At 29.5% G+C, this 72,089-nt stretch overlaps 5 protein-coding genes across 11 annotated transcripts in view; 1 reads left to right on the top strand and 4 right to left on the bottom strand.

The window, feature by feature from the left end:
* The window catches only part of LOC111035910 (glutamine synthetase-like), a 12,017-nt gene extending 9,934 nt beyond the window's left edge, over window positions 1-2,083 (bottom strand). The window contains exon 1 of the mRNA XM_022317734.1: window positions 1,953-2,083. The gene's annotated coding sequence lies outside the window, so the exon portion shown is untranslated. The remainder of the gene's footprint in view (window positions 1-1,952) is intronic.
* Window positions 2,084-12,178: 10,095 nt separating this feature from the next.
* Window positions 12,179-38,297, top strand: LOC111035913. Of its 4 annotated transcripts, none has more exons than XM_022317743.1 (9): window positions 12,179-12,349; window positions 35,510-35,742; window positions 35,813-35,927; window positions 36,538-36,664; window positions 36,955-37,141; window positions 37,225-37,369; window positions 37,459-37,572; window positions 37,685-37,780; window positions 37,868-38,002. In XM_022317743.1, the coding sequence occupies exons 2-9, from the start codon at window positions 35,519-35,521 to the stop codon at window positions 38,000-38,002; spliced, it is 1,143 nt and encodes a 380-aa protein (XP_022173435.1). In that variant the 5' UTR covers window positions 12,179-12,349; window positions 35,510-35,518. The 4 variants fall into 4 exon arrangements, with proteins under 4 accessions (XP_022173435.1, XP_022173437.1, XP_022173434.1 ...); XM_022317745.1 differs by lacking the exon at window positions 12,179-12,349 and adding an exon at window positions 30,000-30,333 and having other exon boundaries at window positions 37,872-38,297; XM_022317742.1 differs by lacking the exon at window positions 12,179-12,349 and adding an exon at window positions 30,000-30,333 and having other exon boundaries at window positions 37,868-38,297.
* On the bottom strand, window positions 15,626-21,735 carry LOC111035912 (TBC1 domain family member 24-like). 4 transcript variants are annotated; one of them, XM_022317739.1, is made up of 9 exons: window positions 21,223-21,735; window positions 18,446-18,577; window positions 18,223-18,345; window positions 17,804-17,946; window positions 17,564-17,733; window positions 17,315-17,491; window positions 17,206-17,246; window positions 17,001-17,117; window positions 15,626-16,411 (listed from the first exon to the last, which is right to left on the bottom strand). In XM_022317739.1, exons 1-9 carry the CDS (start codon window positions 21,293-21,295, stop codon window positions 16,005-16,007), a joined length of 1,383 nt encoding a protein of 460 aa, XP_022173431.1. In that variant the 5' UTR covers window positions 21,296-21,735; the 3' UTR covers window positions 15,626-16,004. The 4 variants fall into 4 exon arrangements, with proteins under 4 accessions (XP_022173431.1, XP_022173432.1, XP_022173433.1 ...); XM_022317740.1 differs by lacking the exon at window positions 21,223-21,735 and adding an exon at window positions 18,655-18,771; XM_022317741.1 differs by lacking the exon at window positions 21,223-21,735 and adding an exon at window positions 18,633-18,656.
* LOC111035915 lies at window positions 27,497-28,637 on the bottom strand. The gene is made up of 3 exons (XM_022317746.1): window positions 28,458-28,637; window positions 28,130-28,311; window positions 27,497-27,950 (listed from the first exon to the last, which is right to left on the bottom strand). Exons 1-3 carry the CDS (start codon window positions 28,537-28,539, stop codon window positions 27,774-27,776), a joined length of 441 nt encoding a protein of 146 aa, XP_022173438.1. The 5' UTR covers window positions 28,540-28,637; the 3' UTR covers window positions 27,497-27,773.
* Window positions 38,298-41,879: 3,582 nt separating the features above from the next.
* Window positions 41,880-57,101, bottom strand: LOC111035920 (transcription factor HES-1-A-like). The gene is made up of 6 exons (XM_022317753.1): window positions 56,740-57,101; window positions 45,384-45,479; window positions 45,184-45,315; window positions 44,899-45,078; window positions 43,297-43,497; window positions 41,880-43,202 (listed from the first exon to the last, which is right to left on the bottom strand). The coding sequence occupies exons 1-6, from the start codon at window positions 56,959-56,961 to the stop codon at window positions 43,035-43,037; spliced, it is 999 nt and encodes a 332-aa protein (XP_022173445.1). The 5' UTR covers window positions 56,962-57,101; the 3' UTR covers window positions 41,880-43,034.
* Window positions 57,102-72,089: the final 14,988 nt, after the last annotated feature.

The following is a 72,089-nucleotide window of genomic DNA, read 5'->3' as shown; positions in this document are numbered from 1 at the left end:
TTTTTTTTTTCAAATCATAATTAAATACACCTAGATATCAATTAATCAGTGACAAAAAAAAGCTGCTGTCGAGTTTAAAATTAATCCCATATTGAGGCAATTTAAACTACAGATTCCGACAAACAAATATTAATTATTTTACGAAAACGATAATGGTGTACTTACTGGAAATATCAATTAAAAATAATAATAAACAAATGGAAAATGGATATTAAAATAATAATATTATTGATAAGAAAGTTATGTTAAAATATGTGTTTATTATAAAATATGTTTCCGCACGATTTTAAGGGACTCGGTTATGTATACTTTATAGTGGAAATCGGTTTCCCATGGCAACTAGAGTATAGATTTTTCGTCTTGCCCCCAAATTACCTGTTAACGCTATGTGGATGTCAAAAGCAAAAACCTTCGTTTATAACATCATACATCATATGATAACAAGTAACAGTACAATCAAAAGAAGACGATTTTATTGGGGCTTATTAATCTTACAATTATGAAATCAATATAAATACACACTGTACAAACTATAATTTATATTAATATAAGAAGCGAATATATACATATAAGTCATTAAGGTTGATAGGGATATTATTTGATTCTTTAGCGTCTACAAATAAAAGGAATCTATTTTTTTTTAACCATAAATTCATTAATATTATCGATCAGCAACTATTTGATAATTATGCTATTATTATAGTCCAATGACCATGTATAATTACATTTGTTGTTTTGGATTAATTTTAATTAGCCAAATTAAATAAATATCTATGACATAATTTGGCTGATGTATTTTAAATTTTTATTACGAAAAAACAAGTTAAAACATTGTACAAGTTTTTTGTTAAGTTCATACAAAGTAACAATTTCAGACTTTTAGATTAGATGATTATAATTTTTGTTTCTTGCGAAATATAATTTCATAATTTTATTTCAGCATTGCGCACATTATTAAAGCATCCTATTGATTACAACTTGTATTTATTGTGTAGGTATATAGTCGTGATTCGTGAATATTTGGGTAATATCTCGGTCGCATTATAAATACATATCATATGGAAACTAGCTACTATAATTAATATCTACGCGCCTATAATTTATATTTTGTTCACAAGCTTAATACCAAATTAATAATACGAGTAGGTACAACAGGTTTGTGTTGTAATATTTTTTTCCTAAACTAAAGTACTACACCCATTAAATATGTACCAATCAATTATTTATTTTGATATTTTTTCCGTGAAGACAAACATCAATTTAACAAAAACAGTAATAATTTAAAAAGAAATCAAACATTTTCTCAGATCAATAAAATATCAAATTACTTAATTGCCCATTTCAATGAAACCATTAATACATATTATATTAGGTTTTATCATACCTAAGGTCCCTACATAGTATATTATTTTAATAGAAATCATAACTACATTATTTTAAGTGTAATAATTTGAATTTAGTATTTACTGTTTAATATAAGAACACGAACATGTGTACATTTTTTATTCCACAAGACAAAGAAACAAAAATGTTCTTGAACTGATTTGGCTTCAAATGATGAATACAAAATAAGTGAGCTGTGAGTGACTATGTACAATATAATCCCTGGTTCAATGCCAAAATAATATAAATCTATTTATAATTTATAAAATCATACAGTGAAAAAATAAAGACGAACAGTTTTGGTTGATTTTTTATAGAAATATTATATTATATTATTGAAATATGTTGATTATTATCTAACTTTTAAGTTGCAAACGTTTGCAATTTCTTAAATATAATTATATTAAAGTATCTAGAATAATATATAATATCATACTGTTTATTATTTATATGAGAGCATTAAAATGTTTTTATAATTTTCTAAAGCTTTTATTATAGATCGGTTAAGGAATAGAGTAATAATTATTTTACATAATGTCTATATAATATATATATATTTCAGTACTCACAATTTGTTGTAGTGATGTTTAACTGTGAACGCGAAAACTTCGACTGTCAGGTAGTTGCTAGTTTGCGTCCTACCAAGAGAAGAACCACTTGTAGATTAAACATTTCATTTATAAAACAAAAGTGCAGGCGTAGAAGCGCATTAATTACACATAATATAATATGGGGGATAAATTGGGAATGGACATAAGTACAATATTTATTAATTTTCAGTACTTAATTTAATTTACAACAATTACAATGCTTATTACCCATATAATAATTGTGTTTATTTTTATATTTTTAAAATCAAATAGCGGTTATTTTAGTTATTAAAACATAGGTATTTAACCTAAATTTTGATTAAATATAAATATATTTTTGATCAAAATATCACCTATCATAATTTTTTTTTTTTAAATATGATTATTTTCAAAACGACTGTTGAGTATTTTAGGAATTTTTATAATGTCATTAATTTTAAGTACATAAAAATGTACCGAATTCCTAATTGCCCTACTATTTTAAATTTAATTTAAACAACTATAATTAGGTGTTATTTATCTATTTTATTTAGGTAATATTTTAAGTCGACTATATGACTATGTTATATTTAGATTTTTTTTGTAATTAAAAATATAAGCGAATCCAATTTCTGTATTTCATATTTCCATTAACTTGATAGTTCAGAATTTAAGTTTTATATTTATCAGATACTACTATATTAGCAGTATATTACTAAAAATATTTTTTTCGAGTAGGTAAGGTTCTCCATTCAATAAATGTAGCTCCTATTCGTAATTTTTAGATCTACAGATCTACAAATTATGTTGTACCAAATCTTATGTTACTTCTCAGTTACCACTTTTGTATGCGCAATATGTTAATAAATAATAACTTATAAGACAAACAAATAATTTTACCAATAATTAAACAATATGTTATAGAAAAATTGCAATTTTACACAATTAATAATATCTGCTTACAATTTTTCATATATATATATGTTATCTTTTGTGAAGGTTTATAGTATTTTTATAAAATCATTTTTCACCATGAAATTATTAATAGACTATTATATAGTTCTTTGTTTCACATATCTATATCAATTATACAGTTTTAAACATGTCTAGGAATACAAGAAGATTCTCAATTTATGAAATTTATATGAAATTTACCAACTTTAAAAATATGTTTCTGCTTGGTAAACTAAGCACATATTACTTATATTCGTAATGCAAATATAAATTATACATTCTAAATTTAAATTATTTAACTACATACAAAATATATAAGTAGGCAAGTACAAAACATATTACTTGCCTATTTATTATTTTACAAAAAAATACTTTATAATTAACTACTTAAGGATAAATCGTTGGATTTTGTTATTCATTTTGATGTTCAAGAATTTGTTAATTTATCATTTTAGATTCAGAGCGGAGCAATTGGTCTTAGAATGATGTATTTTTATTTATTTTTAGTATCAGAAAATGCTCCAATTTCCAACTACGAGAGTGATTTCTGGTAACAAATCTGGTAGGTACCTAGCAAGAACTTTTTGTGGAGTCAAATAAAATGTTCAGTATTTTATATATATTCTAATACATAATATACGAATATTTTTTTTTTACTATCGGTTCTTAACTTTCAGCAGCGGAGGCTATTCGTTTTTCTACATTTTTATACAAAGTTTATATATAACATATAATTACATTTAAAAAAAATATATATTTATGTGTAATATATTATATATATACCTAATATAATTATTATTGGAAAAAATTATCACTAATAGACTTACATTATAAAATATTAACAGAGGTTGACACGTTGTCTCTGCTTAGGATCATTTTTCGTATGGATAGGTATTAAATAATTTTTCATTGAATTCAAATTTAAAAAAAAAAATTTAACTTGAGGACGAAGTGCAGTCGACTCGAACTTTAAAGCAAGCGGGTTCACTAGTTTTTTAATTTCACATATAGCATCGTTTTGTTGAAAAATTGTATAGAAGTACATATAAATTACTTTACTTACATTTTAAATTGAACTGTTCATATTTAATTGATGCAAATTAAAAATTTAACTTTTTGTGGGAGAACTTATTTATTAAATACACCTACTACCTCTCTATTATTAATACCTGCCTAATTGTAGTAATTTCATAATTACAATGAACTGCATTATATTCTATGTAATACAATTCTATTCATTTAACTAATGTACCGTATATAATCCCATAAACACATATAAGAATAAAGGTTTAGTACATTTACCACAAAGATGTTTGTTTGTTTTTTACGCGAAAACACTTAAGTATAGTAGTTTTGAAAGTTTTCTAAAACTATACTTAGATACATGGACATGTAATAATCTACATAGGTAATATAAACGAAAGTAGACGGATAACATACATAATACCTACATTATATTATTTTATAACTGTATATACTACCGTCAATGCGTTATATAACAATACACATTCAATATACCGGGTAAAGTTGAAATTTCTAGAAGTCTTGACAGTCTTGTACCTTAAAAGTTTATGCGATATTTAAATCGGATTAAATTTTGAACATGGAAAGTAATTTAACGGATATTCTTGATACTTTTATCGTTAAGCAGAAGACTATGAGTTGTACCTATTCAATGTATAATACTGAGTGTAATAAGATGTATATGTATTTTTATATAATTTTATGAATTGCAACATATATGTCTGTCAGCCTATATAGGTATATAATGTTTATTGTATACATATATATTATATATAAATAATATACCCAAAAAGTAATTAACGATGTTCATCAATATTTAAAATTCAAACACGAATACAAAAATATAAATGTGACTAGATTATGTATTTTATTATCTTTTAATATTGCTGTATGAAAAATTTGTTGGGACATTCTATTAAATTTTCAAGAATTTTTACTCACAAACAAAAATTGTACTATACACAAGTCGAATAAAAACTAAAAAATGTCGATAATTTTAAATAGCTAATTATAAACAGCAAGAAAGTCAAACTGTTATCATGTCTTGAAAATTATTTATTAAAAATTGCAAGTTCATACAGTTATACATTTTTGAATTAAGTACAACAATAATATAACCATAGTTAAATACTTAGCCATGAATATAACTAAATAGACTTAGGAGAAAAGTACCTAAACAAAAAGTATAAACTATAATAATAATAACTATAACTATTATTTTTTTTACCGAATTCCTCCCTTAAATCGGAATATCAGAGCATTTTGTATGTAAGAAATGTCTTCAGACACAAAAACAAATACATAGAAATACAAAATACGAAATTCGTTAGCCAATTTTTTTATTTTCTTTACTATTAATTATCTGACACAATTTATTTAACGACTGTCCATACACAGTTACTATTTTCAAACGGGCTTCTTAATAGGTAGTTTAATCACTATATATTAACTAGGTGCCTACGTCATAAACTATTGTTTACTATCGGTTAATGTATAAACTACCTGAACCTACTATCAACACTGTTCTCGTGAAAACTGCATCTACACACCTCTTTACCATCCTTAAACTGGGCAAATGTAAACTAGGCCCGATAATTTTCACCGATAAAATATAATAAGTTTTAATTAATTAATATAATTTAACCTAAAAATAATAAATAACTTTATAACGTATATGTAATATGTATTATAAACAATTATATAAATTAATTCTTATTTAATGAATCTCCATATAATATTAATAGAAGGCATGAAAATAAAAATAAAATGAAATCATTTTTGAAGGATAATAATAATCGTCTCTTCGATGTGCCATCTAGACAATCCCAAATGTATTTCAAAAATATTAAAAGAAAATTATTAATTATGAGATATGAGAAAAGATCTGGACATATTATTTTTATTTGGACTGAGTTAACATCATAATATCAATCATTTTTACCTGAAAACCGGGTTGAGCTTACTATAGACCTTTTGTACATTTTTTTGCTTGGGTCGAGTTTACTATCACCCTCTTAAACTATATCATCAATGAATTTTTTATTATTGTTGAACCTACTTAATAATATACGTCATTATGTTTTTAATAATCAATATTAGGTATAGATGGTCGTTATTAAAGAACCTTATTATTTTTTTTTTAAATATTTATTTGATGAATATTATTCATTTTTCATTTGAATTTTCATCAGAAAATGAATTATACAGAAATGTAATTCTGAGATTTATTAAAAGTTACGACGAACAATAAAATAAAACATAATCTATTCACTACCTACTGATTCTGTGGCTATTAATTGTTATAAATAAATTTATCAATGTTTGTTTGTAATTTGCATGATAGGTACTAACATACTACTGAACATGTCCAACATTTGAAATCGTGAACCTATATAGTATAAATTGAACTTGAAAAAATAATACTTAGGTATTTTGATTTCTAATATTGTGTTTTAATGATCAAAAATATTGTTATTTATTGCTGCAAAATGGAATGGTTAATTTATAATTATAAGCTCGGTCAGGTAATTAAGGTATAGCAAGTACTATTCGGCTCTAATAGTTATTCCTAAATCCTAAAAAAAAAAGTGAAACAAAATGATTGAAAAAGGAAATTGTTGTGTACACATATTCTTAGTTATTTACACGACCTGATTTAAACTGTGAAAATCGCAGGAAAACTTTAAAAAAATACATACACGTCTAAGTGTACAGATTAATACAATAATACCTCCTCATCGCGGTGTTCTCGGGATATTGTTAATATAGATTCTTAAAAATAGAAACAATATGCACGCAATTCACGCATCACGTGTATGTGCGTAAGTATTTTGACTATAAAAGTATAGTGTAAAAAAATCAGGACCAAGTTTATACATGCAATTCGTATTAGTTTTTTTACTGCTCTACGTTGTATTTTACAGTTTAACATTATCATTCTCCGGATTTCATCTCTATTTGAACCGATATTATTAATTCGTATAATTGCATTAAGTTTTTTGGAAACGTTTTAATTCTCGAATCGTATATTTATCATATCTAATATTAATAACTTTCCAATCAATAATAAATCGTCTAAGGTATTTTTAAAAAATATATAACGTTTTAAATTGATGTGGACTTTTAATTTGTGTAGTGACCTTGGTTTGATTTATTAATTATATAAATTAAAATACACTTATGGGTCACGAGTATAGGTACTAAGAATTTTTTACTGAGACTATTTAATTTTAATTATCTATATTTTGTTTTTATAATTGATGACGATTGTCACCAAAATTATGATTAGAGTATACACTATTTACGGTCCACACGAAAATTGGTTTATAAATATATATGTAAATAATGACGATATCTCATTGAAATTTGTCATGACTTGAATTGCCATTTATTTTTAATAATTTTTTTTACAAACTCAACTAATTTTAATGTTAATTTTTTATAACAATTTTATCATAAATTCATTGTGACCAAAATAAATAAATAATTATGATGAGGTATACTAATACATAATAGCAACGTATCATACATGGGCTGTTGTACCGTATTGGAATTTGGAATACGAATCTTAAATTATTTTTATTTTAGGACGTGATGTACCCCATATATTAAGTATTACGCCTAACATAGATACTACCTACCTACATAGCCGGTTGATACGAACGGTGAGTATAATTACCTGTTATTTATTAATAATTATAAATTATATGTATGGTCAAAATGTTAAAATATAATCAAAATCAAAATGCTATGATATGTCCGTTTTAAATGTAAATCCAAAACAAATCAATAATTGTATAAGGGAAAAGGGTATGATTTAAGTAATTATCGTTGAATTTCCATCAATAGTTAACAATATTTTTATGAAGGTAAGTTTTAAAATTTAGACAGAAGGTGTGCAGAACCCCTTGTTATACTATAATCGGCCAAACGGCAATATAACTACCTACCTAATATATGGGTAATTAAGTATTTGCCTGGGCCGACTGCTAACGGGGTTAACTATCCTGCAGTCAGTCAACACAGTCTAGACCTCTAGACTTCAGAATAAAATGCTTTGTATTTTCTTACTTCAACAAAAAAGTTCGAGAAACAGGTACAGCAAAAGGTGATGTTCGCATCGCCTTTGATCCGATAAGTCCATACAATTTATACACATTCATTTTGGAAAAGAACATTTTCATATATTATTACTACTTTAACTAGGCGAAGATTTTTCTATGTCTGAGCAATATTACTTATAATAATATAATATGTAACCCATGGGAACACCATAAATAACAAAATATATATGTTATTTTTTATGTGCCGGAAACTAAATTTATATATGAGCTTTACTATTTAGGTACACATATAGGTTGAAAAAATAATCTATAAACATCCCTTCGAGTCACAAAAAATCTATTGATAGGTTTAACTTTGATTGAAAAACGGTCGAGTCTCAGGGTAACAGATGGAGACAAACATCCCTTGTTATATTATATGTAAGATGACTAGCCACAGTATAACTTCACCCCGGTTAAAATAAATCTATATCTTTCTATTGTTTTCCGTTATACTTCAGTTGACATATAAGATACATAACACAACTAAAAATAAGTAATTTTAGTATTTACCCGCACGTATAGACCTTAGAATATGGTCCAGTCGTTTTTGAGTCTATAGCTTACAAAACAAAAAATCATTTATTTCTGTATATAAATATTAAATGGATTTATAGGTAAAAAATTACTCATTTATCTTACCTATGTTTTATTATTGCTTATTAATTTTGAAAAACATATTTTTTTTTAAATTGAAACCATATGCGATTATTATAATAAAAATAAAAATCAATGAACTTAATATTGTATTAAAAATACAAATTACATTAATATTCGTTAATAAAATAAATAGATTTTATGTATAGGGTTGATCATCGGAAAGAGTGCAATTCGAACATTACTTGTTAGTTGTTTTCAAACAGAGTGCAATATCCTACCAACATTACCTTTTTTGAAACCAAGAACCGAGTGGTGAGGGTAATAATCCGAACATTACCTCTTTTCAGTTTACACACTGTCGGTGAATAATACAAATACACAAACATATTGCAGCTATTTCTGGTCAGAACAGAGTAACTCACATATACATACAGCCATTGACCCATCGTACTTACCAGCTGGTGCAGCACGTCCGTGGTCAGTTCATTATTCGGTTTAACATTAGAGGTATATAGAATGACTCACCGAGCATGTCGGGGATTTGATGATTCCACCGAGACTACCGGCTTTGGGAAAAATTAAATGTTAATTTCTCCGGCCAAACTGTTTACATATAGATAATATATACAAACTCATCGATTCCGCTGGCCATTGATTCTGCACCATACCTTCTATTCATATTAAATAGATAGGTACCTACTACCTATTTAGTACTTAGATAACTATTAATTTCACTGGGCCTTAAATTACTTAAAATATACAAAAATGAAATTGAAAAGATTGTCGATAAATATTAATATACAGGGTGATTTATGAATGATGAATAACCCATTATTTGAAATACTATTAAAGTTTTTAAAAATATTTTTACATAATTGTAAGTAGTGAAAAAAAATAAAAATGTTCTACATTTTGAATTTTTGGATACCTCTACCCCCTCCCCAAAGTCTATATTTTCAAATTTTTAAGACTTTTTGTACAACTTAAGGAGTGTCCTGTAGAAATGTATGCTTCCATATTTCAAATGAGAACCTCCCTTAGCTTTTCTACTTTAAATAATTTGAAGGATAAGGTTACTGAAAATGCTGAAGTATCAAAATGAAAATTCATAAAAAAATAGTTTTGGAGCTATTTAACTCTGTGTATAATAATTCATAGGTCCATAGTCTTGGGTTTGGACAACATGGAGTCTATAGTCAGCTTCGTATTTTAGTGCCTTATTAGTATAAATCTATTAACATTTATGATTTATAAGAATGGTCCAAGTGACCAAGTATAATAAAGAGTAGATCCAATATTTCTGCAATTATAAATATTATATTATTTTATAAAACTATTTTTAAGGACTATTATCTTTAGTATAATATTTCAATAATTGAAAAACTACCTATTCGAATTTCAAATTAAGTACATCAAAATTTTCGAAAATCTTTTCACTAAATAAATTATAGTAAAAAGGGATAGAGGGGGGGGGAGTGATGAGTCTTATTTGAAAAATAAAAGTTTTTTATCGCCACAGGACACTGCTTAAGTAGTAACCTACAAAAAATATGTCAATAATTTAAAAGTATGGTATTAATAGTATGTTTAGTAGTTCCAAAAATCAGAATTTGAATAAGTGTATTATTCAAGTAAAAAATGAGAGTGTGAACGCCTGGTGTGCATCACCCTGTATATTGTTATTTATTTGGCACAAAGAAGTTTAGCAGACAATTATCATAAAAGGTTGTATAATTTTATCTAGCGAAAAAGTGCTTAACGAATCATTTTTTGTTAGAAGACTGTTTAACATTGAAATATAACGTTATTATATGCGGATACCAGTTTTAGGTAGGTAGGTTGTACACTTGTAAAGCTGATGTAGTGTTGTACCGCTATCGCAGTATAATACGAATTACGTAAAACCTAGAACACTCCGATATTTTCTGGTTTTTTAAAATCTTTTAAAAATGTTCTCACAGAAATGCACTATAAATCCTCATAAATATGGGACTCTCTCGAAACCATTACAAATAATAGTGACGCCTGTATATACCTATCCCTATATTATATTTTCCTAAAAAATCGATTATCGTAAATTAATTACTACACGCTATATACATAAACACTACACTCGAGAATCAGATACCTATAAACTATGAACAGTTATAGGGAAATGTCAAATGACTTTGTAAATAATTGTTTTTGTCTCGAATATAATAATATCAGCAGACGACTTCTCTGGCCAACACGATTTTGAGAAAAGACCTTCATAATATTCTTATGCACAAACACACCTCTTGAAATGTTTAACAGTATTTTTGTTTTTGGATTTGTATAATTACCATTATTATTACATCATTTTATATTTACACGAATAAAATCACGTTGATCGGCTGATCATATAATTATTGTACACAATATATTGTCATCGGTTATCTTTAATATAATAATATTGTACTGCTGACTACAGAGCAATGGTAATTATTCGAGTTTACGATAATTATCAAATATTACAAAAATAATATGTCAGGACTTATTACCTAAATTGTTTAGTAATCTATAATCAGTAGGTTATTAAGTTATTTTTATCTTGCATACATTATTTGCGTGCACGATGTGACCTATCAACATATTAATGTAATAATGTTTGTTATTCCTTTTACTTATTAAACTCTGATCTTTCTAATCGTAGGTACTGAACCATTTTAAGTTGAACTATATTATATATACTCACAAGTATACAAGACGATCGTTTCGATGAGTTATGAAAATAACAATAATTGTTTTAAATCCAATGTTCCAACATGGGCACCTAGTAATGAATACTTACGTTGAACTAAAAATTATTTATTTACGCCTATATCTAGATAAAATATTAGCTATGACTTTATTAGACAATTATCTTTCCATATTTATTACAGTCGGATCGTTGAATCTGTTTTGGGCCATAGCCGACTCCAATGTAAATCTTCCTAATACATACGCTCTTACAAGGTTCATGCACAATACTAATACCATATTGTATATAATTATTGAATATTTTACACATTGAACCCATGACATTTTTTTTCCATGCAATCAAATAGGTTTCGACCAGCAGTGACTGTAAAGAGTATTAACATGTAGGTGTGCTAAACACGTACCTATGCGATGGGGCTATTTCCCTCAGAAATATAAACCGGGGTGAGGGGGAAGTCAAAAATCTCTGATTATACAGCACATAACCATTTATTAACATAAACATTCTTGTTTTCGCAAATGATGAAACGATTAAATATTGATTAAAATAACATCAACCCGCGGGCGACCATGCGGTCAGACATCACCACCTGGTTACTCCGATGCTATAATAAATTGTGATGGATCATTGGCATTTCAAAGTTATAGTGTGTATTAAAAGAGTTTAGTAGGTACTATACACACTATAGTGTATATTTGGGCATTTGGCCACTATTATTTTAACGTTAGGTAGAGGAAACTGTTCAAGAAAATAATTCGGGCACAACTTTCATGTGAAGTACCTGTGTATAATATCTATCTATCAAGTAGGTAGTCCGCTCGGGCGATTGCTGTTATCGTTTAGTAAATTCGAATGCGATCAAAGTGACCTACATTGTGACGCGCGGATAAGGAGGTAATATTCAAACATTCAATGTTTACCACTTCTGAGCATAACTATTCGACAAATTAGCACGAACGATGGCTGACTATAGGTACCGAGTATAAGGACAGTGGGTAAGGTGCTTAAATTGTTATCAGACTTTTAACGGTATTTACGTAGGTAGGTACGTAGTGCCCGGTAGTAGGGAAAAAATCCCCAGCTTAAAAATCTAGGTAAATGGAAATAATGTGACGGGCACGTCAAGTATAAATAATTTATAATAATTAAAATTATTAAAATAATAATAGGTATAATTATTATTTCATGAATTGACAGCAAAAACTAAAAATATTAGAAAAAAACTACCTAACTGTCATAAAGCACGATTACAACACCTAATATACTACGCTTTAATCTCTGATTACACGTTACATTTAAGCATTTAAGCATTTAAGTAAAAATTATAAAAATCTTATATGGTGTTGATTATTATGTCACTATATTAGTCAGTACAGCCCTTTCTAATGTTATGAGTGGTTGATTTTGACAAGTAAATGGTCAGTTGGAGTTACATCTTGATCGCTTCTATTTTGAGTACCTTCTTACCTATACCTACTGTTAAAATTTAAAAATGCCTAAAGTTAAGCGATTTGTACACACAATTCGTATTGTCCACAAGCCACGTGACATGCCATGCGAAATGCGAATAAGACTAGATCACAAGGTGATTAACGAAACAGACCGGGTAATGACGAAATCATGATCATGATTAATTCGCTATTGATATTGTGTAGGTAATATTGCTAGTTGCATCGTATATTGTAGAATCAGATCAGAAGTTTACAGTACACAGTAGTAGAATGCAGCGAAATTTAGAATATTACTAGCAGACAGGAGACACAAGTGTTTTTTTTCGTTAATTTTGAATAAGTACTAAATAAATGACATTCAAAATTTAATAATTAAAATATAACTTATATAGAGATGATTTATGTCAATTTGTCGTAGCAGATAGGTATACAACACTAGGATGTTTGTTAAGTTTTTTAATTTAACAATCCATTGTCAATAACTGATAAGTAGGGAGGTATTGACAATTGATTGTTAAATTTAAAAACTTAACAAACATCCTAGTGTTGTATACCTATCTGCTACAACAAATTGACATAAATCATCTCTATATAAGTTAAATTTATCCATTGTGTATTTTAGTACATTTATATAGCTACTTTGGTAATATATTATTTAATTTAAATTTATAAAACTTTAACATGTAAATGCAATGAAAGGTAAACATTTTTCCTCAATACTATAAAAATTCTAAGTTGAATACTTTTAAATGTAATAGGTATAGGTATTGAAACATGTGCAAGTCTTATAATATTGTATTAAATATATAGATATGTGATATAGGTAACATGTAAATATATGTTTTTCAATAAACTTATTTTGTTTAATGGATATTTTATTTTTTATTAGAAATAAGCCTCGGCAGCGATGGCTATTGGCTGACAAATGACAATTGATATTTTTGTTTTACACATAATATTAGTTTTTACAATGATCATAATAATGATAATTTATTTTTTACTTATGTTATAACTTATAACTGTCTATATTAAATTTTCTATTTCTATTGCTTTTATGAAGTCTGTTTAATTGTTGACATGTTTGGGCCTAGGAATTGATACAGAAACTCTGGAATCTTGTGTTTAGTAGTAGCAGCCTCCGTTAGTTCGCATTCCACAAGTATATGTTATATGGATATCATTTCTGTTATTACAAATAATTGAAAGTCATAATAAGATTAAGTTGAGAATAAATTCGTTATAACAAATAGATTATTTTTATGACAGAAATCATATCCGTGAAAATACATAAATAATTTGTAATAACAAAAAAAACTGTAATAACATATTGAAAAACATTTTGCTATGATTTGGGTGCAACTCCCATGGTTCTGTAAATAAGTTTATAGGTAATATTAATTTAAAATTTTAGTTATAATTTATATTCATTAAATTTTTTTAAGTCATATCCATCAGTCAATGAAATAACAAGTGCTATTGGTAAAAATGCTTCTATCACTTTTGAAAGAATGAAAGACTGTTCATAAATAGTTACATACTTACTATTAAAAAATAAGGTAAAAATACATTAAAATGTCATTTAAAGTAGCACTTAAAATTATTTAGCTTATATCAAATTAACTCAATTAAATCTTTTTTCAAAAATTATTCACTTAAAAATAGTTTGGAAAATATTAATAAATTAACCGTACATATTTTTATTGCACATCTATGCATATTTTACTTTCTGTATTGGATACATACAAATCCAATCTCTAATTATAAGCGATAATTGAAGAATAAAAAATCGGTTCTCTAATCAATGTTGTTAGGCATAAACCACTTATCATTTTAATTTATCTATACTAAGTTTTTAAATTTATATTAATTATGAGAATATTTATTATAACTTTTTTTCTAATTAACGACCTTTGTAAATACCACACTTGAATCATTCACAAACAACTCATGAAAACCAGTAAAAATCTACCCACAAATTCAGTAGTAAACAGGGGATTAATTGTATACTTCAAGAATGCTCACAACATATACCGAAACACTAACACCCAACTACTAGAAGCTCTGCAAGAAATCCTCGGATCTACACCAAAAGTAGTAATCAAACTAATACATTTTATTAATGAAACAGAACACCATCAGCTAATATGTTATTCATAAACATTTAAATGTAGACCATTTTATAGTTATATAAGCTAATGACCACATTGTTAACAAAACCAAGTATTATAAAAAAATCTTGTCTTCATTCTAAAAACCTAACATTATTTTCTTCTTCTGTTATTTAGCAATAGAACAAAGAAAACGACGTCGTTGAATTATATTTAATTGAAACATGTATACTATAGATAGTCATTGGACCATCAATAGTAGCTGCCGTAGACCGGCTTTAGTATTTTTTTAGTCATACTTGCATACATATTGATTTAATGAATAAATATTGTATTTCTATGGAAAAAACTGACAGTAAATATTAATTAAAGTACACTCATACGTCCATGCAATTGACATTATTGTTTAATAGGAGCACCTTAGTATCTAGACATGTAATGTACAACTTGTTAGTTTGTAGCAATAGGCGACACTGTGGCGTAGAAGTACATATGTAAGCAATTATATTTGAGCTTGACTAAGTGTTGTTTGTTATCAAAGTATTGGGAAGAAATTTAACGGTCCGTGTCAGTATCAAAAGTGTCGGTCACAGATAAGTTGAAATACACAGGAACACCTTTTTTATGCTAGAACTTAATCAATTTAGACATGTTGACAGATGTCTGTAAATTAGGTTTCACAGTAATTTTTGTTAAATAATAAAAATAAACATTTATCCAGTTTTTATTTATATTATTGATTTTAAAGTTTATATAATAAACATGATTTACGATTTCAATCAAATGAATATTGACACTTGACAGTGATAGTTCTAAATAGTATGTACAATAATTTTGGAATTAAACTGTCAATTTATAAATAACTCTTAAAAATTTAATTACAATTATAATAAATGTCACAGGAATTGCAAGTGAGTATTTTATGTAAAAAAATATAATTTTATAGAATAAGAAAATTAATTACAATAACACATTTTTAAAAAAATTATATCTCGTATCCATAAATGACATTTCAGTGCAAAAAAAACAATTCTTAAAACATAACACACGATACCCAATAAAAGTATCTTTAAAAAAATAAGTTACCAACTTTATCTTGGACCAAGATGAAAGCTTCTTCTGCGATGTGACTTACGTTCACGTAATGAGATATATTCCTGTCTTCTTACACTACACCTGAGTTCTAAAATGTTATTAATTTTTTGTACGATATCTTCAGCAACTTTTTGTTCTGCTTCAAAATCATGGTGTTTGAAGTTACTCCACACAGCAGTTGTTCCTTGTTGACTAGGGGCACTATCTCCAATACTAGAGCTTAATGCTGTACTATCATATACAAGTCTTAAGACAGCACGATTGTTGGATTTTGTTTCTGTAAGATCACATGCAACCACACAATCCATGTCGTATGTAGCTGGCTTTTGTTTTGTCCATGGAAATTTAGAGGTAGATCTTTGCTTTACAACTGGATCTAATTCTATTTTTTGACCAGATATACCTAATGAAAGTAAAAATATGATATTTATTACAAACTATTTTTAATTTCTATTAAGCTTTTAAAGCTGTAAACACATGTATATTTTTAATAAATAAGTTAATTTTTCAAATCATTCTTTTAGATTTTGAGCAAAGCAAGGAATTTAAAGGTTTTAGAATAATGTGTTTTTTTGTGGTTGTCATTATTTGGAGCAAAAATTGTAAATAATCTTTGACGTTGAAGGTAGTTTTTGGTTGTACATTTTATCTAATTAGTTAATCCTTTTAATAATTAAAAAAAAACCAATAAATAGCAGAAGAAAAACACCAGTTTCTTTTTTTTGTTGATTGGTACTTTTTACTGTAATTCTGAATAAATGGAGTAACAGTATATTTCCATCAACCATTTATATAATCATTTCCTATACATGATATATATTTTTTAAATATTTTGACTATTTAAGCTATTTGCTTTTAAGACATTTGTATGCTTTAAAAAAAATGTATTTTTAACAAAGGTATGTTGATAAAACTTTGATTTTTTGGTCTAAGAGCTTGAAAATGTTGTTAATTTAAAAACATTAAAACACAGTTGAGTATTTATTACTTACCTAAATGTATTTCTATTTTTGCTCTAACTTTATTCAAAATATTCACATGGTACAATTGGTATAAAGGTGCTTCAATAGCAAGAAGTTTATTTAACTCTCCTTCTAGTTGTTGTTGAGCTAGATGAAATAAAAAACAATCAACTTAAATAAAGAAAATAAGGAGACTAGTTATTATTTAAATAAGAGTTGAAGCAAATATTTTTACCTTTAGTGTTCACATTTTCACATAAGACAGAATTTCCTTCCCTAAAACAAGAATGTGTTTCAGTAATAATATATTATACAAATCTATATTTTTTAGGAAATCATCTTACTGTGATGTAGGGGAATGATTTGAAGTAGCTGGTGCTAATTTACTGTCACGTTCAACAATAGCTAAGAACCCAAATCCAAATTTAGCAACAGTCTCTCGAGAGTCTAAACATGGAAAGTCAAAATCAACCTCGCCATCATCTTCTGCTATGTATAGAGCATAACAATCAACACTATCCCTAGTTATTACACAAATAGATTAAACACATTTTTTTAAATTATGTATGCTATCTTATATAAATATATATTACTTTAAGGTGCAATCTGGATATTCAATAGTACATTTCCAGCAAACCAATCCAATTAGATCATGTACTTTTGCAGTGGCTATAATTGATACTTGCATAGGATAGTTACGACGTTCTAAATTCAGCATAGTTATAAATATACCATACTTCCGAGTGGCTTCACCTAGCTGGGCCTATAGACATTTTTAATATTAAATATAGTACATTATTTTATTTAAAAAATAATGTTAAATGTGTATTTACATTTCCATCATATTTAGAATATTCTCGAAACGGATTCATTGGTAGGTATGGGCAAGCTTTCAATAATTTAGATAATTCAGAAACATAATTCTTTTTTTGGTGACTGATGTCTTTTTTAGGAAATAATTCAGCTTTTTCTTCATCTAGATGTTTAAAAATCATTATTAATAATATTATTATAATTAGTAATAAGTAATGTATAAATTATATAAGAGAAAAAGATTAATAATTTATTTGATATCAATACAAATAAAGTTGTAAAAATTCCCACATTTGAGTAACAATTAATTTGTATTTACTTTAATTTTTCTTATTATTTACTACAAATTTTAAATCAAAAATATAAACATTATACTTTGCATAGGTATATTCTACTAAAATATAAATTTAATACCATTTGGTATTTATATTTGAAATACCTGTAAGGGAAACGGGTGTTATTTCCCATTTTACATGGCGCACATTAGCAGATTTTATCATATTTCTTTGCAGACGTTCTAACTGAACTGACGTATGAGATCTCTGACGTCGAACTCCAAATTCTTTAAAAATACAAACTAATTAATAATAAATCAAACAAATCGAGAATAATAGGTATTATTTAAGATTCGGAGTAGAGCAATGAATATATTTTTATTTTACCAGTGTGAATATCAAGTGATTCTGCCAATTCTTCTTCTTCTTCATTATCTTCAATTCCTGGATATGTGTCATATTTTGATGTGGATATTGTTTGAAGTACATTTTCTCCACCCATAACCACCTCGCTAATCCCTATAAATAATGTCGTATAAAAAACCATCCAAATATATAAAATAAGTGTAATTACTAAAATATAAACATAAAGAAACCTTGAATAGAATAATTTTAAGTATACAATCATGGTCACCAACTCTTCACAGCATTGCACCTCCAAAACCATAAACTTCCAACACTTTGATTTCAAAATCTTTTCCAGGGCAAAGTGGCGGATTATTAAATGTTGAGCAGCTATCAGATTTTCCAAATCTTATATTTTCATCCATCCAAATAGCTTGACCATCACCACCACCAATAGTTATCATTTTAGAATCAGCAGCCATAAAGAGTTCATTCGAATGACAAACATTATCATTTTCCATACCAACCCATGGATATTTTGATCTTTCGGGAAACAAGCTAAATAGAAATGTTTCTCCCGTTCCAAAATATGCTGTCCTATTTCCTCTATCATCTTTTCTATTCCTCTCAAGCCATTTAGTTGAGCAATAAGCACCAAACACATCATCAGAACAAGTTTTGATAATCAACAATGTTGGTTCATGCTGTTCAACTCTAAAATAAAATGTAGTCAAGCTGCATCCATGCTCTTCTGTAGTGTACAATAAAACTGGTTGATACATTGTAATTCTCATTGGTAACCATGACCACAATGTGAAAAGTTCTCGAGTACTGAGTGTATGAGACAGGAGCTGAATATTTACTTGGGATTGACTGGTAGGCAAATTTTCACTCGATCGAGACCTTATCAATTGGTGGGAATTCGATACGATGGCTTTTGACTTCATTGACATTTCAGTTTTAACAAAAATTCTATGTAAATATGCAGCACTTAATGCTCGAATATTAAATGCTATTTTTAACAATTTATTAGGACTAACAGGCATTTGTCTGCAAAAATTCATTAAAGTAGCTTCTAATCCATTATTAAGAGCTTCTTGAGCCCAAGGAGAATTTCTTTTACTAGAATTTTTATAAAAAAGTTTTAGTATAGCCATGGCAATTCTATATAATACTTTGATACCTTCATGTAAGTAGCAGTCCATAACTCTTACAATGTGATGAAATGGAAGGCCTTGAAAAATCCACCACATCCAATCGGTATATACATGTTCCATCTTGGTTGCCGAACAAAATTTTGTTAAATGAATTGAAGCACTACTTGCATGTTTTCTTGTAACTCGCATTACAGTTCTCCATGTAACTTCATATAATGATTTTGTTTGAGTCATAAAAACTAATCGTTTTGAAGACACAAGACTAGTTAAGCTATTATAACATTCTTCTTCAGGCATGAAATGTAAAAATAATGAGACTAAAGAATATATTGCTGGACTATAAGTAATATCAGGACATGCAAACCCAAGTACACATACTACTCGGTCAGCAACTTCTTTACCGACACCAGTTAAATGATAAATATGTCTATGTTTGGAATCAACAAAAGGTGGCAATATACTAGTTTTATCTGGTAATTCTTTAGTACCAAATAATTGGACGACTAGATCCCAGTAGAAACCTTCAGTCATATTATTGTTGTTGTGCTGTTTACAAAGTGCCGACCATAGTTGAGAGCGAATTATGTTATCGGCAGGCCAATGGTGGTTGCGTAATAGTTTTTTAACTTCCTTGTGTCGTCCATTCGTAATGAGATGTTGGATTTCACTAAATGTCTTGTTTGGCTGCTTCTTTGTAATTGTGCATTCCGGGATAAGGAATGGAATACTGTCGACATTGACTAGCGATTGGAATGGCTGGTAATCGAGATCATTGATAATGACCATGATTTCTTCTCGGATACAGTTTATAAACCCAAAATTATATATTGGGTAGGTTTTTACAGTAGGTAGGTATACTGAGTAAAATTGAATATAAGTATTTTAAATAAGGAAATATTGAAAAAAAAACGATTAAGTTAAAACCATTGCTTTATAGCACTTGTAATGATGAACGTTGGAAAACAATTCACGAGATAAGATTAAAAAAAATGACATTAAAACGTTACATCGGACTATACATAGATCACGGATTGTTGTTTACTTGCACTGATTGGATTCTGTACCTGGGCGGTCCAGATTTTAAGTATAATACTATGTACGATTTCTGTATGGGTAGACGACGACGATCATTGAAGCATACGAAACAATAATAACATTGACAACTAACAGTAATGGACTAATAAACTATAGTTCAGTCGAATAATTGCCGGAAAAACGCACAAAAAAAATATGGCGTAAAAATGGAATACGGAACGCGGCGAGGAATTTATTTCTAGGCAATTACCTAGTTTTTTTTTTTTATTTTAAACGCTAGAAAAAACTTTCGTTGAAAAAAATTTTCTCCAGATAACCATGCCCCACCCTTGGACACCTTGATAGTAGACAGTGTTACCTGCTCGAATGGTCTTGATCCGTAAACATAAACGCGTTTAATACGTCCCATACCTAGTCTGTCTGTTTGTTTTCATCGCGGTCGTTGGCACATTAACTTTACTCTACCCATTTCTACCTACCTACCACCTGGCACCAGCATTGCAGCTATGATAATGGAAAATACAATAAAATGATACAACAATAACAGCAATAATATAAATCGACTCGTCGCCGGCCGTGCGCTTCGATTTTAGTAATAATAGTTATTATCTGTACTGTAATGATTACCTGTGTCATCGGACGATATGAACGAGTTTCTGATGTGAGAGAGAAGCCAATGTTTGCTGTCATAGAGTGCCATTATTTCAGGCCACCGTACGGCGTACACGGGCAGTGGAAAATTCGTCGATGTCCAACATTGGACTCTTGCCGAAGCCTGGCCCGGGCGACCGCGGCGAAAATTGTATGCGATTTATTTCGATTTTACCAACCGTACAAAACCGATCCAAAAATCAAAACATTGTTGTGCACTACTACAACTCTTTTCTTAGTGTATCGTGATAAGGCCGATACGATAAATTGATAAGCAAAAGATTCAGTGCCGACGTTTTGTCGTTTTGTTCGCACGACAGATATTGCGAGATTTACCGTTTGCAATAATTATTACACAGCACTCGATTCTCAAATACCTGTCCAGTGACTGTGACACTTGTCCCTACCAAATCCTACTTACCTGCCTTGAGAGAAAATTCCGTGTATGGATTATTTACGAGAATTCTCACATACGTGCACGTAAACCGTACACGAATCGTCGTGATACACATAATGCATTTATTTGTACCTGCCCATGTATACGTAGATGTGGTTCTATGTGACTATGTCCACGTCAGGTACCTACCTAATAATGCATTACGTCAACGTCATACTATTTACAACTTAAAAGTACATATTATCGTGTTGAATATTCGTAGGTACACTAGTAACTGCTGCCTAAACGACATGAAACGACCTTGGACACAACATTACAGAAACACTGGACACTTGTGGAATGCATACCCACTGAAATTTATTATCGGGGAGCATATTTATAAATTTACCATCACTCCACACACGTATAATTGCAGTTACCTACCAATATTGGCATATCGCTCTGCTCGTCTGCACGCCATTATAATATAATATGTCTTATGTTTAGCACGTTAAAGTGTAACTTGGCAAACCTTGCATTCTAAACGGTTTCAAAACAATGGTTTCCATTCCTTACATTTTTATTAAATAAAAAAGACTGTTCAGAGCAAATAAACTTAACATTTACTTAATAAAAAAATAAAAGTTAATTCCATTATTTAGCCTTCAATAAACATCTTCAGAGTTGTGACTTATTGCTAGTTTTCAGAACAACTTTATTAATTATTACGTACCAATTTATAATAATATAATTTATTAAAATGTGTTGTATTATGTTACACCTTCACTGCTGTGAATCGTGCAGTTCAGACTTTGGCCCACTTCAGCCATTATTCGGTAGGATAATTATTAATTATGAACAAAATACAAATTACAAATTCAAACAAACAAATGTACTGCTCACGAGATTGTTTGTTCAATAATTATAAAAAATTGTTAAATTAATACATAACTAATATAATATTCAATAATACTTTCACATACCTAACTTGAGCTTATTAATCTATACCCATTAAATAGGGTAATAAATCCATAACGTGAATGACGATAGTCAATAGGCGCCGATATGGTGATCATACATTTCGGGTAAAACCATAAAGCCTATTTTCCAACCTATTATGATTTATAATCTTTGAAAATATATATAAATTGATTCATTCAGGGCGGAAATGTCTCAGTCCATGGGTGGACCGTCCAGTCTGCTGAAATCCACTGGTTGGGGGGAAAGCACGGAGGGAACATCTAAATATCACCCATAAATGTACCTTATGTTATTGGAGGATTTGACAATGGGTTTAATAAATTATATGAATGCCGAATGAAAAGTCCATTTTGAAAAAAGTTGGACAAAAATTCCGAAAATACAAAGTATTTTATTACATTTTCATTTATAATTATATAATTTATATAGGTATATCGTATATACTATACATTATATACATGATTAATATTCACTTAAAATATGTAGGTAATTAATTTGGTAATTTTAACTAGGTAGGTAAAGTTATGACCATTAGGTAAACAAATAGAAAAAAAATTAAGTAATAATGAATTGAGAATAAAATAATTTTTAAATGACATATTATGCTATTGTTTAATAAAACGCTATTCAATTATTATTATTATTGTTGAGTTATGATTACATAGTATTATGAGATCGGAAATTTGTATTGACTATTTTTTACAACGTACCTTATTTTACATGTTTATTATTATTTTTATTATCATTGTACTATTGTAGAGACAATGTTTGTATAGTAAACTGTAAGCAAGTGTAAGGAATAGTTATCAAATTTAAATATAATTTATTAATATGGTAAATACTTAATACTAAATAAAAATAGTTACAATAATGAGGTACATTTTTTAAATGATTATTAATTATATATGAAATATCCCACAAAATCATATAATATAATTATTATAATTTAAAATTGATTAGAATATTTTGTATTTTCGGACTTTTTGTCAGACAGTATAAAAATTAAACTGGACTCTTTAACCAAATTTTTTCAAAATGGACTTTTTTACTGATTACAAAATAATATAGTACTTTTTTTTACGGTTTAACCGATGACCCCAGAAGGTCAGAATTACTAGACGAGGTCAATATACTGTTTCAGGGAAAAACATATATGCGGGGCCAAAGGGGGGAGGGAGGAGGTCTGCTGAACACCCCTGAACATATAACAAACATTTTATTACTTTATATTGCTTTATATTCTATATTGCTATGATAATCAAATAACGCGCAAACAAAACACTCGGCACCATAGACCACGATCGCACAGTATTGTAAATGCTTATTATACAATTGTAGTATACAGTAGAACACTAGTACGGAGTGCCTAAGTGTATAAAAAGTTTATAGCTATAAGTACATTTAGGTACTAAATGATACTATAAATTGTACACGGTACAAAACCTTGAGTGAAAAAATATAAATTGCTTTTAGTGAGTAGGTACTTAGATATACGTCATAGTGTACGCACCTACTTATAAAAGCATTATAAAAGTACGTATGACCTACCCAATCAATAATATAAATTGAGATGACCAACAAAAAATGACCTAGTATATGGAAGCAACAAGCCAACAAACCACCAAACTAAACATCGTTTGAAGAACTACCAACAGGAGGATAAACAGGTCTCTAAGAAGAAAAAAATAATCGATACTGAACCGAATGCAAATTGGATCAACACGACTTACTGCACGGACACCTATAGTGACAAAAGAAGAAGTCCTCTCATGTGAATTCAATGGTGTTAAACTGACCGTGAAACATATAACAGAATGCCTCAAACAAGAGCAATATCTACAAAATATCAGAATAGATACGTTCTTGACACTGCACTGGGACCAGAAACCGAGAACAACACCAAAATGATAGTCTTCTTAAAAATAACAAACCTATACAAATTTAAAAAAAAAGATGTACAGCATATCACTAGCTTTTAGTTATACTTAGAATTAGCTTTATAAATAATGTCATTTTATCACCCTATGCGATTTACTTATAATATGTAGTCTATTATTCATAAAAGTATATTTGTAAGTTAATGTAAGCTTCTTAACTAAAAGTTGTAACTAACATAAATGCCAGTATTTTGTTGTTCGGTGATCAATAAAAAAAAAATTTATACATTTAACAAATCATAATCATTTGGAACTGTATCTTTGGGGGAATGAGGGTGTCATATCCCTTCACTGGCTTATTTTTGTCGCATAGAATGATAAAGCAACAAAAGTATATTTACCGCCATATGACGTCGTCTAAGAATAGTAAAAAACGCATATTCCTCCCTCTCAAATACTTGCTCATTTTTAATAACAAGTGTAATTTTATTTGTACTAAATTTGATCACGGACAAAAATGTATACATGGAACCTGCTTTAGTACCTAAAACTATAATGTTTTGACATTTACTGTTGTAACAATCAAAACAAACGTCATACTTATTTAAGTATTTTTTTTTTTATTTATCTTAAGCTTCGGCAACTGAGGTCATTAGCTGTAGTAGGATTTGTATTGTAGGTTTGTATTGTATATTTTGGGACGATAGGGGGGAACACGTGTGTGTTTGTTTTTGGCAGAATTTCGAATGGGGCACCCGTAGGTTTCTGCCATGCCCCGGGGGTGGGGGATGGCAGCACTTGTTCTCCGGTCACCGCGACTTGTCCGGAGAAAAATGCCGCCTGGTAGCTGAGGATCGAACCGCGACCGGCTGCGTCGCAGCGGACGCGTCAGACCACTCGGTCACCTCATCCCCCTATTTAAGTATTATTAAAACATTAAATAGGTGTTTACGTTCATTTTTAAATTATTTTATCAATTATTACTTATTAGTTATTATTAGTACCTCTATTCATCATAGTCCATAAAGGGCAATAATGTAATAATACTAATGAAAATTGAAATAACGAGAATAGACTATAAATAAGTATCTATCAATAAATTATAATTGAATATAAGTTTATACCTACCATTATTAGATATTAGAATAGTAATGGTATAATAAAAAAAATAAAAAAATAAAAAAATAAAACAGAATATTGATACGGTAATATATCAAGGAATAGGTACGGTAGGATTTGGTTGAAAAATTAATAATCTCTCCTACATTTAGAAATATCGATTACTTAGAATAGGTATACCTACTTTGTATTCTTCAACTTGCTGGCTATTTTAATTTTCAATAAGATATTATCAGGTTAATTATAAGATTCTATAAGATATGTATATACATGAAAATGCAAAAATCTAGTCACAGATTCACAATAAATAAGCTTCCCATTCTAATGCTCTAATTGAAAATCGCTCAATTATGACAATACCGTAGAAATAAGCGGTTTTGGTATTGTAAATTATTGAGATCAATTAAACTAACAAATAAACAAAAATAAAATACAAAATGGAAAAGTATTAACGGGAGTAACCGAATTGGTTACCGTTTGAAAAAGGTATTTTATTAAGTTGAGCCGAATTGATTCCCGTTTGTGTTCATGTGAAATAATTACAATTTTAATTTTTAAGCATTCATTTGCAACAGTAAATCATAATATATGTATGAAAAAAATATGAATTAAATAGTAAAAAATATGAATTAAATAGTATAAAATATAAATGTACCCACACTCCGTAAAATATACAATAATATGGCAATAAATTGTTATGTTTGCGTCATATTAAATTTCGAAGTAATAATGCAAGGAAACTTACTACAGCAAATAGGAAAGAAATAACCAATACTTGGAAAACTGAACAATTGATAATTTAATGAAGAAAATTAATTGAGAAACTTACACGAATCGAATACTCGAAGAAAGATTTCTTTAAATTTGAAAATTAACGATTTAAAATTGTACATATTTTATTTTATTATTTTTATTTTGTAAACTTATGTGATGACCGGTTGACTCCTAAATCAACGATTTAAAATGTAATTTTATATTTTATTTTATTTTTTAACACACATAACCGTAAGTATTATACCATTTTTAACTTTAAAGTTGACGGCCCTAAGCTTACAAAATTGAGAAGAAAAATATTAATATATGAAAAATATAATAATTAAATGGGAACCGATTCGGCATGTGGGGTTGAGCTTGGGACAATGCTTATATTGCTATTTATCTAATTAATTTTAATTTACGGTAGGTAGAATTCATTTTCTCCTAAAAAAATTCATTTAAAAATGTAATTGTGTGTACAAAATATAATAATATACCTACTTAAAAGTTTCAGTCCCGAACAATATTTTCAAATTGCAACAGAATAACTAAATCATGATTCTTTGTTTAATAGTTTATGATAGTTATAATAATTTTATGTGAATTAAAAAATATGTTATTTATTAAAATTACAAACATTCACTATTATCCTTTAGGTTTTATTATTGATTAACATATTGTATCAAATAATTTTTATGAATATAAAAGGGTGCAAGGCAGGTGCCCTGTAACATAAATAACAAGTTCTAACTATAGAATTTTATTTACGCGAGTTCATGTTAATTATTCGTATCCGTTTTAATATATTTAGGTAGTTATTTATGATAAAACACGTTTTCGTTACATAATTTAATGAAATTTAAACGATTTTGAATAGGTAGGTACATGTATAATGTGTACAGATAATATATAACCGATGTATTTTTTCATGGATAGTATTTTTTTTATTTAGAAAATATGCAAACTGTACAGACCTCGAGGCTCAATAAGCATAGGTACCATTACAAAAACAGTGAATAACGGGTTGAAATTCTAATTTGGACAAACTTAGGTATAAAAAATATGAGAAAAAAAGACCTTTTTATTATTTATTAGAAAAATAGTTATAATAGGACTTGGACTAATATTAAATTAAAATGTCAATATCTTGGGAATGTCCTAAATATTTTATTTATAGACATTCATAATTCAGTATTTTTATGCCTACATATACCGCTTCGGCTATATTGTAATAAATATTAACATTGATTATAAAATATAGCAATACTAAATACTAATTGATAACCATTTATAATAATCAATGATATTAACCACTGTCAGTTGTCACTACGACTGGAATACAATCATTTACTATATATATTTTTTTGAGAAAAAAAAATTGTAAAGTCAATTAAAAATACAATTTATTAATATTCAAACTAATTATTTTGCTGTCCATCAGCTACTGGAGTGACTGAAAGGTAAGTTAATACTCCTTTTCCTGGTATTGGTTTTATAGCCACATAAGCTCGTCCGTCAGGAGACCAGTGCTTCATATACACATTGATTGGCCCCATAGGCGGAAGAGATGTTACTTTTGATGCTACCAATTTTCCCTAAATAAAAAATATTTGAAATTGTGCTACCTATGTTATAACCTATATGTTATTCATTTTAGTTTAATAACTTAATCTATATTTTTTTCCACAATTATAAATTTAATCACCCCTATAATTTAATAGCAAAATATTATTATTAAATAGGTTTCGTCATTTTCAATTATATTTAATCTTACCATAGCTTCAGGGAAAGGCATTAAAGTTGATGGTGGACTGTTGGAAAATATTCCGTGTAGAACACCAGCTCTAAGCATTATACGTAAATATTGAGCATAATCATTGCGAATTTTAATATTTTCTAAAGAGTCATCCGACAACATTACCAGCTTATGGACCCATTCTGTACAACGGACTCTGTCTAAAATTTAAAATAATGGTAGTATAAATTTTAATGATTATTAATCAAAATGCTTTATTACTATGATTTATGGATGGAATAGAAGTAATAATCATAGAAGGACACACGAATGACTATAATTTTAAAATACATGATTGTTAAATTACCAAATTGATTTTCCAGCTTGAAAGAGTTGTTTGCTATGTCACGTAATGCGTATTTAAACTCTTCGTTATACTTAAGCGACATTATGCAATTAGTATTTGAAAGTCGAATGAATCTTTGCTAGCTATTTAAAAATATAAGTACTTAGATAATATATTTATGAAAGTAAATGGTGGTATATTGTTATTTATAAAAGAAAATGTTAATTAGTAATGTTAATAACTAATAAGCCAATATATTATTTTGTTATTTTAACTTCAAAAAAAAAAGGTTGTAGATGGCCAGACTAGTAAATAATTTATAATCCCTAACATAGAAGTTATGTAATATTGTCATCGCATAAAACATAAAAGTGTAAAAATATTTACTTTCCCACTATCTCTATTGATTTTATGTTTGTAAAATGATTTATACCAGTTTATACCATTCAAGTGCCCACACTCATTATTTTTTTTAAATTTTAACTTAATTGAAAATATTCTTTTTATATTTTGATGTAATTTCAAAACAAAATTTCTGAAAATACCAATATTTTTTACTATTTCTTATCGTTTTTGATGTTTTTATGTTTTTAAATTTTTTTTACTCTATATTCCATAGCAGAATATAATTCGAAGTATTTCAATCTACAAAAATCATATTTTGGAAGTATCAAGTATAGTATAGTATAGTTATACTTATAAGTTTTTAAAGTTTAGATGAGCGGAGTAATGGACAACATTTTAAGGGTTCCCCCGGAAGTCTTTACTACGCTCATCTTAACTTAAAATTTAAATGCTTATAACTAACAAACTACTTGTCCCAAATTCGATCCTTGTGAATCAAAATATTCCGAAAAATAATTTAAACAATTAAATATGTTGTATTGAAATTGCATCAAAGTATACAAAAAAAATAGTATGCGTATAGGATTAAAAATGGTACCTATATCTTGTTAAAATAACATCGTATATTCCAAATCACATACAATTAATATTGCTTAGTATAGTATGAGTAATACTCGTTTTACCATTAATTTATTACCTTAGAAACTACTGAAATAAAGTTAAAAGTTTAATTGCAACATAACGATCACATTTTTTTAAAATTGTATTTAAATTGTTAAAGAAATTATAGCCTCAGGCTATTCACTAATCACCATATTGTATGATATAATATACGTTGTATACATATATGTGGCTGCATGCCTAAATATTATTTATTTAAAATAGAAAAAAATGTTACAATCATCGTGATTACAGGATACTTTTCTGGGTCATGTAATATATTACAGGGTTAATGTACCTATATGTTAGTCATAAGCCCTTGAGACATCCTCCCTGTAATAGAAATATATTGACCTATTTTCGTGAAACCCTATTATATAGTATGGTTCCTATGAAACTTTTCGGACAACACCTATAAAAATATAATATTTATTGAGAGTATGCGTATAATTTTTTTACGAATGTAAAATATTAGTGAGTGTTTGGCAAGGTCGTGAGTTGCTATAGCTACAAGCGCAAGTACACTACAAATCAAAATAATTTCGGTATCTTTTTTCCAAATGTACAATATTGGTTACCTGCTACTTGTGCGTTAACTATATTTGATTGTTCCTACTATTAATACAAATGTGTGTTTAACGTCATGAGATAAGGCTCCTTTTATTAATCCTTTTTTTTTCAAGTAACATTAACAAATAATAATAAAAATAGTAATAATAATAATTTTAGTGTTAATATAAAAGTATTTTCTTAAAACACAATTTGTAGTTTATCGAGGTAGTATCGAAATGGAGGATGGCGGTTGGAAAAGAGGAGACATCACAAGCGACATGGTAAACAAACTGCATAAAAAAATATGGGATGTGCCCCGAGCACTCAGAGAAGCATAATTGTGAGTATTTAAATTCCTTTGTAATTAAAAAAGTGTTAAGTACCTATACTATAGGCACTAATACTACAGTTACCTACAATAATTATAATTTATCTGAAATTATATTATGTAATCTTTGTTGAAAATAGTTTAAAATTATCTACACTCAGTTAAATAGTTAAATTTGTTATAATATTTTTTTTTATATGCAACTATAACTTAGTCTAATTCATTAAAACAACACGTTTCAGAATCTTACCAACAATATGTATAAGCTATTAAGTAATTGTACCATACAAGTTAAACATGGTTATCATTTATCAGTATCATGTGGTATTTGTTGTTATTATTGAGAACCATAATTTTAAACAAGTACAGATTTTTATCATTAGTATGATACTGTGTAGTGTGTACCTACTGTAGTCATAAATTATAATAAGAGTATGAACAATTGCATTAATATTTACTATATATACATATCCAATACAATGTACGCAATCCCAGTATTTTTATCTTCGGAATTACTTAATTTTTCTAACTCATTTTATTAATCTGATATTAGTAATTTTTTTCTTTGTTGTATACTTGCAAATTTTATTTATTACATTTTTTTACGGTGGGTTAGGCAATAGCGTATTTCCTAATTATTTCTGGAGGTGTCGGGGTCGGTCCAAAAAAAATACTCAAATTAAAAAGATTCCTATTAGATAGACACATTCCATAAAATTAAATCTATTTAAATTGTAGAACATATTTTGTTCACAGTAGTATAACAATTAATCATTATACGAATCAATTTTTGATTTTGAAAAAAAATTAATATTTTCATATTACCTTAAATATTAATAATAGGTAATTATTCAGTAACAACAATATATATTTTTGTACAAATTAAATTTTTTATTATGGTAACGATAACCTACCGTTTTAATTTTTTTTCTGTGGCATAAATGCATAATGAATTGTCTTTATGACATATATTATACAAACACATATTATTATACTAGATAATAGTTTTTTTTTTGCAAGTATTGTTTGAAATCCAGATAAGTTTATAGATCTCTAAAAGTGAAGTGGCAGGGGATATTTTGTGAAATTGTATTGCATTAAACTCCCGTTTGTTGAGAATATGCAACTAAAAATATGAACCATCATATTTTAAAGAAATTAATTTTTTGCAAAAATGTAGAGTTTTATAAACATTGAGAGTTATTAAAAAAAAATCTAAAACTACAATTGACAGAGATAATGGATGTACTTATTTCAACAATTAGATAACTTATTTACAGACCTGATTTTTATTTAAATTGCAAATGTTAAATAATTATTAATTTTAACCAATTATTCACAGAATTATGTAGTAAATTTCATCGTTGTGTGATTTATCATAATAGTTTTATTTAAAGGAAGGTTTTTTATCAAAAAACAGTCATTCTCTTGGTAAACCTATCTATATGTATTTGTAAACATTTTTTACTGCATAAAATACTTCATATTTAGTATAGATTTATTTTAAATTAAAATCAATATTTTCAAGTACAAACACAAATTTTCAGCAGAGACAGTATTAAAATAATCATACTATTAATGGAAAAATAAGTTTGAACTGTTTGTAAATATACATCGCATGTTGTTAAAAATGTACCTATAATATTTGGTTTATAAAATATAGGATTTACCTCAATAAATATTTCGCGTTTATAAAAAATAAGTCACTAATAATATGTCATCATTATGATAACAATAATTGTATAGACCATGCACCTTGTTTCAATATCTTTAGCCTCATTATAATTTATTGTTTTGGAATAAATGGTGTTAATTATACGGTGCGTCTGTGCGTCCAATTTTTCGTTTGTATTTTAATTTTAATAAAATTATAATTGACTATATATAATATAATATAATATAATATAAATATTTAATTATTCACATTTTAATATAATTAAATGTAAATATATAAGTAATTATTTTAATAAATAACTGTTAACGAGTTGACAATATGGTCGAACAATGATGTAACCCACTCTTGTTTTTATAATATCGGTTGTCGACTGACTTATTACAACTATACAATATAAAAGTCGCAACATAAAACCCCGTCGAAACAGGTAAGCAATTGCGGATAACTGATAAGACATGCCTACGTGACTACTGAGTACCTGAAGTGACGTCGTAAACATAAACTTAAATTATTAATCCTTCATTAGCATAATACTGTATGTGTATAAGAAAAAATATTTTGAAAATGTGAATGTATTATTATTTTCTAAATACTGTATGGTCATTCAAAAAAAACTTTTCTATTCAAAATGTACAAATTTGACAATTATCAAGAATATTAACACACACAAAATATATTATTTATGATGTGTATTTAAATACATGGAGAGAGATAATAGACCATCTACCCCTTCCTTGTACAGAAGGCACGGCATTTACATTCTCTAGTACACAACAGTCTGCTGCACCTTAGCTGCAGAGTACTAGAAAAACATTTTTAATTTTTATTGCTTTGAGAAACTCGGAATTCAACGATTATCCAGGAATTTAATTTTAGGGTTATTCTATGCAGTTATAATAAGATTTTAGTTAAAGATTATTATATCAAGTTAGGTACTTAGCTCTGTTCAAAATGATTTATTATTTCTTTCAAGATTAATGTATCTACCTCAGCTGCAGCAGCTGTATAATACTACTTAACTTTTATGAGTCAATGTTTTACAAATTATGTATTTTATTACTAAATAAATAGAAACGTATAAACGGTCAAAAATTAGTTTAAAACAATTGACTGTGGGATTGGTAGAAAAAAATATATATTTAGAAGTTTTTGATGCAAAAAAATGTATATTTTATGATGTTTAGATGTTCCCTAGCAACCACGCAGAAGTTTACTTAAACACATGCGTTTATAACGAACAGGTCGACGCACTCATCCAGAAAAGGTTTTTTTTTATATACAAACTGTCAAGGGAAAATCAATCAAAAGCACGAAAATTAATAAATAAAAAGAGTATTTTATAATTAAATGATTGGTAGAACGAAGGACACAATATGATTCATATAGATAATTTTTTGGAAATAAATACAATTTACATTATATTATATACCCTATAATATTATACATGTGTAGGAAATTATTTATCAGATTAACAGCAAAGTCAACATCAATAATAATATTATAGTAGGTACCTACCTATATATGTAATATTTTGTTTTGCAATACAAATCTTTAACCTTTGTTGTACACTTGTACCTACTTGTCTAAATGATAAATAGAAAGTCGAAACTATATGATAAAGTCTGACTGTAGTTAGTAATTGCGATAATATGTCATATCATCGTAATTTTCAAACAAGGTTAAAGATTATAACAGCTTAAAAGTATTATAGGTGTATAGACACGGTTAATTACTTTTAAGTTTTTACATAACCGATGCATGAAAACATATTTATCGCTGATATAAAAAATGGCTTATCTTAGAAATTATCGTCATGTAGTAAACAAATGGATAGGTATAACTCACTATTGTGGGACGTATAACATTATTTCATTTATACATATCTTAAACAAATAATAGACTAAAACAATGTAATTTATGATATGAATACAATGTATATAAAATGTTACATTTATGCATGTGATAATATTTGACTGGGCGAGCCACCAAATTAACCAAATTAAGGTCTTGTTTAAATATACAAATTAAGTAATGACATAATTTCTTTATAAGTAGTGGGCACCAAACTATATTAAGTAAACTAACCAAAATATTTATTTATTGAAATATTATTTTTTCTTTTCTTCAAGTTATAGTTATGTAATAATTATTCTTATATAAGAAAGATAGTATAAGTAAATAGGTACTTGAGTATTTCTGAATTCTGAATAACTAATAGGAAAACAAATATTTTATTTCAAAATAGTAACCATAGTTTTTAATATTTGCCATTTAGTATTCTAGCCTAAAGGTACGACGAATAGTTTAAGTTTTAGATAGTGCCTAAAAACGTTTGGACTCTTGTACGATGCCCATCCACCATGGATCAGTGATTCGCCGAGGTCACCGGTCTTTGTATTTAGTGTTCATATTATACAAGGAAATTATTTTAAATGTAAACACTCATTTTCTAGTGCAGAAATTTTTTTGAGAATTTCAGTACATACAAATCGTGTTTTGAGTTAGAAGTTAATTAGTTATAACTTATTGGTTATAAGTGAAGTTAACACGAGTGATGTCATGAAATAGAACGGAGAAGGGGTACCCCTTGAAATGTATATCCCACTTCTCTTCTTATCTAAACTTTAAATACTATTATTAGTTATAACTAATTAGCTACCCGTTCAAAATTTGATTAGTATGCGTTGGAATTCTCAGGAAAAATTTTGGTTTGGGATATCAAGTTAAAAATATGTAATTGAAATAAGTGAAAAACTTAAAAACCAATAGTGAAAAATATTTATTTTATGAATTTGATGTATTATTAAGCTGTTTGGATTTATTAATTGTCTACCATGTCCTCCATGTGTCCTCATGCTTACACCACTTGACGTTTTTTCTTATAGCCATTTAAAATCAATCCAGTTTATAAGACATATGACTAATAAATTAATACTTAAAAAAAAATAGACAAAGGAAGAACGCCTCAGCCGCAATTAAACGTTATTTTTTTCTTTTTGTTATAATTTAACACCATTACGTACCTATATTGCCTATTCTTTACGCCGTTAAACTTTTTAAGTTATAATTCGGAACATATTTTAAGTATTAAAATATAGGTATGCTAAATCATTAAATTGTTTCTTATGAATGTCATAATTATTCATAAAAATTAAATGTATCTATGTTATATCTATATTTATATATTTGGAATTTACTTACTTTAAATAATTTTAAATATAATTTTAAAAAACCAGTAATTGTATAATTAATAAAATTATTGTTTTTAAATTATAACCAATTTTAATAAACAAATCACTCCTTCACTAGTTGTATATTGTATATAGCAGAGGTCACCAATTAGTATTTTTAAAGGGCCATTAGATCAGTTGAGATTCATTAAAGGTTCATGTTTGTATTTATCTTAAGACTTAAAAATATTGACCTACTAGTATACCGATTTGATTGATTTATTGGATGATCAAGATGAAAGAATTTGTTATTAATATGGAGTGGTTTTTTATGCATATATAGGATAACGGAATGGGTTCTAAAGAAACTGGAATAGAAGCATACCAAAAAGTAGAGCGTGACATTGCTAGAGAAGAACAAGCTGCTCCGGCTCCATCTTTAGGTCACGAGATGGCAAAACTGGATCGTTTTATCACAGATATAGAAAATTTAATGAGTCAGCTCAGTCAAGAACGTATAGCGGATGTTGAATTAACATCTAACGACCGATTTTCCCAAAGATACTTCAATTCGAGGTATAGAATGACAAAATATTGTTCAATACTAACATATTAATCATAAGTATATTAATTGCTTGATTTTTAGAATTGTTGACGAAAGCGACAATGCAATTAGGACTGTCATGGCAGAATTACGAGTTAATTTGAATCAAATACTTGCGATAGAGCACGAAGAATTTATTGCAAATCTTAATCGAAAAGTAAGTTCTGTTTATTATTTAATAAATGTATCATTTACTTCCATAGTAGATAAATAGTCCATAAATCGTTTATGTGGCTGTAAAATTAGAATATCTTTAAATCTTTTTTTTAGAAATTGACTATAAAAAAACAATTACATCAATAGAGGACATTCAGTTGATAATTATGTATTATTATGATGTATTTCTAACTTATAGATGACTAACTTTACTGATAAAATAATTCCGACAGTTATATATAAAAATTCATTGGCGGTTAAACAATGGCCGGTAATTTTTTAATGTTTATTCGTTAAAACTTCATTTTTTTTCATGATATAGTACTAATATTACAGTTAATTGTTTTGAAATAACTATATAGCATAGAGTAGTATTTTAATTATACCATTGAAATTGCGTTAATTATTTTTTAAGTATAATATTTTACTACTGACTAACATGCAGTCTATATAAACTGAAAATATATAACTAAAATTGTGAACACTTGAACTCAAAAAAAAATATTGCATAACTGCAGTTTAAAAACAATTTTTTGTAATATTCCAGCATTAGTGTATTACCACTAACATGTACCAAATAACTAATACGTCACTATGATTATATATTTCAGTCTTTAAAACTTCACCATTTAAATTGGTTAAGTCAAATGAGAGCTAGAAGTGAAGAAGAAATATCAAAACTTAGCGTAAGAGTACAGCATTTACAGAAACTTTATGAAAGTCAAGAACTAATAATAAGTAAGAATAAAAATATATTTTTATTTTTTAACGTACAATTGTTGTCGGTTGTATATAAATTATAAATTTCTTTTTGGAGACCTATATTATACAAATTAAAAAGCATTTTCTACTCAATCAGAACTACAAAAATTCAAAATACTACACACTCTTAGTCCTCACTACTTAAAAATTTAAAATGAAATCAGCAAAAACTTGCGTGCATAAAATAAATTTAGCTTAAACAATTCATTGCAACGCGTTTTTCGTATTTAATTTGTTTAATGATATACATAATTTATTTTATGCAGGAAGTTTAGTTGGGAGTAAATCATCGAATACCGGACAATTGGAACGGGAATTGGACAGGGTTCGCAGTTACCGAGACACGTTAGTTAGTGGTGAATTGTCGTGGAAAGATGCCACGTTATTCGCCCAAGACTCAGCGGATTATAGTCGAACGGCATATAAAAGTTGGCACTCACTGCGGACTGAAGAGTAAATACTTTTCATTAATTCATTATTTAAAAAAAAATGTCATCACTGTTTGTTTTAATCGAATTTGCATCGTTACACCCCAGAGATGAATCTATAAGATTTCGTCAAGCATTGAAAACTAGAGACTCGATGCACCAAGCTGCTCTATGCGTTCGGATGGCACAAACCATGTTGCCCGGTGTTCAATTCCCGTATTGTACTTCAAGAGAAGTATTTGCTATTCTACAAGTACATATTATACAATTTTCTTACGAATACGCATAAACGTCTAATAATATTACAAATACTAATTGCCTTTTAACTACTTTGATATTCAGGTGATCGAATACTTGTTTACTGATTTGCAAGTTTCCGAAAGGTTTGGTCATGCTCTTGAAGTTTATAAAAGTTTCAACAAAAGAGCGACGGCATTGACTCAGTGGCTAAAACAGGTAAGGTTATTCTAAATCAAATCTATTTTTCTCCGTTTTCATCAAGCTTAAAATATAGTTGTGACTAAAATATGATTTATAATATCTGATTATTTTTAAATGATACGCCTAGACTACAGATGAAACTATTCATAAGGATGTTGAAGAAGTGGACGAACGTATCAATGATTTGTCAAGCACACTGAGTCAAGAAAGAACAATGAATAGGGTGAGATAAGGATTTTCGTATATATTTTAGTCTACACATTATTTAGGTATGTATAATATTTCTTTTTTGATTAATTATTTTTGTTAGACAGAGTTTCGGGAGACCAATTCAGAACGGTACAACATACTAGGATCTCACCAACGTATTGTTACCAAATGGCTAGGTGATACCATAGGACCTAAAAAAGAATATATTGAGCTGCATTCAAGATTTCGTTTATAACTTACTACCTATATATAGTCTAAGATGTTTCAAAATTATATATACTATGTTTTTATTGTTTTTTTTGTGTTATTTAAGCAAAATTCACCTTGATCCTGTGTACCTAATTAAAAGTTAGCTTAAACTTATAAATAACCAAAATAAAAATGTATAATTGTGATTATATAGGTACCATTATAGCGATTACAATTAATGTGCTTGGAAGTAACTTGGAAGCACAGTGGCTGTTACTAGGAACCGATTAATATTTTTAACAATACAATATAGTAAGTATCTACTGTAAAAATAATAAATAAACGTGTTTAAATACAATTTAAAAAACTTTTTCTGGTTTATTATTATTATCTGTCATTAATAACTAATAAGTAGGGAACGGAATAAAAAAATCAAAATATGTACATAAATATATAAAAAAAAATTAAAAATATGTAAATAACGAAAAAATGTATTTGTATTGAAAATTAGAAAAAAAAGGTTTTATAAATAAAAGTAATATAAACGATGTAGGTTTATAAAACTATGTGTATTATTCCGGAATAAAGCAATGAGAAATATCATATTGTTGAAGGTTTACAAATGAAAAATTGTGACGGTTTGGTCGGAAAATACTCTTGTATTGACTAAAAGACCACTACGTCAACAGATGTGATAGGGGCATCATTCATGTTTACTATATCAGAAAGAGTGAATTCAATGTCCAAAGTTTCTTGTTGATTTTTTAACAATTAAAATATCTGATGATTTTAATAGTTTGAAATTCAGAATGTTTTTAATTTTTCAATTATTTTATATTTATATCGTCCGGCATTATCAATATCAACAATAAGTCAATAATTTAACTACTTCTTATGTGTATAGACGTATAGTGAGATGCAGCGTGCTGGAAATAAGTAAGTAAATGCCATTTAGATAACGTATAATATTTGGTGGTCATAAAAAATTACTAATCTTGTTAATTAAACGATACAGATGATGTTTAGTCGTCGAAAATCAATGCAAAAATCAAAAATTACTAAAATATGTTCTTATTTACCAAATATGTAAAATACATTTGTGTTTATTTCATTAAAAATGATCTAAATCGTACACATTTTTTATCAAATTTAAAATATCTTATTCCAATGAAAATATGTATTTACAATAAAATCCATTCCCTAATAATAAGTAATAACTAATAAGTATTAATATGCACAAGCATAAACTAGAATAACACCATTATCTAGATAGGTACCTACATATAGCTTATTTTTTAAAACACATAACATTTAGTTTTAATATCATTTATTTATTTAATATTTAACATAACAAGTAGACATTTAAAAAATATTAGATGAAACAATTGCTTTTATCATGAATTTCAAATAAGAATAAACGACCCTGGTTACAGATATTATATATTTATATGTATACCTTTTAATTTACTTATATATAGCATCTTATCCCGTGCATATCATAATCGTCTTAAAGTATATAAATCATAACCGTATTGAAGATAATAAGACTTCATAGGAATATACCCTCAAACGTCGGGGGAGGAGGTGGCTACGATATCTTAATCCCTTGAATGTTAATGTTTTTCAAAACCCCTAGTATATATATATATACTGTTCAGATCTCGGACGAACTCCGACGCGGGTCCAGAACTCCAGACACAAATCTGTTACCTACGATGATACCAGCATGGTTGCACCTCCGCGGGGCTCGACACAATTCTTCGGTCTGTTACATCTTACATATAATTTATAATATCCATGTGTCTAAGTGATTTAGTTTCATCGCTTGCTCCTCAGTGCATTGCTACTTTTAGTTCATCGGTAGGGTTAAAAATATGTAAAATATATTTTATTAACATTTAATTTCAATTCACCTATGTCCTATACGTTCAATATTGTTACCTACTCGGTATAGCCTGCATATTTGTCTTGTCTAATTATCGATATCAAAATCCACTAGTATTCCTCTGTTTGGCATTAATCTGTCTACACTCTGGACTAGATGCCTTACACATTTACACCATGTGAGACATAAACAAGTTGTATAGTTACTGCCGCACGTGTAACAGGGTATTGTGCAAATTCTTTATGTTATATTTCAAAACAATAAGTCGAGCGAGAATAGGTTTTGGGAAATTTAGTTGAGTGAATTGACTATTTTAAAGGACAACTCTGCTGAGTACAAATCAGTATGGGTTGATTCAGATATCACCATCCTCACATCGTTCGGCCGTCTGGGTGCTTCATGGACAGTTGATTGAGAAATCTACCCTAGTGCCCTACTGCATACACATTAGTACATTACACATACTAAATATAAATAATAGCATCTCAAATTGTCCCGACTCCTGACACACTCTTTAAGTCTTGACCCAATAATTTATAAACTTTAATTCTGTGTAAGAAAATAAGCTGCAGTAACTAAAAAACATATGTATAAGTACATTGTACACATATAAAAAATACACGGTATGTACCTACTAATTAGGTTGCAAGTTTGTTGTATACCTATATAGTCTATAGGGCATAGGCCATAAGATAACAATTGAAATGATTATATGTTTATATTCAAGCTCATGCAAATAATTCACATGAGATAGTTAAGTCCAGTCAACGTTGAGAATTTTAAAATATAAGTTAATATAGTCAAAACAAAATATGCAACTGTAAAAGTTACTGCAGTATAAGTAAGTAGTAAGTTAATTGTTAAGGAAATATTAACTAACTCGGTTAAAAAGAAGTTCATTATTTTTTTTTAAATTACAACCTGCAGGGTCACACATGCGTATTGCATAATCACAGTAGTAATAAATAGTGATTAAGATTTCATTACGAATGCGTCCTATACTATTCCTTTTTATTGCATACCAGCAGTTTTAGTGGTTCAGGTAATTAGACTTTACAAGTGTGTGTTTAGTGAAGTGTCTCCTAAGAGATATTTAAGTCATATGATATACAAATTTACTTTAGCAAAATGCAGAATAACATTTTAATTTGAATACTTATATAAATTATATTAAATGTCTTGAGAGTATAAAAATACAATTATTAATAATTTTTTTTTGTTCCGGATCGCACAGGAATGCATGAGAAAATCGAAAATCAAACAAATCATTGTCACAATCGAGATACAGATATTATAGGTATTATTACTATAAAGTCATATATATTGCCATACGTGATATTGTAGTCATGGACTTGTTATAATAGCTTTTATTTGGAACGTCTAAGTTGTTCCAAGTTAATAGTTATTACTTATAACTTATTACTGAAATCAAGAAAAAAAGTTGAGAGCAATTCCACAATTATATTTTGATGAACTTTAAGGCTTAAGCTATTTGTACCCCGAAACTATTCACACCATTCTACAGTAAGGCAGTATTGACTCAAAAATGAATAACAATAAATAATAATAAATGATCACTATTTTAATAACTAAATATTAATGATATAATAGAAGCAATATTTTAGACAAAAATTAAATCAACCTAATGCAATGCTAATACAGTAATACCTAAAGTAAAATTAATTATAGTAATATCAAAAATGATATAATGAAAATATGTACTCCACGGGGCTGACATAAGCTGCTTCTGCTCAGAATCGTTTTCCTCAATAATTTAAGAATTATTCATTGAATTGAAATTTAAAGCATCCATTATAGTGACATACTTGAAACCTACAGTACACCAGAGATGTAGATACTCACCAATCACTTGCTACCATATTTTTGGATTAAATATTTCTAAAATTTATTATATTATAATTATTTAGTACCTAGTTGGTACTGTTGATAAGTTAATGTTAAGTGAAAAATAATATACTTTTTTTCTATTGAATAAATATTAAGTAAATAGTATAGGTATAAGCTTTAACTCATAAAGTAAAAAATAACATAGTTTTATTAACAAGGCAAATCTACTTTTATTACAATTTTTCAATAAACACTCCATAACAGTTTTAATAAATAAATAAATAAATAATAAAGAGCCTAAATGACTTAACTTTTAAATCTTAAGAAATAAAAATACTAATAATATTAATACATATCAGTTTTACTCTTTTCTATTGTTCATTTGAGTGAAAGCTGATTTGTTTATGATTTATAATTACACGAGTGTTGACATGTTGCCATTAAATCATTGAAATGATTTCCTAAACTTGTTACAATACACAAGAATGACTAAAAATATTATTCTAATATAGAAAGCCATATGCATTTGGTGAAATGTGATTTGTGAATTAACATTATCATAGAGAGATAAGCCAGAGAATAATACATTTGCGAATCATAAAATATTATTTTTACAACTTAAATCAAATGTGATGTAACCTAAAGGAACTTACTACAAAAATTACATTCCACAATATACAAAATACATTTTAGATATAATATTTCAACTGTAAAGCAACTTAAATACAATTTTATTTTATTTTACATATTTAATTGCTAAATATTGTACTTAGTGTAGTTAATATATATAATGAAAACTAAATTGAATGCTCTCTTTCATCAAGCCTCTTAAAATATTTGTTTATTAATAATTAAAAACTAATGACTCAAGTCATAACATATAAATAAAATATTGCACATAATTATAATTAAATAGTAATTGGGACAAAATAGTAAAGGGGGCTTTTAAATAATAACAGGTTTAGGTACAAACGTTATAATACATTTTTTTTAATACACAATATATTGTAAAATTATTTATGCTTTTATATTAGTAACATTAATATATAATACTAATTATAATATTACTGATCAAATTGTGTGAAAACCTCAAAATAATAATTATGAGGTTGATCAAAGCATATTTTACTAAGCCTTCTAAAATGGAAAAATTATCTTAACACTCTTAAAATATTATTACATTATGAAGTTTCTAATAAAAGGCTCAAAAAATGTGCACCACAGAAAACCAATACTTGAGTTGTATCACAGACAGGGGAAATAAATAAGAAAATTTCATTTAAGAAGATTGAAAAAAAAACACATTTTGAAGACACCTAATTGGCTATAATTCTATAATTTAAATTCACCAGGGTCTCCACATACTGTCATGTTCATGTTCTCTTTTTACACTGAAATCAATAGGTTCATCACCTGGAGGCCTTGGTTCAGCTCCTTGGTTTTGTTGGCAATGCACATAGTGGCTTGGTAACAGGAATACAACTTGGCCATCCGGAAGTTGTGAAGGAATTACCTAGAATTATTAGTCAGTATAAGTAAACAATAAAAATATTTTTTTTAATTTTTAAATTCTTCAATACTTCTAATTACGAAAAAAAATTACCAACCTGTACAACAGATAATGGTTGTGTAGGATCATTAGTTGGCGCTACAACAACACTTGCTGTCAGACCACCACGATCTATTACTTTATCTTCGACACCCACAGATTTACTGCGAGCTCGTTTCTTTGGAGGTTCACATTTTATACGATCATTTTTACTGTCGATCGTGCTACAATTTGATTCTTCGTCCCCGCCGATAATATCCTTTAAAATAAAAAAATTATCTCTTAAAATTAAATAGTATAAGAAATGTAATAATTCGTGTATGTATATATAATATATAAGTGTTACATATTTTAACGCCGACTTATACGGTGGCGCCGATCCTATATAGTTCACCTATCTACGATTTATGATACCTGAAATCTGCGTACACGATTTTAGATGTAATATAGGTATTATACAATGTTTTTAACCATACAATATACCACATATGTTTGATGAAAGATGGGTTAGGTTCTTTTTATATAGTATATACCTACCTAATGAAATTTGTCATTGCAGGTATCATTCAGATGACACAAAAACAATATAGACAAATATTATATTACCTATTTACCTAATGTACTATTATGGACGAATATAGCTTGTAATAGTTATTGTTAAATATACCTAAGCAACTTATGAATTTAAACTGTTGTACAACATACTGTCCCCACGTAAAAAATATTTATTTGTTTATGAACTTGTCTATTTGCTTTCGAAATAGACTTATATGTTACTCAAAAGGTTCAAGACAAGCGTTTTTTCACACAACGAAATTTCCGTGTACCACTTTATCGAGATTGTTTGGCGTAGGTGCAGGTGTGCTTCTTAGAGTTTTATTCGAACAAATAGTAAGGACTTTAGGCATTTCATTACACCGACGTCCGACGTAGAGGACTTTGACTTTTTTCACTATATTAAAACGTAAAATCGTTTTTATAAAATATATAGGATATAACTATATAAGTATATTTTTTTTAAATCCCCCCTCTCCCCACCAATCGGAAAATGTAGAGTACTAAATTGGAAACAAGAGAACACAACAAAACATCCGGTACATAAGTAACATGTTAGTATCTACAATCTCCTATTATGAAACATACCTTCTAAACGTAAGCTCGCGAATAGTCGTCTAAACATAAATTATTTATGTTTTTATTTTTTGTCCTAAAGATTTGTTTTAAATATATTTTTATTTACCACCTAATTTAAACTAAGTAGTTTAAATTATGAACAAAGCAGTATGTAATACATATGCATTATATACAAAAGTATATTTCATACATTTTTCATAAATCAATTGAAAAGTCATCACATTTAATTCTGTCAGATTTCTAATTTAATCTGAAATAGATGTTTTCACAATAACGTTTTTCTCCGTTACTATAAAGAAATATTAAAATTAAAATTGTACAAATTAATAAGTCCCACCTAGGCCCTAGCTAGGTTTAATTATCAATCATTGTTTATGACATAATGAGGATGTATATACTTAATATTTATATTTTATCTAAACCAAACCACATGTTTAAAAATAATTCGACGCCACTGTATTAAGATTAATGAATAAAAATTAAAGAAATACATAATAGGAAGGTATATTTATACGTATATACTTACATCAGGAATAACAACTGTAGAGTTGCTAAAATCTAAATCAATTTCTGATGAACATGTATCTAAGTGTCTTAACAGGCGTTGTTTTACAGCCGGCTCTATAACTGTGGAACCTGCAGAAAGAAGTGTTCCAGTTCCAGTACTGCACATATGCAGTTCGGGGCACTCCAAAAATCTGGTAACCTAATAGTCATCAAGATAAAATACAATTCATTCGTGTGTGTACTATACATGGTGTAAGTCAAACTATTTTATTTTTAGTGGGTTTATAATAAATAATAATCTCACCTCTCGAGCGCATTCTTGGAAGCCAGCCCGATATTTATCCCTGACGTCTGAGCTCAGAACTTTTTGCCGTTGTAAATGACGTACGGTAAGCTCTAATATGTCAGCTTTTTCCAATTTTGAATGCTTGGTATTCTGTGAAAATACATACAAATTATGTCAAATGAGTGAAAACTAAAATTAAAAAACTTAGATAGGTTTACCTCTGTCCTAGTAGAATCTAAAATAAGAGTTTTCAAAAGCGCTAGCGATTGATTTATTCTTGCTCGTCTTCTTTTCTCCATTAGTGGTTTGTTGGCCTAAAAACGATAACAATAAAGCATAAGTCAACAATTATTTCATCATTTTAATATATAATTTTTAAATGATAAAATGTACAAATATAATAATTATATCTAGTTTATTGGTATTCATATTTTTCACTCATATCATAACAAAGATTATGTTTTTTTTTTTTTTTTTATTAGCTTTTTGTAAAAGATTATGTTAATGTGAATGATTGTAGTTTTAGCATGGATTATATAATAGATCCCATCATAGAAACCAATAGGTATAGTTAGATTTAGAAGTATAATTTTAGTTTTTTCACAACAAACGTCAATGTCTATTGTTTAAGAACAAGAACATATTAAAGTCTAAATAAAGGATAGGTACTATACAACTAGGTACTGGAATCCTGTCTGTCTTCTAAAAATAAAAAGTACTATACAATCACTTTAAATTTATATTTAATATTAAAACAAATCAATTATAAAAGTCCTATAGAAAATTATGTTGATTAATATTTATGTATTTAAATGTTTGGTTCTTAATATTGATATGTAAATATGAGTAAATTATTTTCAACATCAATAGTTTAATTTATATACATGTACGGTATTATTCGCATTCAATGTAAATATGTAAAACCCAATAGATTCATTTAGCTCACGTTGAATTTCAAGACAAATAATTAGAAGGTATATAAAAATAAATTATATGTATATACATATATATATATATATATCCAATTTATATTATATTATCTTTATTATTAGAAAATATACAATCACCTTACATCAATCAAAATTAATTACAACTCGTAAAAATAAACTACACATTTATATTAGGTAAACTAGTATTAATAATTTCGGTACGGTCTGCAAGGGTCCATCTCTTAACCAAAACGTTAAAATATTATGTTATTGTTATACTCTATATCTGTATTATTATAGCAACCACATTGTGCGTTGGTAAATTGGTAAAAAAATTCCTACAGGTTTAACTTTATTAATAAATATGTACATTGTACACCAGCGGCACTATAAATTAATTCTCTTCCATTTTGTTTCTAACAATTTTTTCGTTCGAAAAAATTCAAAATATTTCGAGGTTTATTATCTATAACGACGTTCTGAAAATATCAATGAGGGACGAAATAAGAACGATTTTTGAGGGGCTTAAAATAGGAAACATAAATACAATTATAAGAAAATGTATGAACTAAATATACGCGTACCTACAAAATATATAATCCATATTAACTTTCGTATTCCTGCACACGCGCTTGTTTAAAGCAATTATTTTGATTATTGTCATGTATATAACCATTATATTAAGAAATTCGTTCAAAAACATGTTTGAGATTTCATAAAGACGGATGAATAATATATTCGTATAGTCGTATTGTACAGATAATATATTAATGTTATTGTATTAATATTTTATAATATTTCGATTTAGTCGGAAAATACTCGAAAACATACCGCAGGGCAGCCGTGATGACGTATACGCGTGTATACATATTATTATAATATATATACGGAACTTTAGTCGTCGTAGTGCCACAGCATATAAGTTGATCCAAACGTGCGTGTTATACATATAGGGTGATTCACCAAGCATGCTCAGTGCTCACCCCCAGTTATCTTTTAATAATGAAAATGTTCAAATTTTAATTGTTGAAACTTTTAAATTTATACTTAAGGGCCATATCTTTATAAAAAATATATTGTAATATAACATTCAAGGAGTGTCCTGCGCCGATGCCAACTTCATGGTTTCAAATGAGAAATTATTAATTCCTCTATAAATGTTATAAAGAAGAATTTTTTGAAAATGTATGTATCTAAATCGAACGAGTAGTTTTTAGTTTTATTTTTGTACAATTATTTGAAAACTAAAGTAGTTAACATTAATCTATCAATATTTAGTTTTTACTCAATAAAATTCCCGAGTATAATAAATAATAGATCTAATGTCCTGAATGTAATATATTATACATTAATATCCCAGAAACTACTAGTTCAAATTTTGATTTTGATACATCCACATTCCCCAAAAAAAGTTAGCTTAATGATTTGCATACCTTTGCCTAGTAAAAAAGATCGGTGCTAATTTTAAAAAATAACTTTCGTATTGTCATGGGACCTTCACCGAATAGAATAAAAAACGAAAAAATAATTATTGAAAACGTGGTAGTTGAGTTAAGACGAAAATTCATTATTAAAGAAAATAATAAATTAGAATGAGTGTGATCGGCGAGTCACCCTAAACAGTATATAATAAACATATACGAGCATTATGGAACCTGACACCTATGAAGGATAGGAACTAGGAGAACAATAATATATATCGAGTAAATAGTAATTAACGTAACTACGTATGATACTAATTATTTCAGAAAATATTTTGAAAATATTTCTTAACAGAACAACACTTTTACTATTTTTTATCGCGGTTATTTTTTTCAGTTTTCTGCCCTTTTGAATGACACAAAATACATAGGTGTACATATTTTTAAATTTCATATTCCATAGCAGAATAACAGTATATCATTTGAAGTATTTCGATCTAGAAAAATCCAATTTTGGACAAGTGTCAAGTATATACCTAGTTTATTAGTATTTAAAGTTTAGATGAGCGGAGTTATAGTGAACCAACATTTTGTAAGGTATCACTCCAATCCGCTCATCAAAACTTTGAATACTTTTAAAACATAAGCTACTCGTCGAAAATTCAATTTTTATATTATATGAAATATCTACCAAATCCAAAAAATATTATGCATCGGAATAAGGAATTAAAAACGTTTCGTTAAAAAAAGTAAAATCTTTAAAAAACTAGGACGATGAATTATATAGCATTAGATTCTTTTCTGTGAAAAATAAAAGACATACAATATTATGTAAGAAAAATATTTTTAAAAACAATAATCGAGTTTTATGTTAAATGGATCACCCGGTATATAGAGTGATGTGTGTATATTATACAGCAATAAATATATATATACACAGAGGATCGGTGAGCGTGCACGCCGCCGCGTGCCTAAGGGGACAACTATAGAGACACGGAGAGAGAAAAAAACAGACACTGCAGAGTGCAGAGAGTCATACAGCGAGAGAGGCGAGTCGGATAGGGACAGTGAGGGGGCGAGGGGGACAGCGTGAGTGAGCGGTCGGAGAGACTGCGAGCCATGATTTATGCACGCGCACACAAACGCACACGTCGAGTGCGGCCGACTCTGACAGACGACGACGACGATGCGCGTGTGCGTGTGAGTGGTGTGTATAATATCGTAGCGTGTGTGCGGTGGCGACGTGCGTTGGCGTCGGCGGCGGTAGCGTTGACTGCGGCGCGCGGTAGTGAGGAACAGATCCGTGCGCCGCCGGGGGGTTTATCCCGTGTCCGTGACTTGACGTCGTCGTGCCGCTTTAAGTCCGCCGCCACCGCCGTCGCCGCGCGCCGACACGTTCAAACACTACCCACACGCTCGCCGCGTCTGTAACTGTACACACACCGAAAGCGGGCGCGCGCACGACTCGCGTATCATTATTATTATTATTATTATCATTATTATTATTATTACTATCATCATTATTATTATTATTATCATTTTTTTTTTATTATTATCATTGTGATCATCATCGTTATTATTGTTATTGTTATTGTTATTATTATTATTATTATTATTATTGCTGTACATCACACGGGCCCCAATCGAAACCGTATTATGTGATACTTAATCTATTTTAATTGATAATATTATAATATTTATTTTAGTTATTACCTATACCAAAAAGCCGGAGCGTCCCTAAGCCTAAACTAACCTAGGGCGTGAGAGAGAAGGGCATTAAGAATGAAAACAATCTATAGCTGTTTTAAATGTAGGTATTGATGACGAAAAAATAGGTTTACAATATATTTTAACACTGCATTTTAGAACTTTTAAATATTATTTTATATTATAAATACAATTACATATTATATACAATACATAAAAAACAATTAAGGGTTAAAATAGAGATCAATAAAAATCATTTCGAGGTGTATTATCCACCATAGTCCATAATCATTAATCCAGTTTAGAGTTTTAGACAAACTCACCAAGCGTTATTAATACCTATTTAAATTACCTAAACATTATTTTTTTTATAATGCAAAATGTTTCGTACATATGTACCTACGTCCTACACTTATATCTGCCACATAAACAATTGATAATAACGAATTATTATAATAATCTTCCATGCATTTTTATATACTATAGACCATACAAAACTAACATTATATTATAAAGAAAGCGTAGGTTTAGTTATATGACGAAAAAATAAGGTTCATCGAAAAGTACTCAGTAAAACGTAATTCAGAAAGAAAAGGCATTGGAAAATTGAAAGTCTTGATAAAGATAATTATAAAAGAGGGATTTGTATACATTTAATTTTAAATATAATAAATTTCAAGATGCAAATGGCAACCCTTTAGATCCTAGGAGGGCGAAGCAGCTAGAAGATAAAACCTGCTAGTATATAAATAAAATGTAACTAATAATATATAAATTCGTAACCAATATTTTGTTTAAAAATCAAATGGGTAACTTTTTTGTGAAAAACGATCATTTGAAATATTATACCTATAGCCATACACATACAGGTCACATATAAGTATATTGTTTAGTGTGTATGGATAAAGAATTTAGGGAAACGATATAATCCTACTCCCCCAAACAAATATGGTATTGTAAAATCGGTGTTTTACAGTTTAGCTAGGGGTTTGGGTGGGCGCAATATGGGGTGGTTTTTGCACCCCTTCCCCCAAAGCTTTGGTGCATCACGTAATCTTATTCCTCAAACTCTTTGGTCGCGAGAAAATTATATGCTGGACCGTGCGGGCGGGTGCAGGGAAAGATAGGCGGCGGCTTCTTTTACAGTAGCGCCACCGCGAGTCCTTAACAAGCTGCCGCCGCCGGCTTTTGCTAACGAGCAGATCTCCGCTGGTGTACAGTCAATGGCCGTCCAGTGGTCAGCAAACCACGCGTGCCGAGGTCGTTGCCGTAAAGTACATTACAAAAGCCTAATGCAGTAATGCACTAACGCATAATATATGCACGTCAGTGCACAGTCGACTGCGGATGTACTGCAGGACAACGATAGAATTTTTTTGGGGGAAAATTGGTGCATTCTAGTATGAAATAGTTGGCCCCCAGACATATTTTGTAGTGGGGTAAAGATATCGTTTTTCCCTCCCCTCCTCACCGTTTTATGTAATTACTAAAATATTAAATATATATTAATAGGTAAGTATGAGTAGGTACTAGGTACACTCAAAGTTTTTCTCATTACAATATTAAATATGGATATTATACTATTAATTACTATAATATGGACTAACTGGATGTGTAATATATTTTCACTAATTTTATAGAACATCAGAGACTGTTATTTATTGATTACATGATGTATAGATTTATTATTTGAGGAAAAGAAGAGTGTCAACTCCTACCCAATATAATTTTAGCCTGCACAATATAGGTTAAAAATATTAATAATATTTTGATCCCCCCTCCTCCGTTCGCAAAAAAATTACTCCAAGTTACGCCATTGGTCAATACCATGTATTTCATATCGTCATATATATTCATATAGCGTATACATATAAATATATATAGAAAAAAACGGCTAAAGTGCATATATGTGCAAGAGAATCGAGACAATTACGTACGCCCACCTCCTAAACCTACACACTGCTGTATATAATATAATAATGATAGTCGACGCACTCACTGACGCGTGAAGCTTACTCGATGTTTTAAAGTTCATTTCATCAGCGAATTTTTTGTTATATTAGTTACGAGTTTTTTCGACGAGTGTTACCTGCAGCTTCCTGCCAGTCTTGGTAAATATAATATATGTTGCCGACTGCTGAAGTCTAAGCATCCCCAACCTATGCCTAATCCAAATGCCAATGTAATAGACAACGCATGCATGTATTGCTTTGTGCATGCAACTGTTATAGAATTTTAACCATCAACCACTGTTAATAAACACAAACATTAAAATAATAATTCGCCCACATGACGTTTAACCTAAAGTATATAGACGCCAGTCACCATACTACCATAGTGGAGATTATTATATATATTAGGACCCACATCTTATACCATATACTAACATAATCGCACCACTCTAAAATAGTCTAAATTATGCTCGTATACATGATTATTATATTGTACTCTCGTTACAGGATATATTATACCCTATTGCTATATATTAATGCGGGTAATAAAATGCCATTCAAACATCAAATTCTATATTACACTTCTTTTATATATTTTAATAAGCATAATACTTTACTGTTTATAGTTATCAACAAATAACTACTATAAATAATTGTTTTAAGACATCTACAGCAAGGTTGTCAGCCAGTTTTTACTGCGGGGTGATATAAGGTTGGTTCGGAACACAAGCATGTATGGCAAAGATTTGCGACTAAGAACCTTGCAGATGGTCACCCACCAGGAAACTAGTGGCACCGATTGTTGCTGGCACTCAGACATATTTGTGGATAAAGTCATACCCGCACCACACCAAGCGACTGCCATAATCATACAAGATCAATATATAATTATTAGTTATTAATATTGTATAATACATATGTGTAACATTTATGCGTATAACATATGTGAAGCAAATCCATAGACGGAGTCAGAGTGTGCAAGTATATGGAATTTAATCGGCTTTAATCTTGGGGGAGGCTTTCTCAAACACCCCCATCACGCTACCACGCATCATACACATTTGTATCTACTCACAACTTAATATAAGTGCAAGAAAAAATGATCTCTTGACTCTTGTATTGTTCGGTAGAATTAAAATTCGGAAAGCTCTAGAAGTCTAGACACTTCAAATTTAAAATAATTGAGATTCATTTTCAATGTAGGTAGCATAATATTGTTTTTTATACCATATCAAATTATACGTTTTTAACTATTATTAAATTATGGCTGCGAATTTAGTGCAACCAAAAAAAGATGGATATCAAATCTAAAAAAATACAATTTGAAAAGCACTTAAATATATCCAATAAATGCGATAAAATAATAATATTACGTATTTAGTTGTTTTTAAAAACAGCTTAAAAAGTCGATAATTTAAAAATTTAAAATAGTCCATCTTTTTTTTTGTGCAGAACAATTTTTATTATTGATGTTTGGTTAAAAAAAATTCAGTTAGGCTTGGTAGCCCTATACACAAACCCTACATATGATTCCTAGCAGCCCTTTAATCGAAGCTGTATACCCTGCACGCTCCGCCTGTCAGTAAATCACAATATTATTAAACAGCATAATATCATATAGAATATACGCGTGTATAAAAAAAACGGTGGCACAGTAGTTGTAGTGGGTATTATATTATTATTATTATTATTATTATTATTATAGCACGCGTATAACATATACCTATATAATATAATACACTACGTGTATAATATGAAACCGAGCGGCACGTTTAGCAACCAATGTTTGTCTAGATGGTCACGGACGAGCGCGTCCTTGTGGCGGGCGGAGCGGACGGCGCGGCGGCGGTAGCGGCACCCGACACTGGATGGTGGCGCGCGGACGGACGGGCGGACGGACGAGTGCTGTGTGTTGTACTAGTAGTGCCCGCCGACCCGCACGCTCCGAGTCCCGATTTAGTATAGAAGGTCCGGTAGACACGCAGACAACAACAAACAACGCCGCCACCGCTCGACGTACACGAGCGCGCACACACACACACACACACACACACACACACACACACGCACACACACGCACACGCGCGCTCTCACGCCCGTCGACGTTTCCCGCCGCCGCAGTGGCGGCGGCTGTCGCGTCCACGTTCTACCGGCTCGTTTACACGCACACACACGGGCGCTCGCACACGCACGTTCGTTATATAAACCCTTCGCCTACCGATATCGCCGCTGCAATTATTATTACCGGCAGCACGGACGACCAGATATCACATACACACGCGCTCGGCGGCGGCGGTGCGAGCGAGCGCGCGCCGACGAATGGGCGGGCGGGACGAGGAGGGGAACGAAAATGTTCACACGCGTAGGCACACATAAAAGGCGGCGGTGGCGCGCGCGCGCACGTTAACTCGACCGGCTAGCCGCCGGGATCGGTTTTATTATTATAACCGCCACCGCGCCGGCCCGCCCGCCCGGCACGCCGATGACGACGACGACGACGACGACACCCGGACCACCGATGGTATCGACGGGAGGGGTGGTACAGACTCGTCTGCCCGGTTTTGAGTCTGGCCCGATCACGCACTAAAGTCGGCTCGCTCATTCTTACTCCTCTCTACTGTACGACGTACGTTCGTAAACTAGAACCTATCCATAGGTATAAGATGGCCGTGGATATTTTAATAATCGGTTTTATTTCCGTTGTTGCTAATCGTCGAGGGCACAACTCTTTCGACTCGTTAAGTTTGTTGTTGTGTGGGAGGGGGAGGGTTGGGTTTGCCGTTACATCTAAACATTTTTTTTTGATTAAAGTCTTTCAACTTGTCAATTTTGAATACTAGTTATGACTTCATTACAACATTTGGCAGAGAAAATCGATATACGTTCAATATGTACCTATACAACGTAACAATAACGATAGCTTTATTTAAAAATGATAATACTTATGTATATAATATTTACTATTCATAGTTGGCCATTGCTTTTACCCGATTCTGGTCTCAACTACTAAATTACACGAGAAAGAAATAAGACATAATTCACTTATACTGGTCATATTATCCATATAAGTTGATGTATGTTATTATGTTAAATCTTTCTATTGCAAACTTTTAGAACAACGATCAAAAGTCAGTAACCTATGTTACACACGATTAACATCATGTATGAAATACAATTATTATGTTTATAGCTGTTTAACTATGTTAAACTACCTAAGTAAAAACTATCGGATAGGTTAGAAGTACATATTCAAGTCCACGAAGACTTAAACTTTAATGTATAATTTATTTTTTCAATCGGTTTATAATGTTATATATCAAACGTGTAATTATTATAGTAATATAGTAATGTTCTATAAACTGTAGTTTTACCATTTACAAAGTTCAAAATTATTTGAAATATTTTATAGTATATTTTTAATAAATATATAAATATAGGGAACAATAATTATATTACATGAATAATGATATATTATATTAATAATTAATACCATGCTTGAGGAAGTTACCTTTTGGTACCACATCCAAAAGTTAATTTGCGCATAAATTCGCAATAGTTTATCACAACTTGTATTTAAACTAGATTGTTTTAATTTAAAATAGTCATAGAAAATATTTAAAATATTAATTTTGAATTGATAGTTTTATTTCCATATGATATATGTTAAGTTAAAAATTATATTTAAAAAGGGTTGGATTTTGTCTTAATCTTGAGTAAAAAAAGATATCAGGTAATAATAATAAAAATATAATAATTTGTTTTTATACGCATTCTGATTAGAGATTACCTATACTTTCGATACTAACATTTTATAATATTTCAATCTGTTTGACATATGGTTATACCTATCAGCTATCGCTTTTTCATTCAAGTTTTTAAAGTTTTACGTACAAAAAAATGTATTGAATTAGGTATCTTTTTACATATTAATTTTGATAAAATTTTATTGAATTTAAATGTAAGTATCTATATTCCAAGTAAATATAGCTACAAGACTTGGCATTACGATTAAGTATTAGCGATAATTAATTTTTAAAAGATCCCCTCAAGATTTAGAAAGTTAGAATTAAAATATTGTCATCATAATATAATATGTACCTATAATTATAATCATAGGGGGCTAAATCCTCTCAAATTATCTGAATCCCTCCCTATAAAATATCATGTGTAACAAGACTGAAGACACTATACATTTTGTATAAGTATCTAAAATAGTAATATAAGGATGATTTGTTTTTTTTAATTATTTATAAATTCGATTCTACTTTGTTTTATTTTATAATCAATATAGTTTTGTTTGACCCGTCGAAATACGAACCATTAATTTCTGAGTAATTTTAATTTAATTTTTAATTGTTTTTTATTAAAAATCTTTTTACCGATTACTGGGCTTCGCTGAGGTAATTCGTGTGGAGACTGGAGGTCCAAAAATGTATCACCTTATAAATTTACAGTAAAAATTCATGGTCATTCTGATTTGAAAGAAGAAGCTATTGTACTACCACAAAACACTCTTTAAATGGTATAAAAAAATGTAAGTATAATTTAATATAATATGGAATTAAGTTGAATAATTCAACTACCATACTTAAGTACCTATACTACAAAATTCCAAAATTTGTATAATTATTTAACTATATTTTTGCCTACTAAATTTATACAGCTTAATCACACATAACCGAAAAACCCAAGTACAGGTTTTCGATATAAACAACAATATAAAATAGTGTAGTTATAAATAGGATATAAGTCTCGCACGTGTAATGCGTGTACCTATCCGTGTACATATATATTGTATAGCGACAACTAAATAATATATATTATATATATATAAATCGGAGAGTTAAAATTTAGTTTCATTTCCCAAAACTAATATTTAACTCGATAAATATTTAGGTAAATATTTTTGTATTATTTTTCAATACAGATAAAACTATGAAGTAATAAGTTTCTTAATATATATTATATGTTTATAAATTATAATCAATGAAAACCTACCAACGCATACTAACGAAATAATTGGTCATAAATTATAAATAATAATTAGAGCTTGTATAGGAATTTACTATATATTATTTAGTATTTGATACATATTTCTTAACCAAAGCACAAGTTTAATTATAAAAAAGATACCTTTAATCAATTGAACAGCTAGTTTAAAGATATAGGTTTTCTGCGTATTATACGGAAATTAATAATTTTCATTTCTTTATGATATATTGATATACTTATAAAGGTTTACATTTTATACAACAGGCTTACTGTAATGATGGATCGTTTGCACTAATTACATAATAATATTATATCATAGATAAAACTATAAAATATTAAAATCTATAATGCCTATATATTATATATTATTATGAATTTATAGTATTGAAGAATATACGTAATGGATATTGGATTACTTCGAATAGGCTTCCATAATATAAACTGTACCTACTTATATTGATTACGTCTTAAAACTACGTAAATAATAAACGTTGGTCGTTGATAAAATGATTTAAATAAATAGATAGGATATAGATTATAAATTATAGTTAGAAAAAAATAATGATGTATTACCCTTTTACCATCCTTTTGATTAGACGACTGTGAGAATATCAACGATGAGCTAGTGACTATGGGTTCCCTCTTGCTAAAGGGATGCACAGTGGCCGTGACTGGCGACGGTGTGGTTACAGAAGACGCGTTGTTGTTGTTGTCGTGGATTCCTGTGGAAGACGTCTCGGACGCGACTGGTATGACGACGGGCAAAGAGTCCGGTTCACATTTTCCTGTCATCATAAACACGCGCGCGCTTTATAATAACGAAGTGGGACGACGTCACATGATGTCGCAAGCGCATCTGACGTGTGACTACTGCTGTGGCCTGGCGGTGCCGCGGCGGTTCCCGACGGTAATGAGAGAAGCGAGAACTCGACGCCGCCGGCGGCGGCACGGGTGACCCGACCGCAGTGTCGACACCTCTCTCCCCCGGTCGTGGTTCAACCCCCACGCCGTCGTCCCGTCCGTCTGCGCACGATTCACCCCCGCCACCGCGACCGACGACTGTCCCACCGCAGCACGCACCCACCCCCGCCGAACTACTCTTCCGCCGCGTGAACGGTGTAATAGCCGTGACGCCACCGACGACCCGCGCGCGCTTTGGGCGCCAACGGCACGCCCACCACCCTCGCGGTGATATTAAATTATACGAGAAATCCCCTCGTTCTGCCTACCCCCTCACACTACACCCCCTAACCATTCGATACGATATGCCTGCGCGAAATATGACAAAAAAAATTATATACATATATTCATAATATATATATCGGAGGGATTTATACTATATATATATATGCTGTACACTATTGTGAAGCTGGGAACTAAGATTTTTGAAAATGATACGTATATTATTATATAAGAGCACATATTATCCGAATGCAAGTCGACTATAATATTATATAATAAACAATAGTACAATACAAATATACTATATTACATTCATAATTCACGTCTAATATATTATTATAATTGATGTGATAAATATTTTAAGAAAAAAATCCCAATTTTCCAATCCGGCATACATGGTAGACATGGTACCTACGTCTAATCCTGTATACGTACATCCTATATAGATACACATACAATAGCTAATTATAATATAGTTTGAGTTGAAGACGAGCAACATCCTCATAAACGCAAGAAAGCGATAAACAAAATTTTATTTTAGTTCAAAGTTAAAGAATAATAATTCTTGAGAGAATAAAACAAATTGAAATCGTTTAAATTGAATACACAAAAAACGTGTAGCCATGTAGGTATAAATTACATATATATGATATATAGTAGGTTCATTGATATCTAAAATGATTATTGCTAGTTACTATCAGTGTACTACAAAAAATCAGATATAAATAGTGTGTCACACAATACTCCCGGCAAGATTATTTTAACAACTCTAAAACCCTGACTCCTATAACTGAACACAGAATTTCAATATAGTATGTACAACGTAAATTTTTTATTTGCAGTTGATGAGTTATTGATTATTATTTAAAAGTATTAATGTTTGATAAGAAGAATTATATATATTACCTATATTGTGGACCAATATCTTGCGAGGAACGGGCATTCCGGTTTTGTGCAGATGAGCAAAGTAGAGTGGCTTACTTCCCTCTTCTGAATTTTAAAATTTTTAATTTTAAATATACTTCTACTCATAAAATATTCGATTTTCATACAACGAAATTCTCGGAAAAGTATTTTGTTTAGGAGTATAAAATCAGAAATGTGTGATGTTGATCAAAAAAGAAAAACTTAAAAATTCTAATGATATAACAAAAATTAAATTGTTGATCTATATTGCGACTTCAGATGATGTAAGAAACTATTTTCCAAATCGTTTATACTTTTCGATAAAATTAGTGAAAAAAATATTACCATATACATTATACAAATACATCCTACAAAAATATCTCTTCTGATTCTCATAAACTATATAGAAATTTATTTAGTTCATAACAAAATTATATTTGTGCATTAGGTTCGTGCATTTTGAAGATAAGCTAAAGGTGAGTATATTTTTTTTCTATAGCTTCCAACGAATCAGTTTGTATAATAAAGCTTGATGTGTAAAATAAAATTAAAATATAAAATTGATTAATTTTTAAGATTTAAAATCCTAAGAATGCTGAAATAAGGCTGTTAAAAAAAATGAATAGAAATGAGTGCACATGCATTTTAAATCATTATTTTTAAATTTTTAATACATCATACACTATTTCTACTTACCTATGATTGTAGAAAAATGAACATGAATATACGATTTGTAACGTATATTTTTAAGCTTTTTAAAAAGGTGAAGTTTTATAATATATAGAACAGTATACTTAACGTACACAATTTAGTTTTATGAACTTATATGAGTTATGACTATCAAAAAAAGGTGTATCAAACTCTACAGTTGATTACGAATATGTTGTTTAGAATATTTTGAGTTAGGTAGATACTATCTACCTAAATTCTAAAAATAAGAAAAACGTTTTAAAACTTAAATGCTAAAGTCTTTGAGAATATTATCAAATTTAATGCCTATATACAAAAAAAACTTCAAGAAAATCAAGTCATAAATAAAGTAGTGTACTGCTGTCTGCTAATTAGTAATTTATTAAAAAATTGTTATCATTAGCTTCTTTGAAAATCGAGCTAAAACTCTAGCGTCGTATTTAATATATTTGAATAGTTGACATTTTTAAACTAATCATAATACTCTGTGTCCTATAACCTTCGTCAATATATTACCAAGCACTATAGTCTTTTAGATTAATCTTTAAGCACAGATTAGGTTATATAAACAAAATAAAGATATTAAACTATTTGAATTCTAGCTGCTTCTATAGACGCATAGGGCTATATATATGCATATACATAATATAATCATATCAAATATACAGTTAGGTTTATACATTATAATATGTCATTCAATTTTGAATTATTTGCTCTTATAATATAATTATATATTTATTTACTATTTACTATCATTAAATACTTTGTAATATTTATGTAATGCAATGTTACGTTTAATAGGTATACAAGCCACGGATTGTTTTTCTTAGTAAAAAAAAAATATCACTCAATATCAGAAGATTTCGGTAACCAGCTACCTCTGGAGTAATTTTGGAAAATGCACGGATTGACGATATTTGACGGGTGAATAAGAGTAACACGTACTTACACCTATATTATGTTCCTATATACAAAGATTTGTTTTATTTCCCCCAAAAAATAACAGAAAACAATTAAAACCTTATACATACATATACTGCATAAAATACACAGCATAATATACATTATACATAATATATATATATATATATATTTGTATGCGTGTTATATAGAACTACGTTTCGTTATAAATCAGATACGCTGTGCGCGACAGACCGTGTCAGCGTTTTCCACCGACAGCGGATGCGCGGGGGCCCCGGCGGCGTGTGTAATGAGTACACGCGCCTCGGCACAAAGCTTACGAACGACCACCGCCGCTGCCGCCACCGCCGCCGCCGATGCCGATGCCGGTCGGCCGCCACTGCCATCACCACACCACACCGCAAAGCGCTGTGCGGCGCGTTCCGGGGATTTTATGGCGTGCACTGTAATTACACTATGGGTATATAGAACCGATGGCGGCAGAGGCCCGGTCACAGGTGTCGGACAACGACTATAACTTCTTCTTCTTCTTCTTCTACTTCTTCTTCTTTATCTTTCTATTCCTCTCTGTACAACTACAACTCTCTACCTACCATAGCGTACCATATAATAATACCTCTTTCTCACTATTCCTCCTCGTCGTCGTCGTCCTCCTCCTCCGGTCGCGGTACAACCAGCCCGGCAGCCCGACACGCACCCATCGGGCACAACGCGTAACGGATCCCATAACCGGTCGTAAACGATAATGACATATTATATTATATTCTGTAGGTATCGTTATTCGTTGCCATGTTGGTGTAAAAAAAAACCCAAACGTAATGGATACCACGCACTATATAATATTATTAATAATACATTTATATACATATATTATACATACATATATATATATATATATATAATGTATGTACCTACCTCCCACGGTGTCGTGAGTTGGGGCGGCCCCAACTAAAAATCGAAGGTATTCGTTATTTTTTAAATAATTATTTTTTTTTTTAGAGCATTTTGCTTGTACAAAAGTTATTAATATAAAATATACATGGCAATTAATAAAAGTATAAAAACTATGAGCTTTAATTTTTATGCCGCATCATTTGTCTTCTTCGAGCTCATTGCTTATAAGGTTTTACAGTAAAGTAATAAACTATTTACTATATTTTAGTTTTTAATAACATTTTACTATATATTTTATGTTCGGCCTATGATCTGTAGGAAAAATTAAAAGCTGCAGGATAGTGCACATAATATAGGTACTTATCTATTTTTGTATGGCTTGGTAAAATTTAAAAATGGCCAGTTTGAAACCTCGCACACCCGAAAAAAAAGTAATGACGTTTTTGTGTTTGGGTTACTTATTTGACTGATTTTTCGAAAGTTAAATTCCAAAAATTACTCTGACTCCGTTGGGCCGTGTAGTTGCTCACTTCGATAACATATACATTTTTTTTGATAGAACATGAAAGAGGGAATTAAATATTACTTATACATACATTCCAACAAATTTATTTTATAAAATATCAATACATCATACTTTTTGCACACATTTAATTATTATTTTTCAGTTTTTAACAATCATAAATATTATAATATACTATATTTTATAATCTATATTGTTTATTTCTTTTGTGAATTTCAATGTAACAGAGATATTGATCAAAAATGATTTTAATACTGTAGGTATTTTTAGAGTTGCAATACTACATTTTTGGGAGTCACATGAGTGATTTCCAGCTTGCCGCTTACGCTACAACTGTCACTACTACTTCCTATAACTTATATATTATTATCGTCGTTGTTTAACAACCTCTTATAATTATTATGTGTATTCTACAGAGGTAAAATTGAATTCTGTTCATTTCTCTCATAGGTGTGATAATAATATACGTATTGTGAGCTGGAAATTTTTCTTTTGGTTGCAGATATTTCATAAATTGTGATATATATGATAAAGGCAATAATCTCCTAAAAATAGAAGAAAAAAATTATCTACGTGAACAGAGAAGCTTTATTACATCTATCTAGTCGTTTTTATGTTTTTTTTTATATTTTTATTATTCTCCTTTTCTCACACATATAAAATATCGTGTATAATATATATATACGGGCGCACACTTTTCTTTTTTTCTCTCTCTCTTTATTTTTATACTTTTTTTTGATCCTACGGGCATTAAGCCTACTGCGGTCCAACTTCCGGTGACTGGAGATGCGGGTGCAGAGGGGAGAGAGGGTTACGGGTCTCTAGGGCTTATCCGGAACGGGCGTGACGGGTTTAATAAATGGTTGAAGAGGCACCTCGGTTCGAAGCGAACGCGGCAGTGACGGCGATAGCGTGTAGAGTCCGACGTGGTGATGAGGCGGGGGCCGGTGCGGGGTATCGAACCGCAGCGGTAGTCGCGTGCCATAAACCTCCCGCCAGCAATCATCTACGGGCAACTGCCACCGGGTAGAGTTAACACATACATTACACGCCCGCACAGCCGTTCGACTACGTTAGTATTATTATCATTGTTACACTGCAGCTACCCAACAAGGTTAAAATGAGATATAAGTTTCATATTATAATTCATTAATAAAATTAGATTATTTTTTCTCATTTTCACCGAAAATACATTACAAAAAATCAAAACAACTATATTAATATGTTATTCCATCATTTGAATAAGAAAAAATAATAGTGTGTTAGTACGATTTTTCTGTACCAATTTTATGTAATATACTCATATTATGCCATTTTCTATGTATCATTTATTCTATATATTATATTATACATTTTACTGTAAATTTTTGTAAATTAATTTTAGACATTATCAAAAAAATACTGTAAGAAATAAGTTAGATGACTTTACCAGGAAAACTTAAAACAGAAAAAATAAAAAAAAATATGATTTTTCGTTTTTTTCTTGTTTATAAAACCTTATATTTCTATCTTGATATAATATACACATACCTATAACTCCAATCGTGTATTATAAACATTACCTAAATTGCTAATAAGTCAGAAATATTCAAACTTTTTATACTAATTTATAAAAAAAAAATTAAAGATTGATATTTGATCGATATATTGATTGATAATTAAAGCAATTGATCCGGGCAGCAATTTTTTTTTTCGAAAACAGCTTTACAATGATTTCGGCCGAGTTAGGCAAATAAATGTCAACAAAACGCTCTATTAATACCTCAACAATTATTAAGCATTATATAGCAGCTATTCTGTGCAATCAATCTCAACATCTGATATATATCTCGGACACTTAAATCTAAAGTTCTGTATTTTGTGCCTAAATTAAACATTTCTTTTGGTCTACGGGCTATGACGTTAGTAACATCATACTGTCAGTACATACAAGAGGGCCGTATATCGAAAATGGTAAATTATTCATTAGTGTTTTTAATATTTAATAGTTTACAGTAATTTGTAAGTTATCTTCAGCCACACATAAGTATAACAAATTGTATTCGAAATTTGTTTGTAAGTTCGATGAAGTCTTTTTTAAAAACTTCAACATACCAGAAATATTATTTATTTATAAAAAAAAATAAATATTTTAAGATATGGCCTTATTGCATTGATCATTTTATGAACTAATCATTTAGCGTTTCCCAAATAGTGGGTCGCAACTCGCGACCCACTACCGGGCCATGAAAATTTAATACCGGGTCGCAGAATTTAATGAAATTCTCATATTAAATTTGTTATTTATCATTTTCGTTTGAAAATTTAAACTATTAAGTATGAAGATGAAGCTAAAGAGACGGGAGAGATAATTCAAATGTGTTTTATTTTGCCTTTTATTACACAATGATAAATGTAAAATATTTTGGTGATGGGCCACGAAGGTGAAAAATAAATTACCGGGCCAGCCCAAACAAGAGTTTGGGAAACGCTGAATTTTATATTACTATACATTTCAAATAATAAATAATTGTTGATAAGTAATGAATAATGATAATAATAATATTATTATTATTGTATTTCATACATAATATTGTTAGATTTCGAGCAAACGAATGTAATGAACAAATCATTAAATTGTTATGATCTTTTTTATGTGTATACTCGATAAATATAGTTTAAATAATGCTTTGATTTTTAAATTCCCAGTAGTTTTCAAAAGTGACCAGAAAAACAAAAACAAATTAAGGAAAAACGAGAATTTTTACGTAAGACCAATTTTAGACAAAATCAATTTTTATTGTTTGGTGTAACTCAAACAAAATATAACTATAGATTAAACCCCTTAACATGTTATTAAATAATATAAATTATAAAAAATTATCATTATTCATTGGATGATTTGGTCGTTTAGTATAAATGTAAGAAGGACGCATAAGTACCGTTATGCAGCTTTTATCAATATCTTTTTCAAGAAATATTATTTTTTAAATGTTCACTATTTCATACATAGTTAAAAAAATGTATACATTTTGCAATTTTCTTTGATTATTTTGTTATCACTGCAGGTGCTACTGGTAGTATCTACGGTATTCAATAATGGGACACTCGATAGATTTTTATACTGCATGATACTATTACCATATCACATGAGCATTGTAAGTTTTATTATTGGTGAGAAAAATTGAAACATTAAAAAACCAGAGGGGCGAAAGACGACTTTTAAAAAAATGGGTACCCAGGGCAGCAAAATCCTAAATATGCCACTGACTACAGGTGCAATAATATACTAAAATTTTAAACTTAAGATGCGGTGTATAGAGGACCAAAGTTCAACATTTTAAGGAATGCGTTATGTGTACCCACTCACCTTCTCTAAATATTAACCTCGTTCAAAAACGTGATTTTGATATAGCAACATTTCCAGAAAAATATTAATAATCATATATTTGATTCTTGTGCCTTGAAGTATATAATATAGATTGTAAATATTATTTTAATTAAAAGAAAACATTATAGGTATATATTAGGTATATACTCGTATAGTAAGTATAAATTATAATAGACTAATGCAGCTTTAGTAAAGCTGGTATAGCACAATTTTTTTTTAATGTATATAATATAACAATATTACATACAAAATATACAAATGATAGAAATTTAAAACTTGTTATTGCTGTAAGTATAAAAATACCTATTCAGAAAATAAAAATCGATTTTTATAAGAATTCGTGAGAATGTTAACCTCGATTTGTTTAAATGTTGTAATGGAGCATTATGAATTATATTTCTGATTTTCGTGTGCAGGTAATTTACTCAAATTATTATTATTTTGTCAAATATCTGAAAGTGCGCATATATTAGTAGAATCTTGAAGTTTCAAACAGGTTATGTAATTTTACGAATTTTTATTTAGTTAAAATTTCCATTTTTTTACATTAAAAAAATAAATAAAAAGTATATTAGTTATAAGTTATTTAATTGTAATTATAAATTATTTATTGTGATTAAATAAACAGATAAATAAATAGTTCCACTCAAAATAATGAAAAATATAAATTTATAAACGAAATTTGATTGTTTATGATATTATACTAATAATGTATATTTTCCAAGTAATTCCCAAATACATTTTAGTTTCTGTGAGCGTAGCTATAAATGTAGTGTTTTGGGTACCTACATGGCTACATACATTTTTTTGGTGTGTCTGTCGTCACTCTTAGCAGCAGTTAAAATGCTTCAATCTTCAACCTTTGGGGGTTTCAAATTGTTTCAAAATAATCTGCGGGAAAAATTAGCAAAAAAAAAAAAATGAGGTAAAAGTGGAAATCTATACGAAAAAAAAAAATTTGATCCATTGTATTAAGTTTTTCAAAACTTAATTAGGTACTGGTAGTCTTGAAGTTTTTGAAAAATATTTATAATTGGAATTTCCAGACATGGTATAATTTGCAAAATATTTTAGATCTCTTGTTATATTATTATTTAGTCATTTAAAAATTCAACTTTATTCATTAATTTTTTTATTTATGTACATGATAAATGTTTGTATTATAAAAAAAGATTGAAACTTGAATCCAAATTTTCTGATAGTATATAGCAGTATACTAGCAGTATTTATTATAGCAATTAAAAAATATCAAAAATCATAGTAAAATGTTCTAAACATATTTAAAGTTCTTATTTGAGAAGAATTGGGTACCCATATTTAAATAAAAAATTACAATTTTATTTATTTTGTTGTAATTCAAAAAATGTTAATCGTTGCGGCATGAATTTTTTTTCATATTATGAAATTGTCAAAATATTTATATTTATTTTAAGATATTTACACTATGAATCTATTACACCATTCCATGGTACGTCAGTGTTGACTTATAACTTGTAAGGTAAGCACCAATAAGAAGAACTAATGTTATGTTGTCACCATTAATATTGAGTAAGACAGTAAGTAGACCTAAGTTATTACATTTAATGGTAAAAACATACTCATAATGAAATTTTAAGTTTTAAGTTCTGAGTACCTTACTAGGTACCTATAATATGTAAAATATTACAATTAGGTAAATAATACTCTTAAATGTCTTAAAAATAAAACATTGAAAAAACCATCTACATAAACACAGACACTTATACCTTTGAGTATAATGATAGCTAGTTAATACTGAGTATGCTCTAGAGTATTGAAGCCAACCACACAAAATTGCTCTTTTTTATATAACACACCCGCGTTTGACGTCCACTTATTTATGTAACTCTCCTCTAGTATAAGATTTTAGGGTATATAATATGACTGTACATGAATCACGATTTATGATTATTATTGACAGTTGATAGACACGATAAAGTTGCGTGTAGTATCTTGTGTGATATATATGGTGATATATATTGGTAGGTACTAGGTACTATTTTACTTTAGTATAAGTGTTGGTACCTACTAAAGTAGATTATTAGTGTCATTCTTTATATTTTTGTCGGTTTAATAATGAATGAGTGCATTTGGACATTCGGCGATTATACAGCGGATGAACTATGTGTGTTTTTTTAATTTCAATACTATTATCAAAACTATACAATACACCGAAAATATTTTAACTCTACAATAATGTTATAAAAGTATATGTAGGTAGTGACTTATAGTGGCATAGCTTAAAAAAGTTCTAAATGGGATACATCACAAGCAGAATTATAAGATGAAGTACTTATGCATTGCCAAAAATGTTGTCAAACATTTCAATCGATAGCATATGTGCGCCATACCTATAGCATGCTTGTGATGGTCTCTTAACATCTCCAGGGTTTAAAAAAAGAGCTTACGGTTTGGATTTTGAATTTTTATTTGATTATTTGTTTTTATACATGTTTTTTTAAAATTTATTATGATACAGTTAACCTTAACATCACTCAATAAATTGTATTTTGAATTAAATAACTATAGAGTACGTGGAGAGCGCGAGGAGCTAAGATCGGGTCAATGGATCAAATTATTTTAGCACTCCCTATGACTTTACACGTATGATCTATATTCTATAGTTCTACACTCTATAGGGTTTATTTAAGAAAAATGTATTTTACACTTAGGTACACTTACAAAAAATATACAATAGCGGATGGAGTTTTTGTCAAGTAATATGGTTTGTATAGTTTGGGCTTTTAAAAAAATTATGAAAGTACATTGTGCATTGCAACTTTGAAGGTACCGGAGGAGGGGGGTACCAAATATCTCAATAAGAGATCTGGTACAATTTATATAGTACTAGGACTTCTGGCTTGGATACATGGAATATTATATTACATTTTAATATATTTATTCGTATAATCGTAACTATATAACTTATAACTTATAAACTGCAAATAAACATGGAGGCCATATTTAAAAATAATTATACATAATAATACTATGGACAATTAATACATTTGATTACCTATTTAAATAAAAATAGATAACTGATAATTAGTATGCAATGTAGTATATACCTACATAAATATAACATAATATCGTATAGAATAATCATTTTAATATTATTCTTTACACAAGGTGTTACACCAAGTATGTTATCCCATATTTTTTTTACCTACTTAATGAATTTATATAAATTATACCTTTTGAACATTTTAGGTATTTTTGGTCATTATTATTTTCAATAACTTAGATTTTGTATACCATTTAAAGAATATCATGATTAATGAGGGCATGCAAAATTCTTTTTTCAAATAAGAACCTCCCCTTATTTCAATTGTAAATTGTTAATCTGATAATTTTTTGAGTATTTAAAATCTAAATAAAAATTCGAAAGAGTAGTTTCTCGGTTCTTTAACTTTATGTAGATATACCTACTAAGAACAATAATCCTGGACTATTAATCCATAACAATAGTTTTCCGTCGAATATGAAATAGATAATAATATGTAGTATTAAGTCTAGTATACTTGGACAATTATTATAAATTGTAACAATCTAATAAAATTAATACAAATGATTAAAATATAATCACTATAAATTTAGAATGACTATACCCCCATAATTTCTTCCAAGCTTATTAGCTGTTATTTATTTATTATCATAGAATATATATTATGATCTAACCTTAGCTAGTACTTAAATAACTTAGAAACTACTCATTCGAATTTTATATACCTAAGTATAATTCTATTTTGTTTTATTTTATTTAAAAGACAATTTACGGCGAGGACAAAACTATTACAATGTAGTGCAATATTTTCTTAGATACCTAACTCTTAGATACCTATATGACATTTTCTAAATATTAATTTCCTAAAAAACGTTTGCAATAAAAAAGGTGAATTTGAAAAAAAGTTTGTTTCACCACAAGACACTCCTTAATACAAATTGCAACTTGTATAAGTATGTAAAAGTAATATGTTCTTAGTTAAATGTATAGGCCAATGATTTTGTTTAAAGTACGCAGACTCAAGAATGAAACATCACATACGATATCAGTTAAGTTAAGCCCTACAACCTGATCTTCAATCAAACATCAACATTATCAACTTTCTAGAGGAAATCAATTAATGTAACCTTATTTAAGACTAAATTAAATGCATATTAAGAACTAATGGCCCAGTAGCCGATGTTTTTTTTTCAATAAAAAAAACAATACCAATACTCATAAATCATAATGCCCAAAATCAGAATTTATAAAAATGAATTACTGATGGAAAAGTAGGTACATTATGTGTACTTAGATGTTAAACAACTCTACAACGATCTTATCACACGACGTGTGGGTACTATCTATACTCGGAGCAATAACTAAAAAACTGCAAGGCAGCAACTATTGTTATATATGTGTATCAAAGCATCTATAAACGATATTGCATACTTAGTTACGTGTTGTATTAATATAAATGTTTGAAACCAAACAAAATATAAAAAATGTATTGTATGAAAATTAACCCTGCACATATTGTACACTGGTCACTAGACAACTATAGTCCATAAAATACTATGCCGTATGATGCTGGGAAATATTGAGACAATTTTTCACGCACTACGTCATGAGGCAACATTGTTTATGTAATATTTTAATATAATATATTATTATGCACGTATTACATAATTTGATGATAAAATACTAGAATAATGCGTATGTTAATAATAATATTATGTCGCACCACAGTCGTGCAGCAGATGACCGCCGTCGGCCGCGGGGCCGCGTTATAAGGTTCGCAGTAACGGCTCCGGGCCTACGTATTGTCGGCACGGCGCTCACACGCCGGTGGCCGCCAACTGACACCACAGCGTTTCTTGGGTCGGGCGATCGTGCGGAGCGCGCGGAGGCGGCGACGGCGGCGGCTAGGCGTATATATGCGTATAATGTGTATATATACCTATATATATACCTATATATATATATATACATATACATATACATATACATAAAATATTATATATATGTATACGGTACGGGCAGGCCGACGAGGGTATAAGCGAAGCGGAATGTATAGGGAGAGCAGACAGCTCCGGGCGGCGCATTTGTGTCCGCCACCCTACCCTGCCCGCCGCCTACCCGCCGCCACGCCTCAGTCGCCGACACCACACACAAGCGCGAGCTTATACACAGACCCTCTCCTTTTCGCCGCCGCAGTCCCCCGCACGCGACCCGTCACGGCGCGCACTATATATACAGTATACACACCGCCGCCGGCACCACCGCCACCGCCGCCGCGGCCGTCGTCGTCGTCACCGCCACCGCACTATATACCATTTATATCGCGCGCGCGACGTCGGTGGCGGCGGCACATATAGCGCGGCGCGCAACACCAAACTCGCGGGACGCTATTAGCCGCCTCTCGCCTAATCGGTCGCCGACGGGACGACGACGCGCGGCGGACACTCACTCTCGCCCCGCTCCCATATACATTTCGATGTGATATTATACGCATCGCCGTCGTCCGCGCGTCATAATAATAATAATAATAATAATAATATATGATGACGTCGTCTTGATGTATTATATTATGACGATATGCCGAGTGTTATTATTATTATTATTATTATTATGATTATTGGGCTGGAATTCCGTTGCATTGTTTTTCAAAGTTAGATGCTACGCGATGCCCGTTGTACCTGTAAATTGTATTTAAAATCAGAATAAGAAATTTTTACTTTTTAACAATTTTTTTTTTTAATTTCTTATAGTATTTTAACAATTTTTAAGGCATACCAAGCTGTAATCCAGTTTCGTTTTTTAAAATTTTCTTAAATAATAACTTTGTAACGTCCTAGCAAGGTTTCCGCATAATCTAAAAATTATTATTTATTAATCATCATTTTTCGAACGGATCCTTAAGTACGACGTAGAAATCGAGATCACGAGTGGCGACACCAAAATTATATGAGAATCAATCTTATTCTAGTTACTAATGTCCAAGTGTAAAAGACTTGAAATTTTGCATTCCTGCAAACATTTATGGTTCAAAACTGCTTAAAAATTAAAAAAATGAAAGCATTTTATGGGTGCATTGTTTTGAATTTTCAGGACATAAAAGCATTATTTTTAGGGCATTTTTCGGGGTTTTTTTGGGGCATTACGTTACCAGCCCTAATGGCTATAATGTTGTATACAAATATACAATAGTATATAGGTCCCATATAATATCATACAAGGTGAGGTATACCTATTATATTATAATATTATTTTATTTACGTGCGTGAGCGGGAAATATTTCCAAACAAAATAATAATATAATGATATTATGTAGGTACGTGTATTATATTTCGTGCGCGACGTTTTTATTATTATTATATTTTTCCCCCGTAATATTTTGGCTTTAGGTACCGATAATATACGGGAAAACGACGAGGAAAAAACCGTATACACATATAATATATACATTATACATATTATATTTTATATATATAGGTATACGTATATATATATATATATAATACATATTATAAAAACCTTATTCCCCGTGTGCATATAATATGTATATATAGTATATACATACATTATATATATATATATATAAAAGTGTGTGCGGTGTGTGGTCCGATCGATCGGGGCGCCATCGACGGTAGCGTGCTTTCGGCCCGTCTGCTGGTCGTCGTGCCGTGTAATTATCAAACGCCGCCACCGCGCTAGACCGCACAGTCACCACCACTACCATCGTCTCCGTCGACACCACTACCACCACCACCATACCCACCACCGCACCACCGCCGACGCCACGGTCGCCGTCACCTCCGCATCCACATCCGTCGACACCACCACCCCGCCGGCTCCACAACCGCACGGCCGACACCACCGCCACGCCAGCACTCCTTCGCGTCGCAACCAACGCAGAAATACGCACGCATAACCGACCTCGGGGCACAATGTTTATTGCTCTCCCACGAGTATTATTCAACGGCCGCCGTACAATCTGCACACTTCTGTGTCCCCGCGCCGTTATTAAAAGTCAAACTTTCGGAAAAAAAAAAATTATAATGATAACAACAATAGAACAATACGACAAAAAAATGTGTAAGACATTTCGCGGGGACGAGACTCCGCAAGATACAACATAAATATATAATGTAAAAATACCGTCTCACCGTTTTGAGCGTATATATCATAAATATCATACATTTTATTATAATAATATACGCTGCAATGTATTGGAGTGACTGGCCGTGGGGAGTGCGAATTACTGTTAGTAGGTAGGTAATCGCGACGATCTTTAAAAATTCGCAATTTTCATATATCTACCTATACGCAACAATTATACATGTATAATATATATATATAATGACATGGAGACTTCACGAGACGCATTCGAGGCAAAATCGTTGAGTTGAGTATCGGTGCTATGCTTATTGTGT

The sequence above is a fragment of the Myzus persicae genome, unplaced genomic scaffold (genome assembly GCF_001856785.1).
Source record: "Myzus persicae strain clone G006 unplaced genomic scaffold, MPER_G0061.0, whole genome shotgun sequence".
NCBI classification, from domain to species: domain Eukaryota; kingdom Metazoa; phylum Arthropoda; class Insecta; order Hemiptera; family Aphididae; genus Myzus; species Myzus persicae.
The sequence above is the reverse complement of the archived record's forward strand: the minus strand, read 5'-3'. Positions and strand labels throughout refer to the sequence as shown.

Coding starts and splice junctions, on each gene's coding strand:
- LOC111035912 (XM_022317738.1), bottom strand. CDS start 20,346: ATGGTCATTATCAATGATCTCGATTACCAGCCATTCCAATCGCTAGTC.
- LOC111035915 (XM_022317746.1), bottom strand. CDS start 28,539: ATGTCGCTTAAGTATAACGAAGAGTTTAAATACGCATTACGTGACATA. Junction 28,312..28,457: donor CAAGCTGGAAAATCAATTTG/GTAATTTAACAA, acceptor TTTAAATTTTAG/ACAGAGTCCGTTGTACAGAA. Junction 27,951..28,129: donor TGCCTTTCCCTGAAGCTATG/GTAAGATTAAAT, acceptor TTTTTTATTTAG/GGAAAATTGGTAGCATCAAA.
- LOC111035913 (XM_022317742.1), top strand. CDS start 30,298: ATGGGATGTGCCCCGAGCACTCAGAGAAGCATAATT. Junction 30,334..35,509: donor GCACTCAGAGAAGCATAATT/GTGAGTATTTAA, acceptor ATGCATATATAG/GATAACGGAATGGGTTCTAA. Junction 35,928..36,537: donor TTGCAAATCTTAATCGAAAA/GTAAGTTCTGTT, acceptor TATATATTTCAG/TCTTTAAAACTTCACCATTT.
- LOC111035920 (XM_022317753.1), bottom strand. CDS start 56,961: ATGATGACAGGAAAATGTGAACCGGACTCTTTGCCCGTCGTCATACCA. Junction 45,079..45,183: donor TCCAAGAATGCGCTCGAGAG/GTGAGATTATTA, acceptor GATGACTATTAG/GTTACCAGATTTTTGGAGTG. Junction 43,498..44,898: donor CTACAGTTGTTATTCCTGAT/GTAAGTATATAC, acceptor TTTATTTTAAAG/GATATTATCGGCGGGGACGA.